Here is a 63,670-nt window from a genome sequence, read left to right as displayed (position 1 = left end):
CCACCGTACTCCCTGCGGAGGTACGGGCAGCAGAGGCAGCTCCTGCTCCTCTGCTCCGGGCGGTGGTGGAGGCAGAGGCAGCTCCAGCTCCTCTGCTCCTGGCGGTGGTGGAGGCAGAGGCAGCTCCAGCTCCTCTGCTCCTTGCGGTGGTGGTGGCGGAGGCAGAGGCAGCTCCAGCTCCTCTGCTCCTTGCGGTGGTGGTGGCGGAGGCAGAGGCAGCTCCTGCTCCTCTGCTCCTTGCGGTGGTGGTGGCGGAGGCAGAGGCAGCTCCTGCTCCTCTGCTCCTGGCGGTGGTGGAGGCAGAGGCAGCTCCAGCTCCTCTGCTCCTTGCGGTGGTGGTGGCGGAGGCAGAGGCAGCTCCTGCTCCTCTGCTCCTTGCGGTGGTGGTGGCGGAGGCAGAGGCAGCTCCTGCTCCTCTGCTCCTGGAGGTGGCGGAGGCAGAGGCAGCTCCTGCTCCTCTGCTCCTTGCGGTGGTGGTGGCGGAGGCAGAGGCAGCTCCTGCTCCTCTGCTCCTGGAGGTGGTGGAGGCAGAGGCAGCTCCTGCTCCTCTGCTCCTTGCGGTGGTGGTGGCGGAGGCAGAGGCAGCTCCTGCTCCTCTGCTCCTGGAGGTGGTGGAGGCAGAGGCAGCTCCTGCTCCTCTGCTCCTGGAGGTGGTGGAGGTAGAGGCAGCTCCTCTGCTCCTGGCGGCGCTGGCTCCCTCCGCTGTGGCGGCTGGGCTGGTGCGCGCCGTGCTGCCTTCAGCAGCATGAATAGAGGCTGCTGGGGGACACCAGCCTCCTGCCCCTCTCCCCCCCAAAAATTTCCAGGGGGTTGGGCCTGTAACTCCTCCCCTTCCGGCTCTTGGCGCTGAACCAGCAGGCATTTTCCCTCTGCTGGTGGCTTGGGTCCCAGAGCTGTGGAAGCCCCGACTTGCCTCCCTTTGGGTTGTGGACGCACCGACTCCTCCCTTTTGGGCGGTGGACGCACCGACTCCTCCCTTTTGGGCTGTGGACGCACCGACTCCTCCCTTTTGGGCTGTGGACGCACCGACTCCCCCCTCTTGGGCGTAGGACATTCGGGCTCCTCCCACTCAGGCGTAGGATGTTCGGGCTCCTCCCACTCAGGCGTAGGATGTTCGGGCTCCTCCCACTCAGGCGTAGGATGTTCGGGCTCCTCCCACTCAGGTGTAGGACGTTCAGGCTCCTTCCGCTTGGGCACTGGCGAGCTGGCATAGGGGCATCCTGACCAGTCATGTCCCCCTTCCTCACATCGCCCGCACCAGCTCGGTGGCACCTCGGAGCAGTCCCTCCAGCGGTGATCCACCTCTCCGCACCAGGTGCACCAGGGGAACAGGTTCTCTGGCTCCTCTGGCCGCTGTTGCAGTTGTGGTTGGGGCGGTGGGAGCAGCAGTCTACCCCCCCTGCTGGTCGTGGAGATTGAGGCGACCCCTGCTCCTCCCTCTCCTGATGGACAGGGCAGTGGGCCACGAAGTGCTCACCTCTGCAGATGGGGCATAGTTGGGGTAGCTGTCCGAGGGGGTACCAGGGGCAGTTGGTGCGGGAATGCCCAGGCTCAGCACAGCAGTAACACCCGGGCTGCTGTTCCTCCGGCTGGTGTTGTGGTTGCTGTTGCTGCTGCAGCTTTCCTTTCCCCCTTCTCTTCTTACTCCTCCTCCCCACCTTCCTCTCCTGGGCCGGTTCCTCCTCCTCCTCACCTTGGAAGGGGCAGATCGCCACCGTGTGTCCGTAGACTCCACAGGCCATGCACCAGCCTTGGTCCTCGAGGCCCCCGAGGAGGTCCTCCAGGTCCCGGCAGCCGTCTCTCCAGCCTTCCATTTTCACTTTTTTTTTTTTTTTTTTTTTTTTTTTTTTTTTTAAACACAAAACCCCCTCTCCTGGTCTGACGCTTGGAGGCGCTGTTATCCCACGATGACACCACGTGTCACAAAGACGGCCAGAGTGGGTTGCGTCAGACCAGAATCAGGAATTCAAACACAGAGACGGTGGTGATGATGAGGCTGAACGCGTGATCGCGTTCAGCATTTAATAAACAGAACAGAAAATAAAAAGTTGGAACAGACAAAAACACTGGACACGGCACTACACGCCAAAATAAAAGGACAAACAAAACGTACTAACACACAAACGGTGGATGCACAGACAAACAAACAAACACGGTGAGTGAAAACACTATTTTTACGTTACGTTCTTTTACTTTATTTCTCCTTCTCTCTCCCGTTCTCCACTCACCGAACACCCAACCACGACTGCATGAAAATGTGCATCTATATATACTGTTGTGCTGGGATTCAATTGCTAATTAATTATTCACTTGAATCCCAGCACGTGAATTAATTCTGTGCAACCCCGTGCTCACATATTACATTTTAAATGCACGTGCGTGATGTGCAATCCCGTGCCTAAATACAAATATACACTTTTTAAATACACGTGAAACACAGACCCGTTTATATCCCGTGTACCAATCTATACACCAACATTAACACACGCACGCAACATACAACACAGATCACACAAATGCACACAGGGGCGGGGCACTTTGCCACAGAGAGCTACAGAAAACGTTTGATTGCAGTGATTGCCTCTAAAGGTTGTGCAACAAAATATTAGGTTAGCGGTCCCATCATTTTTGTCCATGCCATTTTCATTTGTTTTATTATTTACAATATTATGTTGAATAAAAAATCAAAAGCAAAGTCTGATTTCTATTAAATATGGAATAAACAATGGTGGATGCCAATTACTTTTGTCAGTTTCAAGTTATTTCAGAGAAAATTGTGCATTCTTCATTTTTTGTGGAGGGGTACCAACAAATTTGAGCACGTCTGTAAGAACATAAGAAGAACATATAAAAAGTTTACAAATGAGAGGAGGCCATTCAGCCCATCTTGCTCGTTTGGTTGTTAGTAGCTTATTGATCCCAGAATCTCATGAAGCAGCTTCTTGAAGGATCCCAGGGTGTCAGCTTCAACAACATTACTGGGGAGTTGGTTCCAGACCCTCACAATTCTCTGTGTAAAAAAGTGCCTCCTATTTTCTGCCCCTTTATCTAATCTCTAATGCCCCTTTATCTAATCTCTAATGCCCCTTTATCTAATCTCCATTTGTGACCCCTGGTCCTTGTTTCTTTTTTCAGGTCAAAAAAGTCCCCTGGGTCGACATTGTCTATACCTTTTAGGATTTTGAATGTTTGAATCAGATCACGGCGTAGTCTTCTTTGTTCAAGACTGAATAGATTCAATTTGTTTAGCCTGTCTGCATACGACATGCCTTTTAAACCCGGGATAATTCTGGTTGCTCTTTTTGCACTCTTTCTAGAGCAGCAATATCCTTTTTGTAACTAGGTGACCAGAACTGAACACAATATTCAAGGTGAGGTCTTACTAATGCATTGTAGAGTTTTAACATTACTTCCCTTGATTTAAATTCACACTTCTCACAATATATCTGAGCTTCTTGTTGGCCTTTTCTATAGCTTCCCCACATTGTCTAGAGTCAACATAAACTCCTAGGTCTTTTTCCTAGTTCCCTTCTTCAATTTCAGTATCTCCCATATGATATTTATAATGCACATTTTTATTGCCTGCATGCAATACTTTACATTTTTCTCTATTAAATGTCATTTGCCATGTGTCTGCCCAGTTCTGAATGCTGTCTAGATCATTTTGAATGACCTTTGCTGCTGCAACAGTGTTTGCCACTTCTCCTATTTTTGTGTTGTCTGCAAATTTAATGAGTTTGCTTAGTAAACCAGAATCTAAATCATTAACGTAGATTAGGAATAGCAGAGGACCTAATACTGATCCCTGTGGTACACCACTGGTTACCTCGCTCCATTTTGAGGTTTCTCCTCAAATCAGTACTTTCTGTTTTCTACATGTTAACCACTCCCTAATCCATGTGCATGCATTTCCTTGAATCCCTACTGCGTTCAGTTTGAGAATTAATCTTTTATGCGGGACTTTGTCAAAAGCTTTCTGGAAATCTAAATAAACCATGTTGAATGCTTTGCAATTATCCATTGTCAATGTTGCATCCTTAGAAAAGTCAAGCAGGTTAGTGTCACAAAGACGGCCGGAGTGGGTGGCGTCAGACCAGAAACAGGAACACAAACGACAGAGAGATGGGGTTTGGTATAAGCTGGGCGCGTGATCGCGCTCAGCATTTAATAAACAGAAAATAAAAGATTTTAAACACAAAAACACGGGACACGGCACTTGCGCCAAAATAAAGAGACAGACAAAACGGACTAAACACTAAACAGACGGTGCAGGACAGACAGACGAACACGGTGAGTACAAACAAAACACTTATTATATTTATAATTACGCTTTTAACTCTCCTTCTCTCTCACCCGTTCTCCACTCTCTGAACACCTAACCTGACTGAGTGCTACGTGTCTCTATATATACTGTTGTGCTGGGATTCAATTACTAATTAATTATTCACTTGAATCCCAGCACGTGAATTAATTCTGTGCAACCCCGTGCTCACATATTACATTTTAAATGCACGTGCGTGATGTGCAATCCCGTGCCTAAATACAAATATACACTTTTTAAATACACGTGAAACACAGACCCGTTTATATCCCGTGTACCAATCTATACACCAACATTTACACACGCAACATACAACACATAACACAAATGCACACAGGGGCGGGGCGCTTTGCCACATATACCCCCCCTTGTGCGCAGCACACATGGCCTCAACGGCCACCTCCCCCCTTAAAAATCCAGCAGTCCAGGACAAAGTCTCGGGCTGGGAAGGGAGGCTTCAGTGGGCCCATGGCTGGCCATGCTGTCAGCACCCCTGCCGGTAGTGGCACGGCTGACAGCCTGTTGGTCCCGTCCTGCAGCGAAAAAGCTGCGGGGGCAGGTGGTCCCCCGACCTCCCCCTTCTTCGTAGCCGGCAGCTCCCTCCTGTGGGGCTCCGGCCACAAGAACTCCTGCAGCGAAACTGCTGCTGGGGAAAGTGGTCTCCAGACCTCGTCCCCCTTCTTTGTAGCCGGTAGCTCCCTTTGGTGGGGCTCCGACCACAGTACTGCCGGCAGCGAAGAAGCTGCAGTGGGAGCAGGTCTCCGGACCTCCCCCACGATCTCCGGCAGCGAAACTGCTGCAGTGGGAGCAGGTCTCCTGACCTCCCCCACGATCTCCGGCAGCGAAACTGCTGCAGTGGGAGCAGGTCTCCTGACCTCCCCCACGATCTCCGGCAGCGAAACTGCTGCAGTGGGAGCAGGTCTCCGGACCTCCCCCACGATCTCCGGCAGCGAAACTGCTGCAGTGGGAGCAGGTCTCCGGACCTCCCCCACGATCTCCGGCAGCGAAACTGCTGCAGTGGGAGCAGGTCTCCTGACCTCCCCCACGATCTCCGGCAGCGAAACTGCTGCTGGGGTTGGTGGTCTCCAGACCTCCTCCCCCTTCTTCGTGGCCGACAGCTCCCCTTTCTGGGGCTCCGGCCACCGTACTCCCCGTGGTGGAGGTATGGGAAGCAGAGACAGCTCCTGCTGTTCTGCTTCTGGCAGTGGCAGAGGCAGAGGCAGCTCCTCTGCTCCTGGAAGTGGCAGAGGCAGCTCCTGCTCCTCTGCTCCTGGAAGTGGCAGAGGCAGCTCCTGCTCCTTTGCTCCTGCCAGTGTAGGTGGCGGAGGCAGAGGCAGCTCCGGCTGCTCTGCTCCTGCCGATGTAGGTGGCGGAGGCAGAGGCAGCTCCTGCTCCTCTGCTCCTGGAAGTGGCAGAGGCAGCTCCGGCTGCTCTGCTCCTGCCGGTGAAGGTGGGAGCAGCGTGTAGTCTCCTGCCGATGGAGGTGGGAGCAGCGTGTAGTCTCCCCCTTTTTCAGGGGACTGGTGCTGCTCTGCCTCTCTTGCAGCGGACTGGTGCGGCTCTGCTTCTGAAGGGGAAACCAGCAGGCATTCTTCCTCTGCTGGTTGTGCTGGGGAAACCAGCAGGCATTCTTCCTCTGCTGGTTGTGCTGGGGAAACCAGCAGGCATTCTTCCTCTGCTGGTTGGGCTGGGGAAACCAGCAGGCATTCTTCCTCTGCTGGTTGTGCTGGGGAAACCAGCAGGCATTCTACCTCTGCTGGTTGTGATGGGGAAACCAGCAGGCATTCTTGCTCTGCTGGTGAAGGTGGGAACAGCTGCCTCTCAGGCTTCGGATTCCCGCGGTCCCCCCGTCTGGGCGCTGGACGCTCGCGGTCCCCCCGTCTGGGCGCTGGACGCTCGCGGTCCCCCCGTCTGGGCGCTGGTTCCTCCTCTTCATACTGGGTGGGGCATATGGCTAACGTGTGCCCATAAGCCCCACAGCCAGGGCATAACTCTGCTGCGAGGTTCTTTAAAAAAACCTCCCAGCCATCATCCTCGACCTCCTCCCTTTTGGGCTGTGGACGCCCCGACTCCTCCCTTTTGGGCTGTGGACACTCGGGTTCCCCCCACTCAGGCGTAGGACGTTCGGGTTCCTCCCACTCAGGCGTAGGACGTTCGGGTTCCTCCCACTCAGGCGTAGGACGCTCAGGCTCCTCCCACTCGGGCTGTGGACGCTCAGGCTCCTCCCACTCGGGCTGTGGACGCTCAGGCTCCTCCCACTCGGGCTGTGGACGCTCAGGCTCCTCCCACTCGGGCTGTGGACGCTCAGGCTCCTCCCACTCGGGCTGTGGACGCTCAGGCTCCTCCCACTCGGGCTGTGGACGCTCAGGCTCCTCCCGCTCAGGTACTGGAGAGGGCAGCGACTGCTCCTCTCCCTCTTGCTCACTGGAAGGCATCCCTCCCATGTCTGCAGCTAGGTAACCCAGCACCACAATGGTGAGGTCACGAACGGATGCCGGGTTGTGCTGTTGCTCCCAGTCCTCCCATCGTTTCCCATCTCGCATCTGCAGTGCGTGAATAACCATGGGGAGGTCACTGGCGAAGTTCCCCTCGGGGTGCACCAGCCAGTCCCATATTTCCCGGGACGGTGGGGAACCCGGTGGCAGTGGGGGTAGAGGGGTGGCTACTGCCCCGTTGTGGCTGTCCTCCTCCCAGCCCGGCATGCAGGATGAGGGCTGCAGCTGTTGTTGTTGCTGCTGCTGCTTCTGCTGCTTCCTGCAGCTCTTTCTTCCCATCCTCGCTTTACTATTTTTTTTTTTTTTTTTTCACAAAACCCCCTCTCCTGGTCTGACGCTTGGAGGCGCTATTATCCCACGATGACACCACGTGTCACAAAGACGGCCGGAGTGGGTGGCGTCAGACCAGAAACAGGAACACAAACGACAGAGAGATGGGGTTTGGTATAAGCTGGGCGCGTGATCGCGCTCAGCATTTAATAAACAGAAAATAAAAGATTTTAAACACAAAAACACGGGACACGGCACTTGCGCCAAAATAAAGAGACAGACAAAACGGACTAAACACTAAACAGACGGTGCAGGACAGACAGACGAACACGGTGAGTACAAACAAAACACTTATTATATTTATAATTACGCTTTTAACTCTCCTTCTCTCTCACCCGTTCTCCACTCTCTGAACACCTAACCTGACTGAGTGCTACGTGTCTCTATATATACTGTTGTGCTGGGATTCAATTACTAATTAATTATTCACTTGAATCCCAGCACGTGAATTAATTCTGTGCAACCCCGTGCTCACATATTACATTTTAAATGCACGTGCGTGATGTGCAATCCCGTGCCTAAATACAAATATACACTTTTTAAATACACGTGAAACACAGACCCGTTTATATCCCGTGTACCAATCTATACACCAACATTTACACACGCAACATACAACACATAACACAAATGCACACAGGGGCGGGGCACTTTGCCACAGTTAGTTAGACACGATCTCCCTTTCCTAAAACCATGCTGACTGTCTCCCAGGATATTATTACCATATAGGTAATTTTCCATTTTAGATCTTATTATAGTTTCCATAAGTTTACATATAATAGAAGTCAGGCTTATTGGTCTGTAGTTACCTGGTTCGGTTTTGTCTCCCTTTTTGTGGATCGGTATTACATTTGCAATTTTCCAGTCTGTCGGTACAACCCGTGTCAAGAGACTGTTGCATGATCTTGGTTAGCAGTTTGTAAATAACTTCTTTCATTTCTTTGAGTACTATTGGGAGGATCTCATCCGGCCCAGGGGATTTGTTTATTTTAAGAGCTCCTAGTCCCTTTAACACTTCTGCCTCTGTTATGCTAAAATTATTCAAAACTGGATAGGAACGGATAGACATGTGGGCCATGTTGTCCATGTCCTACTTTGGCCATTTTGTTTTAGATTTAGATTTGTCTAGTTTTGGGATGTAATTGTTTTGCGCCTCTAGTACTACATTTTTTAAAAAAACAGCCATCCTTTTTCTGTGGATGTTTTCTCTGTTTTGCTCCAATCTACTTCTGTTAGTCTCTGTTTCATACCTTCTAAAATTGTAAACCTTAGCTTTAGTCATTACTTTTGGGGTTTTCAAAAATACTTCAAATGAGACCATGTTGTGGTCTGAGTTTGCCAATGGCTCTCTGACCTCTGTTTTAGTTATTCTGTCTTCATTATTTGAAAAGACTAAATCAAGGCATGCCTCCCCTCTAGTTGGTGCATTGACAAATTGCATTAGGAAGCAGTCATTTGTCATTTCCACCATTTCAATTTTGTCTGTCGTGCTCCCCACCGGGTTCTCCCATTTTATATGGGGGAAGTTGAAATCCCCCATTAGTATGGCTTCTCCTTTTCTACACGCATTTCGAATGTCATTGTATAACAGATTATTTTGCTCACGTCTGAATTTGGCGGTCTATAGCATGCTCCTATTATTATGCCCTTTGAATTTTTGTCCATTATTCTGACCCATGTTGATTCAGCGTTGTTTTCTTTGTCCTGATTTAACACCTGGGCTTCAAGACGATTTCTTATGTATAGCGCTACCCCTCCACCTCTTCTGTCCTGCCTGTCTTTCCTATACAGTGTGTACCCACTAATATTATATTCGTCTCCATCACTCTCAGACAACCAAGTTTCTGTAACACCTATCACATCGTAGTTACTTGTTACTGCAGTAGCTTCACGTTCTAACATTTTGTTTCTGAGACTTCTAGCATTAAGATAAATACATAGTTGTCTTACCTGAGTTGTTGCCCTTGTTTTGATGTGGTCTCCCTTCTGTTTTTTTTTGGTTTTCTCCCCCCTTCCTTTCTAGTTTAAACGCTTCCATAATACAGTCAAATTTAATGTCACTTCTGTTAATGTCACACTCTGCTTATTCTCATCAAATTGAAATGTCCCGGCTCCAAATAAAATGCATGCTGTGACTTTGATGTTTTGTTTTTAAAATGTATTAATGATCAATGCATTGCTGTGTTTGTTGCACTCATGTGTCAGGTGGTGTCTGGAATGATCCAAATGCAATTAAAACAGCAATATGAGGCCGCCACGAACACCGCTATTGAGAGGGGTCTCACCGTCGGGGGAATGTATTTCCCCATAGAACCCTTGGAGGGGTTGGGCAGCAGGGTCGTCCTCTCGAACGTCCCGCCTTTCTTGAAGGACGACCTCCTGAAGCCCCATCTTCAGGCCCTAGGGGAGTTAAAAACGGGCATCCACCCCATCCCCCTAGGGTGCAAGGACCAACCCCTCCACCACGTGTTGTCCTTCCGACGCCAGGTGACCATCCACCTGGCGGGGAGGGACGCCGTGGAGGGCAACTTTGTGGTCCCCTTCGAGGGGACCAATTATGTAATCTTTTATTCCTCGGAGGAGGTGCGGTGCTACCACTGCAGGGAGCTTGGGGCACCAGAAAAAGAGGTGCCCCAAGCTCCAGCAGGGTGCAAAACCACCCGCGCCCGTACCGCGCCCCTCCGAGTCCACCTCGCCCCCGGGGCCCTCAAAAAGGCCCACAGAGGGGGGCAAAAAAGCACCTGCCCCACTCCCAGGAACATCTGAGGGGGGAAAGGGAGAGAAAGCCCCCGAGGTGGCCGGACCCTCCGCGCCTCCTGAAAGCACACCGGGGGAGAAGGCCGCCGAATGGACCGCGGTCGCCCGCCGCAAAAAGAAGGCGGCGGCCAGGTCCACCGGGGAGGCCAAGCGGGGGGAGACGAAGCCCACCGCCGCACCATCTGGCGGTGGGTCAGGGGGAGTCCCAGAGAAAGGGACTCCCTCGACGGCACCCCCTGCGAGGCAGTGCGGCAAAGCCGCCTGTAAAACCAAGCACCTCATCCCCACAGAGGGTGAGGAGAGAAGCGCTGCCGGAGGTGGGCTCCCGAGGCAGGCGTGGGCTCCGCAGACAACGCGGAGCCCATGCAGGCGACCCCGGCTGAGGGGTCGGAGGGGGGAGAAGAGCCCCCCCAAGAACAAGATCTGCCTCAGGCTTCCCTCTCTTGCGGCGACGGGGGTTCCGGCCCTCGTGCTGCCGCGGAGGGGGAGGAGGAAACACCCCCTGAGGCAGAGGCGGGCTCTGGGGAGCCCGCGCTTACATTGGTCTCCGGAGCGCAGAAGAGAGGGGAAGAACCAGAGAGGGCAGAAGGTGGTGCCTTCGAGGTAGATCCCCTCCCCGAAGTGCAACGGGGCCAAGAAGCCGGTCCCCGACCCAGCATCGAGGGGCCGGTTCCAGTCACCGAGGGGGCGCGGGAGGAGCCCCTGAAAGACCAACCGCCTCGGGCTTCCCTTTCCGGCGGCGATGAGGGCTCCGGCCCTTGTGCATCCGTCGGGGGGGAAACATCGCCCAAGGCGGTCCCGGTGACTGATGCGGAAGGAGGGGAAGGACCCGAAAGGGTGTATCCCCTTTCTCTAGGGGAGGGAGGGGAAGGACCCGAGAGGGTGGATCCCCTTCCTTCGAGGAAAGAGGGCGGGCCTGAGACCGTGCCTCGGACCTCAAAGGAGGGACCCAGAGCGGGGACCAAACCATCTGGCTCGGTGGCGTATGCCGAGCGCCCGTCTGCGCCCCCCGAAATCCAGGGTGCAGACGGTCCCCGCGAGGGTCCCTCCGCCGGTCTCTCCCGCCGCGTCCCCTGGGGGTGGGGCGCAGGGAGGACCGGTGAAGCTCAAGATAAGGTTGCAACGCGCTCACCCACCAACGGGAGTGCGTTGTGCTTTACCATCGCGAGGGGGGCGATGGAGAGCTGAGGGAGAGGGAGGAGGATACCGAGTCCACGGGCAGCGTGGGCTCAGAGGTTCCGTCCATCTCTCTCCCAGACATCCCTGTGGTGGAGCTCCACGAATTCTTGGAGGCCATCGTCCACCGCAGGGACAAGGTAATGCTGGCCCTGGACAAATGGGGGGACTTCCAGAGGATCTTACAGTCTGTGACTTCCTTCCTCAGGGTCAGCAACGCCAGTAAAACTTCGGGCTCGAATGTGCACATTCGGGCCTGCAAGTTACACGATCAGTTGGTGAGCTTCGGGAGAACTCAGGATCTCCCGTGAGCGTCACCAACAACTCCTGACAGAAGATCATGTATCACATCGGTCCTGTGAACGTCAACGGGTGTAGGGACCCTTTCCGCAGGGCCCAGGTAATCTCCTACCTGAAAAAAGGGGGTACTCTGTGTGCTTCCTGAAGGAAACCCACACGACCCCAGAGGCGGAAGCCAACTGGCTTCTGGAGTGGGGGGGGGAGAGTGTCGTTCAGCCATCTCACCGGCACCTCTTGTGGGGTGGCGACTCTCTTCTCCGGGTCCTTTCTTCCCACGGTACTCGATGTGGTAGACGTCGAGCCGGGCCGTCTGTTACACCACCGGATCCGGGACGGCGACAGTATCGTTCACCTGGTGACCTCTCTTTACTCTGACCTCTTCTCTCCGGATCCCGTCGACTCCGACGCGTGCAGGGTTCTTTGGGACGGGCTTCCCACGGTCAGTGAGGGCGTCAGGGAAGAGTTCGAGGGCCGACTGACCCTGGCCGAGCTCTCTGGCGCTCTCAGTCTGATGCCCTACAACAAATCGCCGGGCATCGACGGGCTGACCGTGGAGTTTTTCAGAAAGTTTTGGGACTTGCTGGGGCCCGCCTTTGCGCGGGTCCAGGCGGAAGCCTCCAAGCCCGGGGAGATGCCCCTTTCAATGAGGCGAGCGGTGCTCACGCTGCTGCCCAAGAAGGGGGATCTCCGCTGCCTTAAGAACTGGCGCCCGGTCTCGCTGCTGTGCACGGACTACAAAATCGTGGCCAAGGCCGCCTCCCTGAGGCTCAAGTCTGCTGGCAGACGTGATCCACCCCGACCAGTCCTACACGGTCCCGAACCGGACGATCTTTGACAACATCTTCCTGGTTCGGGACCTGCTGCACTACTGCAAGGGGACCGGTCGGTCGGTCGCCTTCTTGTCTCTCGACCAAGAGAAGGCGTTCGACCGGGTGGATCATGAGTATCTCTTTGGAACCCTGCGAGCATTCGGATTCGGGCCGAAGTTCATCGGCCTCTTCCGAATGCTGTACGCCTCTGCCGAGTGCCTTTTGAAGGTGAACTGGTCCCTGACCGCGCCCCTCGCCTTCAGGAGAGGAGTACGTCAATGCTGCCCTCTGTCCGGACAACTGTACGCGCTGTGCATCGAGCCCTTCCTCTGCCTCCTTTGCAGGAGGCTTGCGGGGATGGCGCTCGGCGCGCCGGACACGAGGGTGGTCCTGTCGGCTTACGCCGACGACGTGCTCCTAGTGGCCTCCGATCCGGTCGATCTGGAGAGGATGCGGAGCTGCCAGAGCGTTTACTCTGCCGCGTCCTCTGCCAAGATCAACTGGACCAAATGCTCCGGGTTGTTGGTAGGCCCCTGGCGGGTGGACTCCCTCCCTGCCGCGCTCCAGCAGTTCCAGTGGAGCACGGACAGCTTCAAATACCTGGGAGTCCACCTGAGCCCCGCGGAGACCTCGGTCGTAGCCAACTGGGTGGAGTTGGAGGACAAGGTTGCTGCGAGACTGAGGTCGTGATTGGGTCTGCTGAAAGTGCTTTCCTTCAAGGGCAGGGCTCTGGTCATCAACCAACTGGTGGCGTTGATGCTCTGGCATCGACTCACCGTCCTGAGCCCGCCCCCTGAGTTTGTGGCCAGGGTCCAGAGGAAGCTGACAGACTTCTTCTGGGCCGGAAAGCACTGGGTCTCTGCGGGGGTGCTGAGCCTCCCTCTGGCCGAGGGGGGACAAGGGTTGGTGTGCATCAGGACTCAGGTGCACACCTTCCGCCTCCAGACCCTGCAGAGATACCTGTACGCAGACCCGGCCCCGCAGTGGTGCGCGCTGGCCTCCCTCCTCCTGCGCCAGCTGCACCGCTTGGGCTATGACCGGCAGCTGTTCTGGCTCGACCTCCTGGGGATCCGTCTCCCCGAGCTGCCGGTCTTTTACAGGGACCTGCTCAAGACCCGGAGCATGTTCGACATCGGCCGAGACGCGGTTCCGACCGAGGGGGAGGAATTCCTTCTGGAGCCCCTGCTGCACAACCCCCATCTAGGTGCGCAGGCGTTGGAATCCCCCGCGGTGCGGAGCCTGTTGATCTCGGCCAAGGTGACCAGAGTCTGGGATCTCCTGGATCACCAACGCTCGGCGTGGCTGACTCCCGAGTCGTTGGTCGCCAGGGCGACTCGGGGGACCCTCAGAACGGCCCGCCGAGCGATCCGGGAGTGCAAAGCAGCTTTGCACCCAGACTCTGTCGGGTATCTCGAGGGGGTCCTCAGGACCGGGGAGCCATCGTCCCTCCCTACCCCCGGCTCTCCGGTCCTGCTGATCAAACCAAAGGATCGGGCTCCCCCTCAGCCTTCCCTCGAGAATCACCTGAGCAGGATCTCGCAGTTCTCCTCGACCCCCCTTCGTTCCGTGTCGAGGAGGACCCTGTACGCGATGGCGCTCCACACCCTCCACTTCCTCGCCCTCGTGTCCCGCCGAGACACTGCTTGGCGGGAGCCCCTCCAACCCCCGGAGGGCGAGAGTCCCCAGTGGGAGGCTTTGTACTCCCCGCTGGTCCCCAGAGGTGCTGGGGACCTGGGATGGAGGGTGCTACATGGAGTGCTCGCGTCAGGAGAAGTCCTGCGTCACTTCACCGACTCGGACCCCGCATGCCCTTTATGCGGTGAGTCCGAGTCGGTATTCCACATTTACCTCCTCTGCGCCAGGCTGCAGCCGTTCTTTGTGTTCCTGAAGAACCTCCTGCTGCAGTTCTGGCTGCATTTTTCCCCTACCCTTTTTATTTTCGGGCACCCTGTTCGTGGCTCCAGCAGGAAGAGAGACCTCCTGGTGAATCTGCTCCTGGCTCTTGGCAAACTTACCATCTACAAGACCAGGAAGCGTAAGATCACCGGGGAGGGTCTCTTTGACTGTGGGGCCATGTTCAGGGCCCTCCTTCGTTCCCGGGTGGCGTTGGAGCACGCCGACGCGGAGTCCACTGGCGACATGACGGCTTTTGTCGACCAGTGGGCTCTGGGTGGCGTGCTCTGCACCACCCCCCCCTTTGTTTTGAACATTTAATTTACTGGCTTAGTTAATAGTCATTTTTTGTTGGCACCCCCTTTTGATTAGCGGGTGCCAAACCGAATCTTTTCACCGGCTGTTCATATTCATTTTTAAACAACACAATACTAATGTTTTAACTTAGGAAGAGTTCAGAAATCAATATTTGGTGGAATAACCCTGATTTTCAAGCACAGCTTTCATGCGTCTTGGCATGCTCTCCACCAGTCTTTCACATTGATGTTGGGTGACTTTATGCCACTCCTGGCATAAATTCAAGCAGCTCGGCTTTGTTTGATGGCTTGTGACCATCCATCTTCCTCTTGATCACATTCCAGAGGTTTTCAATGGGGTTCAGGTCTGGAGATTGGGCTGGCCATGACAGGGTCTTGATCTGGTGGTCCTCCATCCACACCTTGATTGACTCCTCTCTGAGTTTTTTTTTTAAGTGTTTTGGGAGGACGCAGGGCCTTGAAAACAAGTGGACGACAGCGCAGTGAGTAGACTTCCAAAACAAATGGCAGGCTATATCGGAAAAATTGATGTTTTCGACAGTAATACAGAAGGATGGATGATGTATACTGAGCGGATTGAGCAATATTTTGCTGTAAATGATATTGCAGATGAGAAGCGCGTCCCAGCCTTGTTAAGAGCTATGGGGGGAAAAGCGTATAGTTTATTAAGGAGTTTGACTGCACCTGAGAAGCTGGCAAATAAAACATTCGCCGAAATAGTAAAAATAATGCAGGACCATTTGTCGCCAAAGCCGCTGCTAATAGCTGAACGGTTTAGGTTTCACAAGTGAAACCAGTTCGAAGGTGAAGCAATCGCGTTTATGTAGCAGAGCTTAAGAAGCTTTCTGAACATTGCCAGTTTGGAGAGGGTCTAAACGATGCGTTACGCGATAGACTGGTCTGCGGCATTTTGCAAGAGAGCACACAAAAGAGGTTGCTAACGGAAGCAAACCTTACTTTCAAACGCGCAATAGAACTTGCAGTTTCAATGGAAACGGCTGCTAGAGACGCAACTGAATTACAGACAGGAGTTAAAGCTGCTGCTACTGTACACATAATGAGCAGAGCTGTAAAAAAAGGCCAAATAAAAGAGACTATATCACAAGCAGATACATGCTATCGCTGTGGCAGAGGTTCACATATTGCCTCAGAATGTAGATTTAAGAACGAAACGTGCAGAAAATGAAACAAGCGCGGGCACATTCAAAGAGTTTGCCGCGCATGGAAAAACAAAGAAAATGTGGAAGTAAGTCAGTGTGTTACCATAAGAAAAGCAGAAGTGTACATGCAGTTGAAGACACATCAAGTTCTGAAAGCGAAAGTGGATTGGTTAGCCTAGAAATCTGCAAAATGGTGGTGATAAAAACGCGATTTGGCTCACACCAAAAATAAATGGGAAGCCTGTGAAGATGGAGCTTGATACAGGCTCTGCAGTGTCAGTCATGTATCAGACTGGTGAAAGAATAAATCCCTTAGGAGTGACACCGGTGACAGTCTCATACAACAACCAAGAGTGTGTATTAGACTTGAATGTTGTTCAAAAAGTGGGACCTGCTCTCTGGGGACGTGATTGGCTACGAAAACTGAAAGTGGATTGGAAATCTATACATATCCTACGTCTCTCTCAGCCCACCTCACAGTCAACTGAAGCCAAACTGAGTAAGATCCTGGAACAAGCAGCTCCAGTATTTCAAGATGGTATCGGCACTCTCAAACAGATTAAAGGAAAAATTGTTATTACAGAAGGAGCTATGCCTAAATTCCACAACGCTCGCCCTGTTCCATATGCTATTCGACCTAAAGTGGAGATGGATTTGAACAGGCTAGAAGATGCTGGAATTCTGTCCAAAGTGGATTGGAGCCCCCGGGCAACACCAATTGTGCCTGTGGCTAAAACAAATGGTGCTGTGAGAGTCTGTGGTAATTTTAAAGCCACTGTTAACCCTGTATTACAGGCAGAACAGTATCCGTTGCAACGTATTGAAGATATTTTTGCAAACCTATCAGGAGGACGTCGTTTTAGCAAGGTGGACTTCGCAGAAGCGTACCTTCAAATGGAAGAAGACTCAAAGATGTTCCTGAACATTAACACACACAAGGGTCTATATCGCTACAACAGATTTGTTTTTGGTGTGACTTCAGCTCCAGCAATATGGCAATATGTCTTACAAGGAGTTCCAGGCATGCAATGCTGTTTGGACGACATCATTGTCACTGTAGCGACAGATGAAAAACATCTGGAGAACCTTAAAAAGGTCTTACAGAGACTTGAGCACTATGGTCTGAGAGCCAAGCGTGAAAAGTGTGAGTTCTTCAAACTGTCTGTCACGTACTGCGGACACACTATTGATGGACAAGGTCTGCACAAGTGTATGGATAAAATACAAGCAGTACTGGAAGTTCCACAACCACAAGACGTATCGCAGCTACGTTCGTTTGGGGGTTTTGTAAATTATTACAACCGATTCCTACCAAAATTTAGCAATGGTGCTACACCCGCTAAACCAGCTGCTACAGATTGGATGTCGATGGCTGTGGATAAATGAGTGTAAACAAGCTTTTAAAAAGGCTAAAAGTTTGGTAACATCCGACACCGTGCTGACCCATTACAACCCAGCTTTGCCTGTGAAGTTAGCTTGCGATGCCTCACCATATGGCATTGGTGCCGTAATTTCACATGACAGATGGCAGTGAAAGGCCAAATGCCTTTGCCTTCTTGAAAAAGAATGGCATTAGTCACATCACTTCAGTTCCTTACCATCCCGCCACGAATGGCTTGGCTGAAAGGTTCGTACAAACTCTCAAACAGGCATTTCGGGCAATGTCAGCGGAAGCAGACTCATTGCAACATAAACTTGCCAACTTCCTATTAGCGTACAGAAATGCTGCACCCCTGACCACTAACCAGACACCTGCAATGATGTTCATGGGTCGAAACCTCAGTTCCAGATTGGATTTGTTAAAGCCGAACATCCGGAGATTAGTTCAGGATCGACAAGTGATGCAAGGAAGAAGTCGTCACAATAACAGTACAAGACAGTTGCAGATTGGTCAACATGTCATGGCACAGAACTACCGAGGAGAGCAGAAGTGGATCACTGCTACTGTCAAAGAAAGAAAGGGTCAGCTGTCCGACATAGTGGAGGTAGCTCTGCATGTTACCTGACATCGTCACATCGACCAGCTTCAGGACTCTGCTGTTGTTTCTGTTGGAGAACCACCTACTCCTGTTGCTGTTCCATGAGGGCCTTCCGACATTGTTACATCAGACAAGACACTGGAAATTATTTCAGTTATTTAGCTTTTCTGTTTGAAAAGTCGCTACACACCCTTAAAAAGTAGACAGAAGAAGCAGAAGAAGAAGAAGAAGAAGAAGAAGAAGAAGAAGAAGAATTACCTTAGTTTGACTACTGAAGACTGGAAGAAGGTCTTATGGACCGATGGATCAAAATTTGAAATCTTCGGTTCATCATGCAGGGTTTTTGTACGCCGTCGAGTAGGTGAAAGGATGGTTCCTCGGTGTGTGACACCAACTGTCAAACATGGAGGATGAAGCGTGATGGTCTGGGGCTCTTTTGCTGGATCCAGAGTCAGCGACTTGCACAGAGTGAGTGGCACCCTGAACCAAAACTGCTACCACAGCATTTTGCAGCGCCATGCAATACCCTCTGGTATACGTCTAGTTGGTCAGGGGTTCATCCTACAGCAAGATAATGACCCAAAACATACCTCCAGGCTATGTCAGAACTACCTTAGAAGAAAAGAACAAGACGGTAGGCTTCAAATCATGGAATGGCCAGCACAGTCTCCAGACTTAAACCCCATCAAGCTGGTTTGGGATGAACTGGACAGAAGGGTGAAAGCAAAGCAACCTACAAGTGCAACACATTTGTGGGAACTTCTGCAACAGTGTTGGGAAGAACTTTCCAAACAATATTTGATTTCCATTGTAGAAAGAATGCAACGAGTGTGTTCGGCTGTTATATCTGCAAAAGGTGGCTACTTTGATGAGTCAAAAATTTAGATTAAATTTTGTTAAACAAAACGATTCCATGATTTCTTTATCTCCAATTGTTTATTTGTTCTATGCTTTAATTTCAGAGTACATTAAACTGCGTAAATTTCAATAAAAACTGGAAAAATTGAGGTGTTCTAAAACTTTTGACCGGTAGTGTATATATATATATATATATATATATATATATATATATATATATATATATATATATATATATTGTGAACTGGTGAAGTCCACGTAAGTATGAGATGTGTACGTAGTGCCTGTTTTGGTGCAGAAGAACGTGACAGAGACCCAGGTCCAAGGAGATTTCGGTTTTAATGATTTTCCTTTTCCTTTTATATTCTACAAATGAACACCCAGAAGTTCCAATTATCAAGACAAATAATAACACAACTCAAATAAACACAGTCCAGGACTTTTTGTGGAACGAAACCCTCAGGTAAGAAATGGCTTGCTGTATCCAAGTTTCTTTGTTGGTGGCTTGGTATTGTGGCTTCTTTCTCTTTTCCAGGTTGTCGCAGACATCCACCAGATGGCGCTGTGGAGTTGTGGTAGTCCCCGTCCTTCTCACAGGTTTGTAATTCCGACGGCCCCGGAAGCCTGTTTGCAGTATAGTGCGGCCCCAACACCCGGCCAACCTTTCGTAAAGGTAAGTAATAACACTGCTGTGTAGAATAGAATTAATACAGGTGAAAAACAGTGAGCACTGAGCGTTCTCTAACTCTCGCCTCTCTTTTGTTGCAGGTTCCACTGTTCCCCGGACATACAATAAAGTTGTTTTCATTTAAATCACCCTTTCTGTGTCCCTGCGTAATTTGTACACAACTCTTCCAGCCGAACACAGTTCTCCTGGGTTAATCACTTGCCCAGTTCGTGGGCTTTTGATACAGTCTTTAAGCACTCTGTTTACATACACACAAGTCCCGTACTTCCATAGCTCCCAGCATATCAACAGTACAACACAGCGTACTCACTCTACAGCGGTCAGTGTTCTCTGCGTTGCTCCGATGCAGGGAAGCCTGTAGTCCGCCGTGTTGTTTCCAAGGTAAAACCCCCGTGCACAGTCCCGCTGTAGAAACAATGGTTGTCTCCGACTGGTGACAATGGTAGTCCGCAAGGTTGCTTCAATGGAATGTCCCACTACGCTGTACCGTTTTAGAAACGAGTGCTACAATTGTATTCCTCTGAGTTACCACTGGTTAATTTCCCAATTTCGCTCCCAATGCCGCTGCCCACTTTCGTCTGGGTTAGGTACTCTCCCGTCCCACGGCTCGTGTATGCACCTGTTCTCGCTCTCCCCTCTAGCTGATTCCCGCAGCTTTTTAAAGCTACCGCTGTTACCCGTCATGCACGGTATGTTTGCCCCGTTGTTGGGAATTGTAGTTCCTAGTCGTTCTGGGTCTCTAACCCCTTTGACACTCTTAATTTCACACATCCCTTTCCTCAGCTCTAACCTACTGGTTTGAGCGACTTTATCACCCCAGCAGTGTACCCTCGATAACCCATCGGCATTTGCATTTTGACTACCCCTACGATGTTCAATTTCAATCCTGTAGGGCTGTAATGTTAAAAACCACCTTGTTACCCTAGCATTCCGCTCCTTGTTCTCTTTCATCCATTTAAGGGGGGAATGGTCCGTAACCAGCAGAAACTTCCTACCCAATAGGTAATACTTAAGTGATTCTATCGCCCACTTCACTGCCAAGCACTCTTTCTCCACCACTGCATACCCTCTTTCTCTCGGCAGCATTTTCCTGCTCAGATACATCAGGGGGTGTTCTACTCCATCCTTCATTTGTGACAGGACTGCCCCTAATCCAACATCCGATGCGTCTGTCTGAACAATAAACCTTTTTGAAAAATCTGGCACCGCTAACACTGGTTCGTTACACAAGATTTTTATAACTGTCTGAAATGCTGTCTCTGCTGCTGCGCTCCACTTGACTTTCACTGGAGCCGATTTCTTTGTTAAATCCGATAAGGGTGCCGTAATAGTGGAGAACTCCGGCACAAACCTCCTATAATACCCTGCCAAACCTAAAAACGCCCTCACTTGTTTTTTGGTTTGCGGGGTGGGCCAGTTTTTTATTGCGTCTATTTTATTAACCTGTGGTTTAATTTTTCCTCCCCCTACTACATACCCCAGATACTTCGCCTCTTTTAAACCGACAAAGCATTTCTCTGGGTTCGCTGTTAACCCTGCTTCTCTTAAACTATTCAGTACTGCCTCTACCTTCTGTACATGCCCTTCCCACGATTCTGAATATATTACAATGTCGTCTATATAGGCCGAAGCGTATTCTACGTGTGGTCTTAAAACTTTGTCCATTAAGCGCTGAAATGTTGCGGGTGCCCCATGAAGCCCAAAAGGCATCACTTTATACTGAAACAGACCCCACGGAGTAGCAAACGCTGTTTTTTCTCGGTATTCTGGAGTTAACGGGATCTGCCAGTATCCCTTGGTGAGGTCTAGGGTGGTTAAGTATTCTGCCTTTCCGAGTTTCTCTATCAGCTCATCTACCCGGGGCATAGGGTATGCATCGAACTTCGATACATTATTTAGCTGTCGAAAATCATTGCAAAATCGCCATGTACCGTTTGGCTTTGCAATCATAACTATGGGACTACTCCATGGACTGTACGATTCTACGATTACGTCCAGTTCTTGCATCAATGTGATCTCTTTCCTAATGTCTATTTTTTTCACTTCAGGTATACGGTATGGTCGAAGTGTGACTTTAACACCGGGTGGGGTTATGATATGATGGTGTATGACACTAGTTCGGCCGGGCGTCTTGGACAACACATCTTGGTTACGCCGTACCATCTGATGTATTTCCTCTTTCTGCTCCGGCTCTAACTCGGGGTTGATATTGATAGATTCTGTTTGATTCTCTTCCCCTATGTGTACTTCATTTATGGACGGATCCCATGAAAGAGTCATCATTTCCAACCCTGTCCCATCCCATCCCATAAAAGAGTCATCATTTCCAATCCTGTCCCATCCCATCCCATGAAATAGTCATCATTTCCTCATCATTTCCAATCCTGTCCCATCCCATCCCATGAAATAGTCATCATTTCCTCATCATTTCCAATCCTGTCCCATCCCATCCCATGAAAGAGTCATCATTTCCAATCCTGTCCCATCCCATCCCATGAAATAGTCATCATTTCCTCATCATTTCCAATCCTGTCCCATCCCATCCCATGAAATAGTCATCATTTCCTCATCATTTCCAATCCTGTCCCATCCCATCCCATGAAAGAGTCATCATTTCCAATCCTGTCCCATCCCATCCCATGAAATAGTCATCATTTCCTCATCATTTCCAATCCTGTCCCATCCCATCCCATGAAAGAGTCATCATTTCCATTCCTGTCCCATCCCATCCCATGAAAGAGTCATAATTTCCAATCCTGTCCTATCTCATCCCACGAAAGAGTCATCATTTCCAATCCTGTCCTGTCCAAATTTTTCCCGTCCCGTAACCTTTTTAAAAAAAAAAAAAAAAAAAATCCTGTAACATCCCATCTCGTGATAAACAGAGATCAACTATTATAAGAACATAAGAACACAATGCGATTTCGATCGCAGCCTCATGGGAAGGTGGCTCATAAGAACATAAGAAAGTTTACAAACGAGATGAGGCCATTCAGCCCATCTTGCTTGTTTGGTTGTTAGTAGCTTATTGATCCCTGAATCTCATAAAGCAGCTTCTTGAAGGATCCCAAGGTGTCAGCTTCAACATTATTTGGAGGTACAGATATTTTCTTATTCATGTATAAAATTAGGGTTTATAGGGTTTTGCATTAAACACTACTGGTATACTGCTAATTTGTTTTTAGTTTTAGTTTTTTCAGAAAAAAACTACAGTGCAAGCACAGGGTCATTATAAGCACTATGTGCAGTATAATGAAGTAATAAATAAATTCAGTAATATAAAAACAACTGTTTAGACAGGGTTAGACTCCTACAGAAAATAATGAGTGGACTCTAGGGTCACACAATGTGGACCAACAGTGCATATTTTCCTACGCAGGGGCCTGGGACCACATTTACAGTACCAGTGCAGTCCATTTTACACCTAAAAAGATGAAGATATTAATTGGGAGCCTGGGTCCATGAAAAATCACACTGTTAGTTGGATGGGAAAAATGTTAATTTGCATGTAAAGAATTATATTGTTTTAGGCTACCAATAATCAGTATAAAAATTAGAATTAATAGTAGAACACGCTAAACTGTAAAGTTCTATAGATTGTCTATGGAAGGTTCCCAGCCCAGAATAAAAAAACAGAGACTCTCACTCTCTAAACTAGGAGGGCTATCCTTGCCTGTTCTATATTATTTGGCTGCAAGGCTATATTCGGATTTTCAAAAATGTTAATGCTGGTTGTACGCACATGAAACCATTTGGAAAACAATTTGACAATTCAGATCTCCTAACTGGTCCCAAAGAAAAGTGTTTAACATTTAAAATAAAAACAAATAAAAAACAGTTATTAAATACACTAAATGTCTGGTATAATGTTTAAAACAATGTTAGGATTAGACAAGGATTATTTAAAACCGGAGAACAAAGATATATCTTCCACAAAAAGAGAGGCAACTAACAAGGCCTTGACGTAACATATCCACTGTAATTAAGAACATCCTTCTTCCTTTCCATCATCGGTGTATTATTGATTATTGATAATACTACTACGACTACTACTACTGAGGCAGATAGGCTAGCTCCTGCTTCAAGTAATCTTTAATTAACTACATTTGGTATCTCTGTAAGGTGGTGTTTGAATTAGCTGAGTTGGTGTGTGATTAGTACCAGGTGAGTGGTTTAATTGAATAGAAGTTGTTTTGCTATCTGATTGGTTTCCACGCAGTTGTTTTTTATATATTAAGCAGCCTATTTTAGCGCCAGCCAGAAGCGCCAGCCAACAGAAGAGCCTCAACAAAAGAGCCGGGAGTCTAGCTGTGGGAGTCCAGCGAGGGGAGGCCTGCACTGAGACGCTGTTCCAATAGATCCAAACCTAACGGGGCTCTAGAAGAAGCTATCTACTAGTCAGGTCTGTACCCTCCACCCTACTGCTCCCACTGTGCCTTTTGTCCTGCTATGACTGTCTCTCACATTCCTGTTCTGTCCTCCCGTCCTCGTCCTCTGCCCTCCCTCCGCTACTGCTCCTCCAACCCCTCTAACCTCATTTCTCTGCCTCTCCCCCCCTCCCGCACACTCTCTGGTGCACTCTGGAACTGTCACTCTTCTGCTAACAAAGCTGATTTCATCTCTGCCTTTGCCTCCCACCTCTCGCTCGATTTCCTTGCTCTCACTGAAACCTGGCTGTCCCCTGATAACACTGTTACTCCTGCTGCCCTGTCCTCTCTCTACGTCCTGTCCCATACCCCGCGTCTCACTGGACGGGGAGGTGGGACAGGTCTTCTCCTCTCTCCCTCCTTACTCTTTTCGGTCCCCTCCGATCTCATCTCACTCTCTGTCAGTACCTTTGAATTTCATGCAGTCCAACTAACCTTTCCCTGTCAACTCCTGCTCATTGTTCTGTACCGCCCCCCTGGGCCTCTCACTCACTTTCTGGATGAACTCGACTATCTACTCTCCTCCCTCCCCTCCCTGTCTACCCTGACTGTCCATCTCTCCAACCCCAGCCACTCTGCTGGATTCCTCCCTCTCCTGCACGCCTTCGACTTCTGTCTCTCTCCGTCCCCTCCTACCCACAAAGTTGGCCGTCAACTGGACCTCACCTTCTCCAGGGCCTGCTTCCCCTCCACCCTCTCTGTCACCCCCCTGGACCTCTCTGATCACTATTTCATCTCTTTTTCTCTGTCTCTCCCCCCTCTCCCTGCTCCTCCTACCCCCACTGTCACCTCTCGCCGTAACCTCCGCTCTCTCTCCCCCTCTGTCCTTGCCTCCACTGCTCTCTCTCACCTCCCTCCTATCGACTCCTTTTCACAACTCTCCGTAGACTCTGCTACCTCCACCCTCTTCTCCTCACTCACCTCCTCCCTCGACTCCCTCTGTCCCCTCACCTCCCGTCCTGCTCGCCCCTCCCCTCCCCATCCCTGGCTCTCCTCTGCGCTCCGCTCGGCAAGAATCGCACTGCGATCTGCTGAAAAGAAATGGAAGAGAACCAAACTCCCTGCTGCCCTAGACCTTTACCGCACTCTCCTCTCCTCCTTCTCCTCTACTCTCTCCTCTGCTAAATGTGCTTATTTCCAATCTGTAATCCAAGCCTCCACTAACAACCCACGTAAACTATTCTCTACCTTCTCCTCCCTCCTAAACCCTCCCCCCCTCCTCCTCCCTCCTCTATCTCCCCTGATGACTTTGCCTCCTTCTCTTCTAAAATTTCAGATATCCGCAAACTCTTTAACACCTCTCCCTCCCCCGCACCCCCTCCCGCTCCAACTCCTACACCCACTGCAACCCCTACTAACTCACCCTCCTTCTCCACCTTCTTGCCCCTCTCAGACTCTGACCTCTCCTCCCTGCTCCAGGGTCACAAACCCACCACATGTGCCTTGGACCCCCTCCCCACTCACCACTTTCAAGCTGCTGCTCCTGCTCTACTCCCCTTCATCTCCTCCCTCCTCAACACCTCTCTACTTTCTGGTATCTTCCCCTCTGCCTTCAAAAAAGCCTCTATCACTCCCCTCCTCAAAAAACCTACCCTCGACCCCACCTCCCTCCAGAGCTACCGTCCTGTCTCCCTCCTACCCTTCCTCTCCAAAACCCTCGAGCGGACTGTACACCGCCAGCTCTCTGCTTTCCTGTCCAACCACTCTCTGCTTGACCCTCTCCAATCTGGCTTCCGCTCTGCTCACTCTACTGAAACCGCCCTCCTGTCTGTCACCAACTCACTTAAATGTGCCCGAGCTGCCTCTCTCTCCTCTGTCCTAATTCTCCTCGACCTCTCTGCTGCCTTTGACACTGTTGATCACTCTATTCTACTATCATCTCTTGCTGACCTGGGGATCTCTGGCACTGCTCTGGCCTGGTTCTCCTCCTACCTCTCCAACCGCACTTACCAGGTAACCTGGCGTGGAGCAACCTCCACACCTCACCCTCTCTTAACTGGAGTCCCCCAAGGGTCAGTCTTGGGTCCTCTCCTGTTCTCTCTCTACACCCGCTCCCTGGGCCCCCGCATCGCATCCTATGGTTTCTCATACCATTTCTATGCTGATGATGCTCAGATTTTCCTCTCCTTCCCCACCTCTGACTCCACCATCTCCTCCCGTATCTCTACCTGTCTGTCTGCTATTTCCTCCTGGATGCACTTGCATCACCTCAAACTCAACCTCTCTAAATCTGACCTCCTTTTCTTTCCCTCCTCCTCCCCCTGCTCTGATCTCTCCATCTCTGTTCCTCTGGAATCTACCACACTCTCTCCCTCTTCCTCAGCTAAGAACCTTGGAGTCACCCTGGACCCCTGCCTCTCTTATTCCCAGCACATCTCCACTCTGGCACGCACTTGCCGATTCTTCCTGAGCAACATCCGAAGAATCCGACCCTTCCTCACCAACTATGCTACCCAGCTCCTGGTCCAGGCCCTGGTACTCTCCCGCCTAGACTACTGCAACTCCCTCCTGGCTGGCCTCCCTGCGTCCGCCACCCGTCCGCTCCAGCTCATCCAGAACTCTGCTGCCCGCCTGGTGTTCTCTCTGCCTCGCTTCGCCCACGCTACTCCACTACTCCGCTCGCTCCACTGGCTCCCGATCACCGCTCGCATCCAGTTCAAGACTCTTGTACTAGCCTACAGATGCCTTGACCAGTCTGCACCCAGCTACCTCCAGACCCTCATCTCTCCCTACACCCCCACTCGACCTCTCCGCTCTGCCTGCACTAGAAGACTAGCTCTACCACCGCTACGCTCCCCTGCCTCCAAAGCCCGCTCCTTCTCCACCCTTGCTCCGCAGTGGTGGAATGACCTTCCTACAGATGTCAGGACTGCCCAGTCCCTGACCACATTCCGGCGCCTCCTTAAGACTCACCTCTTCAAAGAGCACCTGTAGAACTCCTCTGTTTGTATCCTGGGACACTATCACCCTTCATGTAAATGTGCTTTATTTTGCTCTTATCAGCCCCTATTTTACTGCATTTAATCCTGTACTTCAGAATACTGTAATCTGCCAAGTTTTTAACCTGTAGTACTTTGTATTTACTCACATCCTGATGTAACTATCACTATTTAATCATATCCTGATGTAACTATCACTATTACCTGCTGTATTATTGAATTGTGGTTTGTCAAACTTGTACTTTACTTGAACAAAAGTTATTGTATTGCTTGCTCTTATTGTATTACTTGTATTGTAACGCTTGAAATGTTTTTGCTTACGATTGTAAGTCGCCCTGGATAAGGGCGTCTGCTAAGAAATAAATAATAATAATAATAATAATACTACTAATAATAACTGTCATCATAATCTGTGTTAGATAGCGTTTTTCATTATAAGGATCTTAAAGCTCTTCACAAATAAAAAGCCATAACAAAGGCCATGCAACTGCAGGTTGCAAATAAAAACTAAAGCTTAAAAAATCCAGACAAGACCATCCAAACTTCGTAATTCACAACCTGACCAGACCATCCAAACCTCGTCATTCTCAACATCACCAGACCATCCAAACTTCGTCAATCTCAACATCACCAGACCATCCAAACTTCATCATTCACAACCTGACCAGACCATGCAAACCTCGTCATTCACAACCTGACCAGACCATCCAAACCTCGTCATTCACAACTTCACCAGACCATCCAAACCTTATCAATCTCAACATCACCAGACCATCCAAACCTCGTCATTCACAACCTGACCAGACCATCCAAACTTCGTAATTCACAACCTGACCAGACCATCCAAACCTCGTCATTCTCAACATCACCAGACCATCCAAACCTTGTCAATCTCAACATCACCAGACCATCCAAACCTCGTCATTCACAACCTGACCAGACCATCCAAACCTCGTCAATCTCAACATCACCAGACCATCCAAACCTCGTCATTCACAACCTGATCAGACCATGCAAACCTCGTCATTCACAACCTCACCAGAACATCTAAACCTTGTCATTCACAACCTCACCAAACCATCCAGACCTCGTCATTCACAGCTTCACCAGACCATCCAGACCTCGTCATTCACAGCTTCACCAGACCATGCAAACCTCGTCATTCACAACCTGACCAGACCATCCAAACCTCGTCATTCACAGCTTCACCAGACCATCCAGACCTCGTCATTCACAGCTTCACCAGACCATCCAGACCTCGTCATTCACAGCTTCACCAGACCATCCAGACCTCGTCATTCACAACCTCACCAGAACATCCAAACCTCGTCATTCACAACCTCACCAAACCATCCAAACCTCGTCAATCTCAACATCACCAGAACATCCAAACTTCATCATTCACAACCTGACCAGACCATGCAAACCTCGTCATTCACAACCTGACCAGACCATCCAAACCTCGTCATTCACAGCTTCACCAGACCATCCAGACCTCGTCATTCACAGCTTCACCAGACCATCCAGACCTCGTCATTCACAGCTTCACCAGACCATCCAGACCTCGTCATTCACAACCTCACCAAACCATCCAAACCTCGTCAATCTCAACATCACCAGAACATCCAAACTTCATCATTCACAACCTGACCAGACCATGCAAACCTCGTCATTCACAACCTGATCAGACCATGCAAACCTCGTCATTCACAACCTGACCAGACCATCCAAACCTCGTCATTCACAGCTTCACCAGACCATCCAGACCTCGTCATTCACAGCTTCACCAGACCATCCAGACCTCGTCATTCACAGCTTCACCAGACCATCCAGACCTCGTCATTCACAACCTCACCAGAACATCCAAACCTCGTCATTCACAACCTCACCAAACCATCCAAACCTCGTCAATCTCAACATCACCAGAACATCCAAACTTCATCATTCACAACCTGACCAGACCATCCAAACCTTGTCATTCACAACCTCACCAGACCATCCAAACCTCGTCATTCACTTTTGTTTGCTCAGCTATCCTCTCTCTATAATCTTGAATGATATGACTGACCTGTCATTTTAACCATCTGTCTATACTTTTGGCAGTGCTGATCAAACATAATAATCATGTTAGTACAATTATACATGACATGTGTTAGTACCAAATTCATCATTAAACATCATTTAACACTAGAACAACCACTTTATAGGCATACCCAGGACGACCAAGACCGGTCCTTTTGACCGGCGTATTAAAAACAACATAAATATTATAATGAAAGGGCAAAAAATCAGATGTAAGTCGTACTTTTATTCAGGCACTTCATATAAAGCATCTCCACAACCGAGAAAATGTAAATGAATGGACATTTGGAAATAAATGAGTTAATATACAGACGTAGTGTATAAAGCGCAACCACAAAAAATGATACAATAAATAAATAAAAAACATCTGAAACTAAATTAGTGTGTATACAGTTATATTATGTGTATACAAAACTGTACAACTGAAACTGTAAATAAGTTCCAAAAATGTAAAATCAATGAGTGTATATTGTCTATATACAGTATAGTACATTACAGTACCATGTAAAAAAATAAAATGCATCTGTATAAATGCGTTTATACAGACATATTATAATCTAAATTACATAAATAAATAAACATTTGGACAGAATGGGGGTGTGGCAGAGCAGGGCTCTGCCCTTGTAAATACTAGCAGGGATGGGGTTAAATTCTCCTCCCTGCCCAGGTTGATTGTGTCAAGTGGGAGCAATCAATCAATTAATTATTCAATTAGCACCCAGCCACCTGGCATAAAAGGAGGCCTCAGTCGCAGCCTCCCCAGTAGAGGGAGAGTTTTAGAAGGAGGAGAGTAGTTGAGGAAGCATGTGTCTGTGTCTGTGTCTGTGTCTGTGTCTGTGTCTGTGTCTGTGTCTGTGTCTGTGTCTGTGTCTGTGTCTGTGTCTGTGTCTGTGTCTGTGTCTGATTTTTTGAATCCAGTGAAGGTAACGCCCAGCCTGGAAGCCTTATTTTGTGTAAGTTTCATTTTGTGTTTAATTTGTGTCTTAGAAACCTGTTTTGTTTGGCCCTTGTGCTGGTTTATTTTGTATATTTTATGTTTTAAAAGCTCTATTTTTTTTAACTTTTCACACTGTCTCTGAGTCTCAACCTCTGTCATCCTGTCACAGGGGGTTATATACAATAATAACAACACAACATGTTAACAAAGAAGCTTATTCACATACGTGTATTGTATTTGTTTCACTGCCTTTATGCATTGGGCAGCTACAGTACTGTATGTAAAAAAAAAACAAAAAACAAAGAAAACATTTGAACATAACTGCGTTTCTACAGACTGCATGTGCTGGCACACAACACAAATCGCACCACTTGCTGCAGTGACAGTATTTTTTTGTAGCATCAGCTACACCTGTGCAACATAAGGATCTTGCTGCTTGCTGCACTTAATTGTGTGGCAGAAAACCTGGCTAGGTTATGATCATGTCTAATAAACATTCTTATTCCATTAAATATAAAGGAATCAAATGTAATGGTTTCAAGGGTTTTGTGGTAAATGCTGAAAATTCAATCCAGTGTTTTCTACTCGACACTGTTTAGCTATTTTTATTTTACAGCAGTTCTTGGTTACCTGGTTAATTGTTTAAGTGCTTTTATTGCAATGCTCTGGTTCTCATTTAATTAATTAGCTTTGTCATTAAGCCATTCGGTCAATTTCTTGATAACAGGCATCTGACTGGTTTAGGGGGAGGCAGTTTTTGTGGAGAGAGAAAGGTGTGGAGTTTGTTTGTTTGTTAGAAACCTATTCTAATCTACTGTGTTTTGAAGACGCGAACACTCAGGAAAGAAAGAGTATCTAAGACTTTAATTATAATTAACTTGAGCTGAGTTTTGTTTGGCATCAGCAAATTAAGAGAAATGTATTGATGTTTTTATCCACCATCCGGATCTCTGGGCCACATCTTGCTTCAATCTATTTGTCCAAAGGGAAACTGTTTGTTGGGTGGACATTTCTTACACCAGAGGAACCCTAACTGATGCTGCATCATCTCCTGAACTCTGGGTGAGAGATTACCTGTTTTGTGCTGCTGGTTTATTTTTTTCTGCCCTGGGCAAGGACGATTTCAATAAGGACATTATTTATTCTTTTTGGACATTTGTATTGTTTTTGGGTGAATGCTGCCCTGTGGAGAAGGCCTCCAATTGGACTGTTTTGTTTGTTTTTTCATATCGATTGCACGTATTTATTGTGTTTTGTTCTAATTGTGGATACATTTCTTTATTTGTTTTCTTTGGCAGACTCAACCAGTATTATGATGTTCTCCACACCTCAATACACATTTATTACAGTGATTACTGTCTTACCCTGTGTTTTTGTTCTTGGTTTCTGACACTTGGCTCACCTGCCTTTTTTATTTTTTGTAATTAAAGGTAGGAATACAATTTCTATCATATATTTAAAATAGATTTTCCACCAGAGTTGAGTGTTACATTGTCGAGTTGTTTGTCTTTTACTCCATCATAACCTTGTTTGGTAAAATTCAGTAATTTCACCGTGTGAGACCACCTCTTTTAGCCACGTAATTGTAATGTTTTTGGAGCTAGAATGAATGGTTGACTAGCAGCCTAATCAGTGCCAGACAGCCTGGCGTCGTGAGCTGTCAATGCTGATTGATGGGCTATCAGGAGGCTCATTGAAACAATAGAAATATTAACAGACAGCTCACTTGAGGAATGCAGGCTGATATGACTCAATACGTCTGCAAGTCACGAATGATAAACACGAAAAATACCACAACATTTCATTGTTATAATGTTTTATATGTATCGGTCAATTTGACCGTGCCTTGTCCGTTATAGGTATGACACCATTTTATCTCACTAATTTTTGCAGCTACGCAATTCTTTCTTTATCAGGGTAATTGGTTCATATATTTCGGAAACACATGCACAACAATTTTAAATTGTAATTCCAAAAACGGTCAAAAATAACTGCCTTGGTCGTTCTAGTGTTAAAACAATTTTATGTTCTGAATAGATTTAGATGTGTAATTTCTGAGGTTACTCCCCCCTTATTTGATTTTCCCATGCTCTAGGCGGTTGACACTGTATTTTTATATGTACCAGCATATTGCTCTGACCATACAAATTTCGGTGAATCGTTGTTAGACCAGTTCTCTATTCTGTACCATTGTGACAGAGTGAATGAGTCCTAATCAACAATCTCCCTCTCGACCCGTGAGAGTGCTGGAACTGCGCGGCTCGTGATTGCGCAGTTCATTCCGGGGGCCGTTGGAAGCCAGCCATTCAGGAAGGGGGCGGCATCACGGTACCTGGAGTCGCCGCTCTAGTACGGTGAGCGACGTTTCATTCATGACTTGGAGGAGACGTTATTGAACTAACTATCGGAGGGGGCGGGGCTGAGGGTACTTGAGGGGGGCGTGATAATCGGTTCCTTTTGTTGTGATGGATGAGAGGAAATGAGGACTATATGGAAGTGCGTTAAGTGTTTTGTTTGTTTGTTTGTAGCCTGTGGGTATTTGTCTTGTCAGATGGCTAAATAGGAATCCAGGAGCTGCAGCACGGACCAGAACTTGTCACTACACCACCACTGAAAGCACCGCACCTGCACTAAGAGCACACCACTGGAAACCTGTCTTATGTCTGTTTTGTCTTATTTCTGGACTGCGATCCCTTTTGTTACATGCTGGTGATACCCATTGTTTGGTACAGCCAGCCTTATTATTTAGCAGTCTCAAACCGAGGAGGCTGAATTTAAAACAACAGTTTGAACCGTAACTTGTATCTGTCATTGTCTGGAGCATCTGGAGCACCTGCATCACCCCTACCCCTACGCACAGCAACACCACTATTCTTTTAGCCACGTATCTTTTGTTATTTTTAACTTAAGAACATAAAGTTTTCAAACGAGAGGAAGCCATTTGGCCCATCTTGCTCATTTGGTTGTTATTGATCCCAGAATCTCATCAAGCAGCTTCTTGAAGAATTCCAGGGTGTCAACAATATTATTGGGGAGTGGGTTCCAGACTCCCACAATTCTCAATTTTTAACCCCTGGTCCTTGTTTCTTTTTTCAAGGTCGAAAAAGTCCCCTGCGTCGACATTGTCAATATTTTTTAGAATTTTGAATCCAATCGCCACATAGTCATCTTTGTTCAAGACTGAATAGAATTAAAAATTAAGTTGTTGCCAATTTATTATTTTCTCCCAATTTAGAATGGGGTCGCTGGTGCGTGGTGAGCCGAGGACACCCTTGCCGACCTAACCCTCCCTCCCCCTGGGCGACGCTCAGCCAATTGTGCGCCGCCCCCTGGGAGCTCCAGTCGGCTGTGGAATAGCCTGGACTCGAACTCGCGACGTCCAGGCTATAGAGCGCATCCTGCACTCCATGTGGAGCGCCTTTACTGGATGCGTCACTCGGGTAAACCCCCATGACATGCCTCTTTAAACCAAGAATAATTCTGGTCGCTCATCTTTACACTCTTTCTATAGCAGCAATATCCTTTTTGTAGCGGGATGATCAGAACCGAACACAATGTTCTAGATGAGGTCTTACTAATGCATTGTAAAGTTTTAACATTACTTCCCTTGATTTAAATTCAACACTTTTCACTATATTTGAGAATCTTATTGGCCTTTTTTTATAGCTTCCCCACATAGTCTAGAGGAAGACATTTCTTCAATTTCAGTATCTCACATGTGGCATTGATAATGGACATTTGTATTGCCTGTGTGCAGTACCTTAAACATTGCTCTATTAAATGTAATTTGCCATGTGTCTGCCCGGTTCTGAATGCTGTCTAGGTCATTTTGAATGACCTTTGCTGCTGCAACAGTGTTTGCCACTCCTCCTATTTTTGTGTCGTCGGCAAATTTAACAAGTTTGCTTACTATACCAGAATCAGAAGTCATTAATGTAGATTAGAAATAGTCGAGGACCTAATGCTGATACCTGTGGTACACCAATGGTTACCTTGCTTCATTTTGAGGTTTCTCCTCTAATCAGTACTTTCTGTTTTCTACATGTTAACCACTCCCTAATCCATATGCACGCATTTTCTTTGAATCCCTAATGTGTTCAGTTTGAGAATTAATCTTTTATGCGGGACTTTGTCAAAAACTTTCTGGAAATCTAAATAAACCATGTCCTATTCTTTGCAATTATCCATGGTCTATGTTCTTCTTTCATTTCTTTTGAGTACTATTGGGAGGATCTCATCCGGCCCAGGGGATTTGTTTATTTTAAGAGCTTCTAGTCCCTTTAACACTTCTGCCTCTTATGCTAAAGTTATTTAAAACTAGATATGAACAGGTTGACATGTGGGGCATGTTGTCCATATCATCCTTTTGTAAAAACTTGTGAAAAGTAATCATTAAATATATTTGCTATTTTTTTCCATCTATGATGTTGCTATTTGTATCTCGGGCATTTTACTTCCTCCTTGAATGTTCTTTTGCTGTTCTAATATTGGAGAAATGGGTTTTAGCCTACCTTGGTAATGTTCATTTCTATCGCTCTCTTGGCCTTTCTAACTTCCTTTTTGACTTGCATTTGCAGTTTCAAGTACTCTTTCTGTGTACTTAGTTTTAATAGATCAATTAAATATATTCAGAGAAAGGCACTTTTACAGAGCATTTTAAAAAGGGACCAAAAACATTTTGGCCATTTTGTTTTAGATTTAGATTTTGTCTACTTTTGGGATGTATTTGTTTTGTGCCTCTAGTACTACTTATTATTAATAGCCATCCTTTCTCTGTGAATGTTTGTTTGCTCTAAATTACTCCAATCTACTTCTGTTAGTCTTTTGTTTCATTCCTCACTGGTAAATCCATCAGTCACATATGAACAGGAGGATGTTGGGAAATGTAGTTCTGAGAGGTCCATGCAGGTACATCTGAAGCCATCTTGAGGCAGGGAATGCAATTTAGAAGTTTAAAAAAGTGGTCAAAATATAAATAAAACTACACACACCTTACGTAAACAGTTGTATCAACACTTGGGAATGTAACAATAAAATAAAGGTCCTTATGTACCCTTTACAAACTTACTGAACATAAACATAAGAATCTTTGAACAAGATGCAGTCATGGGGCTCATCAGAGCTCTTCTGGTTCAGAGTAAGTGATTGATCTCAAAAGCTTGTCTAGTTTGATCTGCCTGAACAACATGACTAGGTAGTTGTTCCATACCCTCTGTATGAAGGAGTGACTCTGTTTTTAATGAAGTCCACAGTCAAGTTGTAAACCAAAGCGAAATAGGGTTCCTGTTTATTAACATTGCATCACAGGCCTAAACGGGCACATACAGTATCCTTTAGTCTTCTGAGAAATGACAGAGGCAATTTTAGTATTTTACATAATTTCATAGAAATATAAAGTGGCAAATGATTCAACTAAATAGCTAGACATTGCTTGTTGACAATGCATTAGCTTTGTTATCCCAATAATTAGTCACAAACATGGGTTATGTTTATGGGAGATATGACTATATAGTAATTTAAAGCAGAATATATAATGATGGACCACTAGTGTGCTCGTAAAAATAACTGCTTGACAACTGCATATTCCAAATTAAAAGAACCAAAGGACACTTAATAGAAGAGATGAGGGAATGATCTTGAAATTGCTAATAATAGGTTTGAAAATGTGTATAACTTTGTTTATTTCAGCTTTATAATCTAATGCAAGAGAGACAAAGCTGCACTGTGCAAAATTGAGCTGGTGTCGGTAATTCTGTGATTCAACATCAATTGTAATGCTGAAATATGAAGTGAAACCAGCTTATGTGTTTTATTCCTCGCCAACAGAATGTTCTGAAAGGTTTGCATAGGGTACTTCATTAAGCACATCATAAATAATGTGTTTATATTGAATTGGTATTTGAAACCATTCTGTCCCACCACCCTGTGTGACGCTGTAATCCTTCAGCTTGTTTTGAACATATTTCTCCCATTTTTTATCATCTACCTTCTTAATACGTTTGAATATTAGCTTACGGGGATTCCCAGTCCGTAGGTCTCCCAGTCTCTTGGAGGGATTTACGGTGCACCCCACTTTGTAGTAATCTGTGTCTTTTTCACGAATTACATATATATAACATTCATTGCCAGTCACAGGTGAGTAGTTATCAGCATCTTCTTGACTGGTTGATTCGCTTTCTGACATGCTGTGAACAAAAAAAATTATTACTATTTTATTATGTAACTGGAACAGCGTACCACCACCGCTTCTCGCTTGCTTCCAGGCTCTGACGAGTTACCAGCTGAGGTTTGTTTACAAAGAACCGTAGCTCAGGGTTGGTCAGCTGTTGTTCCTTGACTGACTGGTGGGTGTGTCCCTGCTATAAAAGAGCTGCTACCCCCTTCACCCTCCGGCTGTTGTGGAGCTGGAGTCCACACTTTCAGAGCCACAGGGCCACATTTCTTTATTTGGGAGTAAATGCAAAATCCCAGTGACCTAACCTTTGACCAGCGAATGTGGAACCTGGATCAAAGATTGTGTGAGGTTTATATAAGTATAGGGGTTGGGGCATCAACAGCGCACCTCTTTTGATAGGGAGATTAGCACACACTATAGGAAACATGTGTTTTCATTGTAAAACATCCTGGCCCATATTCATAAAACTTACCATCTCCTTTATCGTGCCAGTAATAGTGTTTAACATGTCAGTACTTCATCGGGTGATGCGTAATATCATTTACCGTCAATCATCACTCATCACGACCAATTTTCTCATTGACATCTTATTCGTCTGCATTGTGCCGTTAACGCATCCTTATCAGCATCATAATTAAAATGTGCTTCAGAACAGGTGGAGTGAAATGTGTCTTAAAGGGATCATTTACATGTTTAGTAACATGTATTTAAGCCAATAGTAATAATAAAAACTGTTTTATTTAATTTTGGGAATTAAGTATTTTGTTATTTGAAATGCATACATTACATTGCACTGTTATTATTAGAACAGGATAGGCTGCTCACTGGTTGGAAAAACATATCCATCACGTTTTGTAGCCTTTTTATTGCAGTTTTCACGGATTTATTTGTTATTTCTAACAAATCCGTGAAAAAATACATGTAATGTAACACTTTTTTTTTGTTTGTTTAAACTTGGCGATTCAACAGTTACCCGCAGATACATCTGAAAAACATTATCGTTCAGCAATTAAATTTTAGGTTTTCACAAGATATGCACATCGGAAGTGAACGACACAAATACAATACAAATGTCGCTAGACATGAAAAGAAAAGACGAAATAAAATAAATAAAACACAGCAGAGCATGGGAACACCATACACTAAAAAAGGAAACCGTTTAGGGAATTCAACCGGCTTGTGAAAGAGCTAATGTGGTTTATTATTTTATTATTATTATTATTATTATTATTATTATTATTATTATTATTATTGGTCAACATTATTGAAACAAAGAAGCATCATTTTACAGAAATAAAAAACCAGTGTGTGGCGCTCCGTCACCGACTAATATTACGGTGAAATAGTGATAGACATGCCATCAATTTCCAGTTCTGCTATTTCTTGACATGTGCGTGTCTTTTATAACCAGACACTGGCATCATAAAGAACCATTATATTTTTCGACTTTTAATAATTAAATTCTCATTGATGTAGATTTTTTTTGTATTATTTCTGTGGTAATCTCTGCGTGAGCGAGACACTGACAGTCTGACAGCTGCTACCTTTGACCTTATTCTGATTGGTCCATTGCGACGCGAACAGCGTGTAGCAAACTATAAATAAAACAAATGTATTTCTGTATTTGCTCGCTTCATTTACGCCAATCGCTTCACTTGTGTTGTGCCTTATTCAATTTAAATCAATAATTTTCATTGTTTGATTCGCAAGCTCACGTCCTGTGTGCATATCTCCTAACAATGCAAGCCCATGCCATTTGACGTGTTTGATTTGGCATTATTTATATGTTGCAGAGATGCGCTTACACTCCGACTTTTAAGACTGTTTGGTAACATTTATGTATTTAGCTATATCTGGAATTTTCTTGTTAAATCTCTGAAAAAATACGCGATTTACAATAATCCAGGAACTTTTTTTTTTTTTTTTTTTACACTTATCGGCACTGTTCACTGCAGTTTCACTGACACGCTCGCCGCTTCAAACATAATTTCTCCGGTTCTACAAGTCCTAGAGTAATCGTCAACGGCTCATTTGAAAGGTAAGTACTTGGCCTAATTAGCTGTTTTTTATGTATTTATTTAAAATGTTTTTTTTTTTTTTTTTTTTTAACATAACTGCCTCTTTAGTCATTCGCGACCGCCTTAGTGGGAGGGGGAGGAGGGGAGCGCGCCCGCCCCCAAGTTTGCACACCACTGCCTTATACAACTGCAGGTCATTTTAGAGCCGATTCCTTGTTTATTTGCATTGATTTCATGTAAACTGATTTAAATTATTGTTTATTGCGTAGAAATACTTTTTAATTTTTTTTTGACCATCTCTCTTCCTCCCTCCAAGCATTAGTTGGTAAGCCATCTCCAAATTCTAATTCAGAGTAAACTATTCATTGTGAACTGCTTTAATATAGGCCTATTTTTTTTCTACAAATACAGACTCGGTCAAGATAAAGGTAAAAACGAGTGACCTTGTTTTGCAGTTTTAAATGTTCTTTTGTTTAAATTAAGAATCAGAATCGTCTCTAAATTTTAAAGGGACGTCATGTGATCAAAAATACCCCCCCCCCCCCCCTCCCCCCAAACATAGCCATAGATCGACAGATCGACAGAGATAGCGTACATGCATGTTGTGTTTGAATGACACGTATGCCATATTTGGACAATTCCGGTAGCATTTAAATGGTGGCTTTGCAGCTAATGTGTAATTATGGATATACTGCTGTTAATGAACAATGTTTAACAAATGTGACACTGTGGTGTTGCCCGCTATTGAAACAGGCGGAAGTGAGAGACTTGGAGGCGGAAAGCTGCAGTGAAGTGCTTCTAGAGCACGTCTATTCACAGTCCGTAGAATAGAAACAAAGCAGAAACGCCACCAAAACACCAACACTCTCTCCACAGCCAACCCGTTTCCCCTTATACCCAGTGAACAATAACGTGAATAATGAAACAATTAACTGTACAATCACCATTCCCACGTGAATAAACCCAAACCCTACATTCCCATGTGAACAATTAACACACACTGACACACACACCACACACACTGACACACACTCCCCCTTATATGCACACCGCATACTAGCCCTTTGGCCACCTCCCCCCTTTGAATGCCCACATTCTGGTTGGGTGGGAGAGAGGGAATGCTGAGGCTAAATTAGAGTATTTTCTATTTTTATTTAAGTAGAATTTTCAGAGACTATTAACTCATTTTTTTAGAATGGAAAACTATTTTGTTAAATAAAATATCAAATCTTTTTTTTTTTTGGTTCATTAACGTATAGTTTAGCTGGAGCACAGGTATAAAAGAGGAGCGGGGAGATGGCTCCTTCGCTCAGTCTAGTTCAGGACTGAAGAGCAGCAGCTGTGCTCCTAGTCTTTTTCACTGTGATAGTCTTAGCTTGGCTGATTTTGTGTTGCTTTTAAATCAGTTTTAACACAGTTTTAAATAGATAAGTTGGATTTGAATCAGAAACATGAACATGTTTCAGTGTATCTTACAAATATATGCTTGTTGTTCTTAGATGGCCAATTACCACATATAAAATAGAAATCAAGAAAACGTAGAGTTTTAAAAACTTCAATATCAAATTTTTTTTTAAATAAGATACAAAATAAGTTTTCAAATAAAAAAAGAACAGGAATACAGAAAAGTCTGTTTTGCACTTTTGAATTCACAAATGTAGCTCCACCTAGTTCCTTATTTTTTGCACTGCATCTATTGTTTTGTAAGTGCCTGTATTATACTGATATCTGCCAAACTTCAGAGCTCTAAATTGGATTTAACAAATATGGAGGAGATTCCTTAAATGATGAATTAACGTAACATGAGAAACTACAAACATTTTGAAGAATAACAGAAACATACCTGGCAAAGTAAGACGGATCTCGTCGACTCAGACTGACTTCTCAAGTGAATCTGCACAAAAATAAGGAAGTCCAAGTCTTTATCAGATCAGCAAAAACTAAACTACTTCAACTAAACAGGGTTAGATTACAGGTGAACGAGCCAGAATTATTCAAGGTGTAGTCGAGCCAAATATGAGCGAGTATCCAGATGCACAGTACATGGAAATATTTAACAGGGAATGTGTTGTTCAAATCTATATCTACATGACTAGGTAACTCATTTCATACTCCCAAACTTTGCCATTGCCACACTGCGTGAAGAAGTGTCTCTTTTTAATGAAGTCCACAAGATCACGAGTTAACTGAATAGCAAGACATTACTTTTTGACAATGCAGTAGCTACTGTATGTTATCCCAATAACTAGTCGCAGCCATGTGTTCTGTAAATGGGAGATTTGACCATAGTAATTAAGGCAGCATATATAATGGTAATCAAATTAGCCAAAAGACTCTTAAAAAGAAGAAATGAGGAAATGATATTGCAATTATTCAGGGATGCCTTTCCTGTCAGTAACCAACCAGCTGCTGCTTCCCCTCATGACTGATATGCGTTGCAGCCACTAAATGGGGTGATAAGAGCTAGGAAGCAAAGCAGTAAGAGACTTCCTGGAAGTTGAGGAAAGAACTTTTGTGTACTACCAGAGGTCTTACATTTTGCTATTATGTGTGTGTCTTTCAAAACTGCACATTTGAGACTTATAGTTGGGTCACGCTTTATTTTAGGGGTGTCAATTAACTGTTAACCAGGTAATAGACATAAGCTTGATTTCTCTTTCTATTAATTGTTTATAAATAGATAAGTTATTCATTATCTTTTATTAATGGCCAGGTGAAACATAAATATCTATTTAAATAGTAAACCATTTTTGTATGCTCCCAGTGATTTTATATTTATTTTTTGCTAAATTTATCTTGAAATAAGTGTAAACCATAGTCGTGTGTGTACTTTAAGTTTAAATGGTGTTGTATAATGGAGTATTTTCAGATGATTCAAACAAACCTACACGCATTTTGTGGTGTCAGTGCCAATTCCTGCTGTCATTTTTTTTTCGACATTCAAATACTGCAAATTCCCCGTGTGATCCCTGCTTACTCGGTATCTTCCAAGCAGAACCCTTCTTGGATTTGTGTGCAAGGCATGAGTGAGACCCTTCATGTATCATCCTTTCCCAGTTCTTCTCTAACCCTGCGGTTATGCTCTTGCAGAGAACACATTGGCAACTGTGGTTAGTTGTTTGTTGATGGTCCAGACAGTTCTCCAGAAGCACAGTGTTTATTGCTTTTTATTCCTGTGTAGATCGCACTATCACTATATTCTCTAGACTCACTTGTTTAAAAACTGCACTCGTAGATTACTATATATTCAACTATTTGTATGTAGTTTTTATACATTGTAGATTGGTTCTTGCATTTTAACCAGTACTGCCCTTTAACTTCTGTAAATTGCTTTGGATTAAGAGGAGCAGGGAGATGGCTCCTTCGCTCGGTCTAGTTCAGGACTGAAATGCAGCAGCTGTGCTACTAGTCTTTTTCACTGATAGTCTCAGCTTGGCTGTTCTTTGTTTGTTTGGTTGGTTTGCAAGCCTGTGTGTTACTGCAACTGAATGGGAGGAGAGGAACTTGTTTGTGTTTTGAGCATTTCCTGTGCAATGACCCCACCTCTCCAGTCCAGCTAGTCATTTTTCAATGTTAATAAATGAAAAACTAGCTGAAAGGAATATATTTTCTAGGTGATCTGTAAATATATTTATTGATGTTATATGTGAAATGCTTTCGAGCTGTATACATTGTACATTTTCAGGATGCATAAATTATAAATCGGATCATTTAAAAAATGAGGATTTGTTCTTGGTTATCCATAAAAAGTAAGTACCTACTGTCTTAATTACAGTATGAAATGTAATTTAATCTGATTTCCTAGTAAGAGGTGACACCCAAACAGCTTGTTGTCACCAATAACAAGGTGGCATCCCCAAGCTCATTATTTTGCACTGCAATTTATTAACATAAGAAAGTTTACAAACGAGAGGAGGCCATTCAGCCCATCTTGCTTGTTTGGTTGTTAGTAGCTTATTGATCCCAGAATCTCATCAAGCAGCTTCTTGAAGGATCCCAGGGTGTCAGCTTCAACAACATTACTGGGGAGTTGGTTCCAGACCCTCACAATTGTCTGTGTAAAAAAAAAAAAAAAAAAAAAAAAAAAAAAAAGTGCTTCCTATTTTCTGTTCTGAATGCCCGTTTATCTAATCTCCATTTATGGCCCCTGGGCCTTGTTTCTTTTTTTCAGGTTAAAGTCCCCTGGGTCGACATTGTCAATACTTTTTAGGATTTTGAATGTTTGAATCAGATCGCCACGTAGTCTTCATTGTTCAAGACTGAATAGATTCAATTCTTTTAGCCTGTCTGCATACAACATCCCTTTTAAACCCGGGATAATTCTGGTCCCTCTGCTTTGGACTCTTTCTAGAGTAGCAATATCATTTTTGTAACAAGGTGACCAGAACTGAACGCAATATTCTAGATAAGGTATTACTAATGCATTGTAAAGTGTTTTTTTTTTTTTTTTTTTTAACATTACTTCCCTTGATTTTAAATTCAACACAATATATCCGAGCATCTTGTTGGCCTTTTTTATAGCTTCCCCACATTGTCTAGACTTGCTTAACATTATAGTTCCGGGATGTGTTCCTCATTCTAAACATTTTCTTAACAAGTCATTTTTTTTTATTTCTCAAACATATCTCCAAAACCTCACTACTGCCAAGAGTGTCTGAGCTATCAATCTTCCGCTCCTACTATGTACTGTATTTGCAGAACCAAAGCACTGTTGCTGGATACTCGACTGAAGCACTAACCTTGCACTAGCACTACTTTTGTCTTTGTATACAAAAATTGTTTTAGGACATTTCCGAGTCAACAAACTCCTAGGTCTTTTATAGATTCCTTCAATTTCAGTATCACCCATATGATATTTCTAATGCACATTTTTATTGCCTGCGTGCAGTACATTACACTGAATGACCTTTGCTGCTGCAACAGGTTTGCCAACAAGTTTGCTTACTATACCAGAATCTAAATCATTTAATGTAGATTAGGAATAGCAGAGGACCTAATACTGATCCCTGTGGTACACCACTGGTTACCTCACTCCATTTTGAGGTTTCTCCTCTAATCAGTACTTTCTGTTTTTTACATGTTAACCACTCCCTAATCCATGTGCATGCATTTTCTTTGAATCCCTAATGTGTTCAGTTTGAGAATTAATCTTTTATGCGGGACTTTGTCAAAAACTTTATGGAAATCTAAATAAACCATGTCCTATTCTTTGCAATTATCTATTGACTGTCTACCAGGATACTGTTACCATATAGGTAATTTTCCATTTTGGGTCTTATTATAGTTTACATAGAATAGAAGTCAGGCTTATTGGTCTATAGTTACCTGGTTTGGTTTTGTCTCCCTTTGTGGCTCGGTATTACGTTTGCAATTCTCCAGTCTGTCGGTACAACCCCTGTGTCAAGAGACTGTTGCATGATCTTGGTTAGCAGTTTGTAAATTTTACTTCTATCATTTCTTTGAGTACTATTGGGAGGATCTCATCTGGCCCAGGGGATTTGTTTATTTTAAGAGCTTCTAGTCCCTTTTAACACTTTTGCCTCTGTTATGCTAAAATTATTTAAAACTGGATAGGAACAGGTCGAAATGTGGGGCATGTCTGTGTCCTCCTTTGTAAAAACCTTTTCTGTGGATGTTTTCTCTATTTTATTCCAATCTACTTAGGTTAGTCTCTTTTTCATATCTTCAAAGTTTGCTTTTCTAATTGTAAACCTTGGCTTTAGTCTTTTGGGGTTTTAAAAATCACTTGTTTTAAATAGATAAGTTGTATTTGAATCAAACATGAACATTTTTCCGTGAGTTACAATATGTGCTTGGTATTCTTAGATTGCCAATTAGCACATTTAAAAACAAATCAAGAAAACAGTTTTATAAAAACTTCAAATTCTTTTCTCTTTTTGATACAAAAGTTTTCAAATACAAACAGGTACACAAGTCTGTTTTGCACTTTTGTTGAATTCATGAATAATGTAGCTCCACCTAGTTCCTTATTTTTTGCACTGCATCTATTTTGTAAGTGCCTGTATTATACTGATATCTGCCAAACTTCAGAGCTCGAAATTGGATGTAACAAATATGGAGGAGATTCCTTAAATGATGAATTAACGTAACATGAGATAAAAACTACAAACATTTTGAAGAATAACAGACATACCTGGCAAAGTAAGACGGATCTCTCCGGCTCAGACTGACTTCTCAAGTGAATCTGCACAAAAATGAGGAAGTCCAAGTCTTTATCAGATCAGTAAAAGTGAAACTATTTTTATAATGAAACACAAAGAAATTAAACTGAAAGCAGTTCTACCAATAGGCGTATGCTTACTCACACAGACTTGCTGAACAGCATTTTGTTGTGTTATTTATTTGTGTTGTCTGCTTTTTGATGGATTTTGTTCGCTTGCTTCTTATTTCTGGGATCTTTAATGTCTGCCTGCATGGGCTTTATAGTTTTAATTGTAAAAGTGCTTTGTGCTCCTAAATTGGAAGTATGGGTTTAAGTGTTCGCTAATATTGACATTTTCTTATTGCTTTAATTTTTTACTTTTCTTTTTTCTTGTAGCTTTTTCTTTGTAAAGAGCTGTGGGATCCTTATGATGAAAGAAGCTATATCAAATTGTAGGTAAATTACACGTTTTAAATGTTTGGAATTATCAAGGTTAACTCGGAGGTATGTGTTTATAAAGGTCAGGAAGTTGCGGAGAAGGAACACTCCTGGGAAAGAGTCTGAGAATTGAGGTTTTCTTAGAATGTTGAAAATAGTCATTTCTGTAACTTTTGTAATTGGGTCTGACACAGGTTTCTGTAGTCTTGATCAAATTAATATAAGTGAGTTCATTTAATGCTGGTGTGTGAAGAGGAGTATTCAAGACTTCTTGCAAAAAAAAAAAAAACACTACATAGACATGAATGACACAAGATGGTGAACAACCTTGTGCTTCTACTCGTGGTGAAGCATCAGATCCGCCAGGTCGGTTATGTTGATTTGATTGTTGGGACTCAATTTTTAATTTCTCTTCGAACTATCCATGGCTGTTTCCTTCAAAGGGTCTGGGATGCGTTGCATGTTGAGTTATAACAATTTGGGAGTGTTAACATTACAAGGGGTAAGCATTTCCAAATAATGGGATTAAGGACCTGTAACTTGTCATGGAAATTCAAAGTCTGAAAAGCTATCATGTCTGTGGTTCAAAATATACAGGCTCAAGGTGTTGAGGGTTGCAAGATTAGACAAATTAAAGAGGGAATTTAGAAACACTGCTTGTAGAGCAACAAAGAGTTGTTTGCTTAAACTACGGAAGTGTTTTGGACAGCATATAGTTAATAAATAGGCCATTGTGGAAGGGTGGTGGACAATTCACTGGCACACATGAGACAGAACTTTATTTGTAATGACGCTCAGATGCACAGTTTTATTTTAGCCAGCAGGGGGCACTGTCGTCTGTGGCCTGAATACCAACACAGGTAAACCGTTCACAATGCAGATGCACTCACAGGTGCTCTGAAAATAATAATAATGAATGACAAAAGGTGAAAGAGAGGGAAAATAAAACACAGTAATAAAACTACAAAATAAAGGTGCTGCACTCTGCAGCTTTACCCCGACAGTCGCTAACCGTACAGCCCGGGTCTCCGTCCTACGCTGACTTTCCTCAGTGTACTATACGGATGCTCTCCGGGGTTCTGCCCAAGCCTTTTCCCCGCTACTGAAAAAAAGTTTCTTTTTATTTTGTTTTGTTTTGGTCCTCTCCAGCTGTGCTTGGGCCGGCAGCAGTGCTACTGCTGTCTCCTTTCTCGTCCTTGAGGAGCAGATCTGAGAGAACAACAGGGCGTTTATTTAAACGTTCAGCAATCTCTCTCAAGGCCCGCCTCTCAGCCACTCAGAGGGAAAGCCAACACACCACCTTCCCCACCTCTGTGTCATTGCCATGACTGACAGGCAGATCTTACAAGGTTGCTGCCCTCTTCCTGCAGCACCTTCCACATGTCAGACAGTCAGTACAGATCTCCCCAGTTACAGCCATACACAGACTTCAACTTCAGGTTGCTGATGTAGGCTGTATTTTGTATAGCGGGAAGACTTCTGAGCGTATAATCGACAGCATTGTAAGACTAGAGAGAAAAATATGAACCACATTGACTCAGAATATTGGAAACAAATCACACCTCCAGAAAAATAAAGCTAAGCATTGTAACAGACAACAGACTTAGTTGCCAAATATTAAGTTGAATCCAGCACAGAAATAATCTTTTGACATTTTATACAGATTGACAGATATACTCAGGCTTATGTTCTTGTATGTAATTTTTTTTCTCTCTCCTCAGTTGCAGATCTAAAGTATCTTTTAATGAATAATTGAAAATCAGTTAATAGACTTTTTGGTTTCTTTCAATCGTTTTTCATTGTGCCAAGACTGCATTGATACCAGTGTTGATTTGATTCATTCTTTTCATGTCATCCTGGTAAAACTATTGGAATACAATATAAAAAATAATGTACAACCAACTGTGCATATTAAGGCTGTAGTTCTATCTTGGGTTTCTGGTAATGTATAAATCAGGAGAGAGACATAATGACAGCCTTATGTGCAGTTTTGGTGTGCGTTGTTTGTTATAATATATGGTGACATAAGAGACGGTAATTGTAGAGCGAGCCGTGTTTATTTTTGACAACTGAAGAAGTGTTGAGAATAACACTGGAAAATAGAATCTTAAAAAAACTGCAACACAAATGTATTTAACAAGTCATTCTGCATATTACAACATATTTTGATTACATTTACTTAATTATCTGACTTGGAAATTTGCTTGGCTTTTTTGGAGCTTGTATTTATATGATTTCCTCATCACTAAAGAAACTTTGAGGGCAATTTAGTCTAAACTGCCGAACATCCCACAGAGGGGGTCTTCTGCAAATAAAACAATACATCTGCAGGCCGTCGTAGTGTGGTTTCGTAGGGTTCATGTGCTGGTGGTAGAGTTTGTTTCTTTTGGTAGGGACAGTGTTTTATAGGGTTCATGTACTGGTGGTAGAGTTTGTTTCTTTTGGTAGGGACAGTGTTTTATAGGGTTCATGTGCTGGTGGTAGAGTTTGTTTCTTTTGGTAGGGACAGTGAATTTATTAGTCAAAACAAAGAGGTATTCTCATCCCTACCTGGGAGAACCAATATGGCTGTACATGATATCATAACCCCACCGGAGGAAAAGGTCAACCTAAAACCCTACCGGGTGCCTGAAGCAAAGAGGAGTGCCACTAGCTCAGAAGTAAAGACAATGTTAGAGCTGGGCGTTATCAAAGAATCCTATAGTGAATGGTCAAGCCCCATAGTTTTAGTAGATAAGCCTGATGGGACAATCCAGTTTTGCAATGACTACCATAAACTAAATGGGATTTCAAAATTTGACACCTACCTGATGCCTCAGGTAAACTAACTAATAGATCGATTGGGGACTGCCCGGTATATAACTACCCTTGATTTAACGAAAGTCTATTGACAGATCACCCTTACAAATTAAGCCAAGGAGAAAACTGCCTTTTCCACACCGGAAGGGCTATTTCAATACACTGTTGCCTTTTGGTCTACATGGAGCACCGGCCACGTTCCAAAGAATGATGGACCAAATCCTAAGACCTCACAAGGAGTATGCGGCTGTCTACTTAGACGATGTGGTGGTCCATAGTGAAGACTGGGATACCCACCTACCCAAAGTTCAGGCAGTACTAAGTGATATCAAGGCTGCAGGCTTAATTGCTAATCCGGCTAAGTGCTCTATTGGGTTAGAGGAAGCCAAATATTTGGTCTGTATTATTGGTAGAGGAATTTATTAAACCTCAGATCAGCAAATTAGAGGCTATTCAGAATTGGCCGCAACAAATTAATAAACATGTAAGGGCATTTCTTGGCCTAGCTGGGGATTACGGCAGATTTAGCAACAATTGTAGCACCTCTGACTTGACACGAGCCAGAGGACCGTTTTATGGTAAAATGGTCCGAGGAAGCAGAGGTGGCCTTTCAGAATTTGAACTATGTCCTGTGTGCACAGCCAGTTTTAATGACAAAGGACTTCATTTTACAGACTGACGCATCTAAGGTTGGTTTGGGAGCTGTGCTCTCCCAAGAGGTCCGGGGTGAGGAACATTCCATAGTCTTTCCAAGTAGGAAACTGAACTTTAGCGAGAAAAACTATGCCACAGTTGAGAGAGTGTCTGGCAATTAAATGGGCACTCGAAACATTAAAGTACTACCTGCTAGGACAGTTTAAACTAGTTGCAGATCATGCCCCCCTAACCTGGATGAAGCAAAATAAGGAAAGAAATGCCAGGGTGACCAGGTGGTTTTTAGCATTACAACCTTTTGATTTTATCGTTGAATATCAAGCTGGTAAGAAACATGGGAATGCAGATGGGCTCTCCCGAACACACTGGTTTTTTTTTTTTTGTTTGTTTGGAGGTCGCTCGTCTCGTTAGGTTTCCCCTTTTAACTGGAGGCAGAGGGAAATGTAGTCCTGGGGACCTACTTAAAGACCAGGACTACATTTACCAGCATGCACTGTACCAAGAGGCAGTTGAAGCACCTGGGTCTGAGCCCGTGGATAAAAGCAAGGGAAACCCTGATGGTATTGTCTGAAGGCCTTGTGGTGGAAAGGACTGAGACTCTGTGAACTAGAAGGTATTCTTTATATTTTGGATTAAGTTTGGGTTGAAAGTGCAAGTTGTGGGTTATATGTTCTCCTGGCAAGCAGCCTACCTGTCCAGTATGTATTTAAGGGAAACTACAACTGTTTAGTTTAGGCTTGGATATGAGCTAGGTTTTGTTTAGTTTGTTTTTTTATTTGTTTTTTTTATTTTGTGAAAACCCTGCAAATAAAATATCCAGGTACTGTCCTGGTTTAAACTATTCCTGGGTGGAAATCTACTGTTTTAGGCACAAAGTAGACAGTGAACGAGTCCTGACTTAACACGTAAGAATCTTCTCTTGCAGTATTCAGTGTTTTATTGGGTTCATGTACTGGTGGTAGAGTTTGTGTTTGTGTTGGTATTGACAGTGTTTTATTGTGTTCCTGTGCTGGTAGTAGGGTTTTTTTTTTTAAAAAAAATTGAGGTTAGCAATGTATGTTATAGGATATCAGCATCTTTTCATAAAGATCTTCAACTTGTACCACAAACTTAGTAAGGCAATAAGAAGCACACTTTAAATCCCTTAGTTGCAGTTTTGGCAAGCAGGTGAATCTGTAGCCTTTATCCAAGGCGACTTACAAGTGTTACAGGGCAATACAAAGTTACAAAGCAAGAGCAATGTTTAGATACAATACATTTACAGTAATACAATAAGAAGTTAGGATTTAAAACAATTTTTGTATACAAAGACAAAAGTAGTGCTAGTGCAAGGTTAGTGCTTCAGTTGAGTATCCAGCAACAGTGCTTTGGTTCTGCAAATACAGTACATAGTAGGAGCGTAAGATTGATATCTCAGACATTCTTGGCAGTAGTGATGTTTGAGACGTGTTTGAGAAATAAAAAAAAAAAATGACTTGTTAAGAAAATGTTTAGAATGAGGAACACATCCTGTAACTATAATGTTGGCCGGGGTCAGAGCGATACCTGATGCCAAGGAGCTGCCGCACTACTGCCAGCACTTTTCACCTTGGACATCACACGCCCCGCACAACTGACCTGGACACTTCAGCACCTGAGCACCTGCACTTTTCACCACCCCAAAAGTGCAACCAAAGAGTTGAGAGGGACTTGATCTATTGGGACTTATGATTTGTGTTTTTGTTGCTTTGGACTGTTACCCTTTTGAATAAAGTTCACCCTCTACCATTGTGGTAGAGTTCTTGCACCTCTAAGTGACTCTGTGACGTCTGTGACAGAGGTCCTGGGTTCAAGCCCGTCCTCCGCCTGTGTGTGGATTGCCTCGCCCTATGTGATGCACCTGCCTGCAGGAACCAGGATCGCTACAATATAGTTATTAGTTATAGGCTTTTTCTGTGAAGTTTCAATTCAAGGTATTTTTGTAATTGTTTTATACAGTGCCTTGCGAAAGTATTCGGCCCCCTTGAACTTTGCGACCTTTTGCCACATTTCAGGCTTCAAACATAAAGATATGAAACTGTAATTTTTTGTGAAGAATCAACAACAAGTGGGACACAATCATGAAGTGGAACGAAATTTATTGGATATTTCAAACTTTTTTAACAAATAAAAAACTGAAAAATTGGGCGTGCAAAATTATTCAGCCCCCTTAAGTTAATACTTTGTAGCGCCACCTTTTGCTGCGATTACAGCTGTAAGTCGCTTGGGGTATGTCTCTATCAGTTTTGCACATCGAGAGACTGAAATTTTTGCCCATTCCTCCTTGCAAAACAGCTCGAGCTCAGTGAGGTTGGATGGAGAGCATTTGTGAACAGCAGTTTTCAGTTCTTTCCACAGATTCTCGATTGGATTCAGGTCTGGACTTTGACTTGGCCATTCTAACACCTGGATATGTCTATTTGTGAACCATTCCATTGTAGATTTTGCTTTATGTTTTGGATCATTGTCTTGTTGGAAGACAAATCTCCGTCCCAGTCTCAGGTCTTTTGCAGACTCCATCAGGTTTTCTTCCAGAATGGTCCTGTATTTGGCTCCATCCATCTTCCCATCAATTTTAACCATCTTCCCTGTCCCTGCTGAAGAAAAGCAGGCCCAAACCATGATGCTGCCACCACCATGTTTGACAGTGGGGATGGTGTGTTCAGGGTGATGAGCTGTGTTGCTTTTACGCCAAACATAACGTTTTGCATTGTTGCCAAAAAGTTCGATTTTGGTTTCATCTGACCAGAGCACCTTCTTCCACATGTTTGGTGTGTCTCCCAGGTGGCTTGTGGCAAACTGTAAACGACACTTTTTATGGATATCTTTAAGAAATGGCTTTCTTCTTGCCACTCTTCCATAAAGGCCAGATTTGTGCAGTATACGACTGATTGTTGTCCTATGGACAGAGTCTCCCACCTCAGCTGTAGATCTCTGCAGTTCATCCAGAGTGATCATGGGCCTCTTGGCTGCATCTCTGATCAGTCTTCTCCTTGTATGAGCTGAAAGTTTAGAGGGACGGCCAGGTCTTGGTAGATTTGCAGTGGTCTGATACTCCTTCCATTTCAATATTCTCGCTTGCACAGTGCTCCTTGGGATGTTTAAAGCTTGGGAAATCTTTTTGTATCCAAATCCAGCTTTAAACTTCTCCACAACAGTATCTCGGACCTGCCTGGTGTGTTCCTTGTTCTTCATGATGCTCTCTGCGCTTTAAACGGACCTCTGAGACTATATCACAGTGCAGGTGCATTTATACGGAGACTTGATTACACACAGGTGGATTCTATTTATCATCATTAGTCATTTAGGTCAACATTGGATCATTCAGAGATCCTCACTGAACTTCTGGAGAGAGTTTGCTGCACTGAAAGTAAAGGGGCTGAATAATTTTGCACGCCCAATTTTTCAGTTTTTTATTTGTTAAAGTTTGAAATATCCAATAAATTTCGTTCCACTTCATGATTGTGTCCCACTTGTTGATTCTTCACAAAAAATTAGTTTCATATCTTTGTTTGAAGCCTGAAATGTGGCAAAAGGTCGCAAAGTTCAAGGGGGCCGAATACTTTCGCAAGGCACTGTATGTGTTATTATGGTTGGTGTTGGTAAAATATATTCTTGGAGAACTCTCCGCCATCAGGCAAAACAAAGGGCAGATGATTTAGTGAGTGCAATTTCACAGGAACTAGGGAACAGAGCATGTAAATAAACATAGTAGTGGTGGTGACTGTCAAGTGCAGTTTGCAGTGAATGACAATACTGGCAGTAGTCGTAGTAGTGTAGTGTGGAAATTAGAAGAGCATGTGAATGAACGTAATACTAGCGATAGTGAAAGCCAAGACGTTGCAGTGCAGTTTGAAGTGAATGACAATTTTTTTTTCAGGAATGATTAGTGCTGATTTTGAAAGTGAAGAAGATTCTATCTCTGGATCAGACAGAGGATGGGAAGGCATGTATAATGGATGGACTGAAGGGTTGGACTGTTGGCAGCAACATCCCAATGTTCCACAAACAGTTTATTAGCTATTTTTTAAGACTATTCTTTCCCAGTCTGCTGAAAGATGCTCGTACTTTAGTGGCTGCTTCCACTTCATACAATTTGGAGACGGTTGCTGGGGAAACGCATCATCATTCTGGTGTTGCACAGGGTATACTCTCTCAGCTGGCATCAAATGCGGAGCCGGCTTCTAATGTGTAACGCTGCAAATAAACATTGATGGCATTCCACTTTGAGTAGTTACATTCAGTTTTGGCCTATACTTGGTCTTCTTGAGGAAGACAAACTCCAATTAAAGTACTTTGTTGATGAAATGAAACAAACTGAAAATAAGGGAATGTTCTTTGATGGCAAGATTGTAAATGTTACCATTTCAAATTGTGTGTGTGATGCTGAAAGATTCTGACTGTTGAATTATATCTCATATTTTTGTATCATTTATTCCTGATAATTACTTGCATACATATTGTTGGGTCTTCCTGTTTTTCATTCATTATATCCATTATAAAGGAATAATTTATATACCCCCCCCCCCAGTTGGTTTTTCACATCGTTAGTCATTTGTTTACTTGTTCATGTTTTTGAGCTCAGTTTTTAATGATTTAGAAATATGCTTGTCTCGGTCTTTGGCACTTCTCATTTAGCTTCAGAACTAGGTGTATTAGTCAGGCACATGACTTCATTTCTGCTAATGCACTAACAGCACAGTCCATATTTGCAGAAAAATGAGGGTAACTAATCAGACATGATCAGAAAAAAGGCTGCAAATCTTTCTCTTTATAATTTTGGGAAGGTTGCAGTAAACATCCCCCTCCTTCTCTCAAGAGAAACTACTGAGTTTCTGCCATTATAAAGTCACCACCAGGGTTGATGAAATAGCAGAAACTTTGTAATAGTTTTATTGTAAATTTATAATAGCAGAAACTTTTTTCTTATTTACTTGTGTGAGAGGAACGTTGACACAAAGTAAAATGACACCGGGAAACATAAGTAGTGATATTTTTTTTTTATTGTTTTGCGGGGGGAATCCATCAGAACTTGAATGTTGCATATGCAAGATTTTATTATAGCATCATCTCAAGGTTTATATATAGTACATACAACAATTTGATTTCAATTAAATTTAAAATGTTATGACTGATCAATTGAAAAGAGGCAGTGTTGTAACATATATATATATATAAAATGTGCTTTAAATTGTAACAAACTTAATTCTAGAGGTAAATCAAAATTATTTTAATGCCCTGATCCCACCCGCAACAAAACAATATTATAAAGGTAGGTGAGCGGAGTGCCAGATCCAAGAAATAAATGCAGGGTAAGACAGTAACTATTACAATAAAAATGAATTGAGGCAAAGTAAGACTAGAAATACTGGATAACAATCAAACTGGTAGAGCAATAAGATAGATAAGTGAAAGAAACACATCCCACATTTACAGAACAATAAATCTGATCAATTTCTGCAAATAAATAGATAGTCCAATTTGAATCCTTGATCGCCAAATGGGCAGAGTCCCAAAAATACAAACAAAAAAAATAAAAAAATCCAGCCGCAGAAAGATTAAATTGGTTCAATCTCATCGGCCATCCATCTCATCTTGCTCATTTGGTTGTTAGTAGCTTATTGATCCCAGAAACTCATCAAGCAGCTTCTTGAAGGATCCCAGGGTGTCGGCTTCAACAACATTACAGGGGAGTTGGTTCCAAACCCTCAATTCTCTGTGTAAAAAAAAAAAAGTGCCTCCTATTTTCTGTTCTGAATGCCCCTTTATCTAATCTCCATTTGTGACCCCTGGTCCTTGTTTCTTTTTTTCAGGTTAAAGTCCCCTGGGTCGATACCTGTCTATACCTGTCAATACTTTTTTAGAATTTTGAATGCTTGAATCAGATCGCCGCATAGTCTTCTTTGTTCAAGACTGAATAGATTCAATACTTTTAGCCTGTCTGCATACGACATGCCTTTTAAACCCAGAATAATTCTGGTTGCTCTTCTTTGCACTCTTTCTAGAGCAGCAATATCCTTTTTCTAACAAGGTGACCAGAACTGAACACAATATTCTAGATGAGGTCATACTAATGCATTGTAAAGTTTTAACAGGACTACATAATTTAGTGATTAAAAAATGAACAAACACAATGTTTAACACAGACACGTTGTTGATTGTGTGTTGTCCATGTTTGTGTAAATACTGTAAAATATTAATAGATTTTTTTATACAGCGCCTTTCATTACAGAAAGCACTTTACAGAAAGATTAAAACAGACCTAAGAACAGTATACACTACATAAACGGCAACTAATGAAAACAAGCCTTTAGTCCAGATTTAAAAGCCTTTCACAGTCCTTCATATGTCCAGGCAGCTTGTTCCAGAGCCGAGGGGCCATAATAATGCACAGCCTTGTCCTAGGCGCAAGCAGCTGGGCCCTACTAGCGGACCGCAAATTCCGCTGCGGTGCATAATTACAGAGCATGTCCTTAAGATAGATTGGGCCGAGGCTGTGTCAGGTTTTAAAAGTCCGCAGCAAGATCTTGTAATCAATTCTAAATTTTAATGGCAACCAATGAAGAGAGGCTAAGATAGGGGATATGTGATCATTCTTTCTTGTTGTTGTCAAAACCCGTGCAGCACTATTTTGCACACACTGCAGCCTATGAATTAGTTTTGAAGAGACACCAGAAAGCAGAGCATTACAATAATCCTACCTTGATGAAAGAAAAGCATGTATTGGTTAATCAGGCAAAGAAAAAGGTGATCTAAGGCAAGCAATGTTTTGTAAATGAAAGGAGGACACTTTGCAGATGTTCTTAATGTGAGCCTCAAAAAAGTGTAGAATCAAGCCTCACACCTAGGTTAGTAACTTCAGAGGTTAGATTATTCTCACGCCCCCCAATAACAAATTGATGGGGAGAACTCAATAACGTGAGGGAGGGGGGTGGGGGAGGGAAGCCGTATCTCATGAATAGTCATACATATGGCCCTGGTATCAGATAACGGGGCGGTCATAGTAAACAAGCTGGCTAAGTGAGTCAGCACACAGAGACTATCATGGACATTTGCAGAGCTTTTTTCAGATGTTATAGTAATAAAATAATGACTTTGATCGCAATATTGAGGAGTTTAGTGATAAAACGAGTGATCCGGAGATGATTGATCGGTATGTACGACTATTATTTATTTCTTACATAGATGAAAGCGATAGCGAACGAAAGGGTGTGGCGGGGCTGGAGATGCCGAGTGAGTGCTTTGTTGATATGCAGGGCCATTTAAACCCGTTTGACTGTGGAAAAAAATACTTTTAAACAGCGCGTCTAAAATTAACTGCGCGTGTGAAAATAAATTGGACCTGACGCGCCTGACGCGCACTTAATAAATTAGACTGCAAAGGGCTAAAACTGGATTGAAAAGGTTCATGAAGCCGATTAAGCACTAGATTGGACTGAAGCTAAGACGCTACCATCCGTTCTAAAATAGTTGCCAAAATTTAAATTTGAGATTGGCCTGTAATGAGACAAAGCGTCGGTATCTAGACAGATACAAGCATTGTTCTTAAAATACAGCACCGATCATCACAGAGATAGCAGCGTTAGTAAAAGGGTCAGCAAAGGTTCACAGAAGCTCCTCCCGGGAAGTCTGTGCTGCTCATATTTCCTGGCGTCAATCTCCTCCGTGTGCTCCAGGGGGGAGGGGGGGTAGGCCTGGGGGGAGGAGGAGGACCTCGGGGATTGGCTGCTGAGCTTGCCACACACAGGGGAAGCTTCTGGTCGGCTCGTGAGCTGGTGGGAGAAACAGAGAGAGAGAGGAGGGACAGAGAGCATTTCTGTGGTTCTAAAGGCATGTGGGAGTTATTGGTTTAACTTACTTTAAAGATATAAAAAACTAAACTAAAACCTATCTTACAATTATTTCCTTTTCCAAAAACTCTGATCTGCCTTTAGAACCACAGACTCTCTCTCTCTCTCTCTGAGGATCGTGAGAGGGGCCTGCTGCAAGCAGGGTTTGTGAGCTGTGCGAGAGTGGTAGTGGTGAACTTATCGCCATTTACTTCTACATTAATTTATTATATATTTATTAAATGTTTTTTTTTAAATATTTTTTGTAATCTTAGTACTTTTTAAACATTTTAGCTAGTGTGTGCCCAAAGATGGGCTCCTACTCTAGTGGTTTGGGGGAGCTTACTAGGCGCCTTGGTTTTAAAGTTTTTTCAGAATAATTATTCTGTTGAAGATGTGCTGCTTGTCGTGGGGCAGGTGGTTGGTTTTGAAAAGATTAAATCCGCCTCACGGATGAACAAAGCTAGTAGTTTTCCTTAACCAAGAAAATCTGGTTAACAAAATTGTGGAAGAGGGATTTATGTTGAATGATTCTTTGGTAACTGTAACACAGTTATCTACGTCTCTTACTAAAGTAATATTGTCAAATATTCCCCCTTTTATTAATAATTCATTGATTTGAAAGAGTTTTCCAGATATGGTAAAATAATGTCACCACTCAAAATGATTCCCCTTGGATGTAAAAATACAGAGATTAAACATGTCCTGTCTTTTAGGAGACAAGTATTTGTACTGCTTGATAACCCAGGAAAAAGTTTAAATGTAGCTTGGCGTTTTAATATAGAGGGCAGGGATTATGTTTTTGTTAGCACTGAGGTTTTTAAATGTTTTTCTTGCGGGGCACCTTAAATGGACCTGCCCCAAGCTACAAATTGAAGCCGGGGCAAGTAGTAGTAGTGGTGGCGGTCGGGGTTGTTCGGAGAGCGGAGGTGGAGGAGCCGCCGAGACCTGAGCCGCAGCCCAGGAGGAAGAGACTGGAGAAGCCGGGTACTAGCGTGGCTGCAGCGCCGGCCGACGCAGACAAGGAGGGGGTGTACACTGCTGCTGCCGACCTGTCTGTGTGGGGGCCCCTCATGGCCTCTCACGACAGCGACGTAGGGTCTCAACCCTCCACTGTGGTGGAGCCGAGCGCCGGGTCTGAAGGACAAGAGGAAGGCGGGCCTCAACCCGCGGATCTCGTGTCTGAGGACCCGGTGCTGGAAGGGAGCGGTGTTGGGGGGGATAGCCTCGGGGCTCAGGTAGGCCCTGTTGGCATTCCCCCCCAGTGATGAGACTCCTTAGCCTGCTGGGTCGGTAGAGGAGATGCCAGCGGCTGATGGAAATTTTGCGGGCGAGAAGGAGGACGGATCGGCGGGATCGGACGAGGATGGATGGGAGGAGAGGCTCTCTGACACCTCGCAGCTCCCCGACATCACGGGCAGCCAAAGGGGGAAACTGTATTTACTGGAAGAGATCAGTGACTTTCTTGAAAGAACAAAAGGTAAGAGGCGAGTAGACATTAAATCCTTCTTCCCAGACCAGAGACTGTTTTTGTGTTCTGCAGACTTAATATTAAGGAAATCGTCTAGAAATGAGTTTGAACAGAAAGAGGTTCAGACTTAAAAAATGTCAGCTTAGTTTGGAAAACGTTAGCCGCATCTAAACATTTTAATGGCTAATTTTATTAAGAACATTTTTATTTTAACATGTTTGTTATTTTTGAATAATCTATTTTTATCAATGGGGAGAATTATTTTAGGCTCTTAACGTGAACGGGTGCAGGGATTTTAATAAAAGAGCACAATTATTAGATTTTTTAAACAGCAAGCGTTCAGACGTGATTTTATTGCAGGAGACACACTCAGACAGCAGTAATCAGTCTGAGTGGAGGGGCGACTGCATTTTAAGCCATGGTTCTAATTTTAGTGCTGGGGTTGCTGTTTTATTTTCTCCAGGATTTGGGGCTGAGATTTTATCTATTGAGGAGATTATTCAAGGTCGACTTTTAAAAGTACAGATAACACGCTGGTATTTTTATTGATTTTATTAATACTTATGCACCAAATGTTGGAGGAGAGGATTTTATTTTTTAAAAAGCTCAGTCAGGTACTCGGGGGTTGCAGTACAGATAATTTCCTCGTGGTGGGGGGAGATTTTAATTGTACTATGGATTTTAATAAAGATAGAAACCACAGGGAACCCCATCCCCAATCTGTCAGGGAGCTGGCCACTGTATTAAATACTTTTGACCAGGTTGACATTTGGAGGATTTTTCATCCCACAAGTAGACAATATACCTGGATCAAATGCAATCAAAATCAGCTGTCAGGGATGCGCCTGGATAGGTTCTACAACAGCATATTAACAAATTCACTAAAAGTAGTATAACACCCAGTGGCTTTTCTGATCATCATTTTGTTTCCATCACTGTTTCACTACCAATCAAATCGCATTCAAAATCATATTGGCACGTTAACAACAATCTGCTACAGGACAAACGTCACTGATTATTTTGAATTGTTTTGGAAAAATTTGCAAAATGAAAAAAACTAATTATAGTAGTTTTAAGACAGTGGTGGGATATAGGGAAAATTCAAAAATAACTTTTCTAACAATACACACAATGTCACCAGGTCAGTGGATGCAGTGCAGGCCTGCAGGAGAGGAGGCAGCTCCTGGGCAGTCTGCTGGAGAAGAAGGTGAAGGGCTCTCTGCTCAGAGCCCAGTTTACTGAACTCAGATATGGACGCCCCCACAGCCGCCTTCGGCCTGGAGAGGAAGACAGCGGAGCGCAAGACAATGTGCTGGCTGAGGCTGCCCGGGGGGAGAGAGGTCTCCAGCCCTGCAGAGCTCAGACGTGATGCAGTGAGGTTTTATTCTGATCTCTACAAGGCTGAGGACTGTGACCCGGGAGAGATGGAGTGGCTTCTCCAGGGTCTCCCCAGCCTGGACAAGGAGGAGAGCAGCAGATTGGACACTCTGCTGGCATTCCCAGAGCTCACTGCAGACATGACGCAGCTCTCCAAAGGGAAGGCTCTCAGACTGGATGGACTGCCTGCCAAATTCTATCAAAAGTTCTGGAGCTGTGTTGGTGAGGACCTGTATCAGGTCCTGCAGGAATGTGTTCAGGATGGGGAGCTGCCGCTGAGCTGCTGCAGGGCAGTGATAACACTGCTACCCAAGAAAGGAGACCTCTGTAACATCAAGAACTGGCGCCCAGTCTCCTTGCTGTGCTCCGATTACAAACTGCTTTCCAAGGCTCTCGCTAATCGCCTAAAGACCAACATAGGATCAGTTATGCACACAGACCAGTCCTACTGTGTGGCCGAGATTGATTTTTGATAATTTTATTAAGAGATCTTTTTAATGTGTACAAAGTTTATAATGTTGATTTTGGTTTAATTTCGCTTGATCGGGAAAAAGCTTTTGATAGAGTTGACCATGAGTATCTGTTTCGTGTTTTAAAAACTTTTGGTTTTGGCCCTGTTTTTACTTATTTTATAAGACTCCTTTATCACAATGTTTTTAGTGTTGTGAAAATTAATAACGGTCTGACTGTCCCCTTCCCTGTGCAGAGGGGGATACGGCAGGGCTGCTCCCTCTCAGGGATGCTCTATGCCCTCTCTATAGAGCCCCTGTTACACCAGCTGAGGGAGAAACTGCCTGGATTGGCAGTACCAGCTGCGCTCAATGCAACCCCTATCAAGCTCTCTGCATATGCTGACGATCTCAGCGTGTTTGTCACAACTGACCGAGACGTCGCTGTGCTGGAGTCATGCATTATAATGTATGAAAAGGCAACCTCAGCACGAGTAAACTGGGCAAAAAGTGAAGCTTTTCTTGTTGGCAGCTGGGAGGATACCCCCTCTCCATTACTGCCTTCAGTTTTAAGATGGAATAAAACTGGGGTCAAACGTTTAGGTATTTATTTTGGGAATGAGCACTTCATGCAGCAGAACTGGGAGGTGCTGCTGGACAGGGTGAAGGGTAGGCTGCAGAGCTGGCAGTGGCTCCTCTCTCGGCTCTCCTTCAGGGGCAGGGTCCTCATCATCAATAATCTTGTCTCCTCCATGCTTTGGCATAAGCTGGTGTGCCTGGACCCTTCCCTGGTTTTGTTAAATGAAATACAGAAATGCCTGGTGCAGTTTTTTTGGAGCGGGCATCACTGGCTGCGCCTGGCTGTTTTGTATCTCCCCCGTGAGGGAGGGCAGGGGCTCATTGATATCCCTAGCAGGATGGCAGAGTTTAGGCTGCAGGCTGCCCAGAGACTGTTGTACACCCCACAGCTGAGCTGGAGAGACCTGGCATTTTGTTTATTGCAGAAGACAGGGAGGCTGGGTTTTGACAGACATTTGTTTTTAATAGCTCTTGATTGTTTTAGTGATGCAGGGTTGGAGGGTTTCTAAAAGAATCTGTTAAATGCTTGGAGACTTTTAAAGATCACAAGGTCAGAAGAATCGCAGAGCACACAGTGGGTTTTTGAAGAGCCCCTGTTTTTTTTAACCCCATTTTTAAATGAGAATTTTAGCTCTGTTTTTATCCACTTTGTTTTTTAAAGCCGGTTTTACTAAACTGGGGCATTTAATTGATTTTAACCTTTTTAGTTGGAAAGCCAGCAGGGTTTTAACCCCTGCACTGAATATTAGATCAGAGCATTTCCTGGAGAAGGTGCTGAGTGATCTCCAGGCATCCCTCTGTCCGGCACTCTCCCAGTTTCTGAGCAGGTTTCTGGCGGAGCGCATGGCTCCAGAGCAGGAACCCCTGTTCCCTGCAGTGCTGGTCTCAATGACAGTGGAGGAGGAGGAGCTGGCTGGAAAGCTGCTGTTGCTTAAGAAGGTCACTGAGGTGGCTTTCCACACAATTGAGAAAAATACATTATATGAAATCTGTGTGAAAACCAGACATTTTAATAAGTTGAAAGACCTGGTGGACACTAAGTGGAGGGCTCACCTTGGTGTCCCTGTTGATGAAGTTTCTGTCTGGAGGGTGCTGTATAAGCTTCCCTTGCCTAAGCGCTCCGGAGACCTGCAGTGGAGAGTGCTGCATGGCATTTTTGCCACAAATCATTATTTGAGCCGAGTGGAACCGGGGGTCATTGTCCAGTGCCCCTTCTGTCCTGCGGACGAGTCTGTTTTCCATTTGTTTGTGGATTGCCCTCAGCTGCAGCCCTTCTTTTTGTTTTTAGAGAACCTGCTGGCTTCTTTGTGGGTTATTTTTACTAAAACATTTTTAGTTTTTAGTGTAAAGTATAGTTTTGCACAGAGGGATAGGTGCTCATTGGTTAACTTTGTCCTTGGTCAGGTGAAATTAGCTATTTTAAAATATTTTAAATAAGATTTTAGCCACTGCTTTTATAAATCCTATTAGTATTTTTAGGATCCTGATGGTCTCCAGGATCAAGATGGAGTTTGCTTATTTTAAAATGGTGCACAACCTGGACAGTTTTGAGAGGCGTTGGTGCATTGGGGAGGGTGTGTGTGCCGTGAGCGAGGAGGGGCAGCTTGTTCTATTCTTATGAGAAACACTCTGAAAGACTGAGATCCCATTGAACTGGACTGTTTGAAACTGGAATGGGAAATGTTGGATCTGTTATGTTATTTTGCACCAGTGTATATTTTTTGTTTTGGCTTTATTTAGTTTTTCATATTGTATTCTAATTTATAGAATAAAGGGATTTTAAAAGACCTTCACAGTGAAGTGATGCACAGAAGGGCAAGCTTTATAGAATAGTTTAATAATCTGTGTGTGCTCTGTTATTACTACTAAATACAGCAATGGCCCACCATTCCAATGCTGTGTGCTGTTCTCATTATTACACGTGATATACGGCAGCTTCAGGGGCTCTGTTAATAACACTAAAAGCTGGGTTTCTGAAGTGAGCTGGCTTAATATTGTCATTTGTGTCCCCCTCTGAAATGTGATTTTCAATAGGAACTCCTGACTCCCTGTACATTTTGAGAGAGCAGTTCAGTCCTGTTTGATTGGCTTCACAGCTAGTAGTCGCAATACAGGTGCCTGTGATTGGCAGCATCCATTACTGCATCACTGTGCTGGAAATAGCAGGAGTAGACGGCATACAAACACAGCAGTGCTGGCAATGGAAACCACTCTGCTATTGATTTCAAAATGAAAATATGAGACCATGTCATCTTGAAGTGCTGGTGGGTTTATCATAGGGAAGAGATGTCATCTGTGAGTTTTATCCTCCATGTCATCTTGAAGTGCTGGTGGGTTTACCATAGGGCAGCAGTGTGGAGTAGTGGTTAGGGCTCTGGACTCTTGACCGGAGGGTTGTGGGTTCAATCCCCAGTGGGGGACACTGCTGTTGTACCCTTGAGCAAGGTACTTTACCTGGATTGCTCCAGTAAAAACACAACTGTATAAATGGGTAATTGTATGTAAAAATAATGTGACATCTGTATAATGTGAAATAATGTATAATGTGATATGTTGTAACAATTGTAAGTTGCCCTGGATAAGGGCGTCTGCTAAGAAATAAATAAATAATAATAATAATCATCATACGTGACAGGGTATATGCCGCTCCTGCGTTAAGCTGGTGATTTTTCCTCGTGTGGAATGTGGCTGTCTTCGGATTGAATGTTTCTCCGAAGGCAGCCACATCAATAAAAGCCGGGGTTCGTGCTGCGCAGGAGAGAGCGAGCAGCGCTGGATTGCTGGAACTATGATTATGAAGAACAACTACTACCTACCTTGCCGGGTATTTGTTTTTGTATTACAGTCAGCACTCAGATATCTGTTACCCAGATACCCATCAGTCGTGTTTTACCGCCCTTGTATTAAGAACAAAAATCAATCCCCATTATATATATGTAACTGTGGAAGGGTGGTGGGCAATTCACTGACGCACACGGAAGACAGAAGTTTTATTTGAAAACACTGCACTGGTGCCCAGTTTTATTATTTTTGATGTTTTGTCTTAGCCTGCAGAGGGCGCTGTTGTCTGTGGCCTAAGTACCGACAACGGTACCAATACTGGTAAACAGTAGAAATACTGGCGCACTCGCAGGTGCTTAAGCAGTGCTGCTAAGACGGTCAGTCTGACCTGCGCTCAGCTTTTTCTATACAATGGGGTGGCCCATATACCTACACACGTCCCCCAACACATCCCCCAACACATCCTCTTCCCCCACCTCTCGGTGTCATCGCCATGACGGACAGGAGGATCCTACGAGACTGGTGCCCTCTTCCTGCAGCGCACCAAGCATGTGCCACATAGTTAGTCCAGATCTCCCGTTTTTTAATCTTTTACTAAATGACATGACCTTTTATGTTTTACGCAGTTCTGTGCATGGGTAACTGTGGCAGGATGCCTTGTGGGTGAGTCAGTTCCAGGAAGTAAACACAGGCAAACAAAGATAAGGTGCGAGGAAATGAGATGCTATTGCGCTCAGGCTTTAATAATAACAAACAAAACAACACAAGTATAAACAAAAACAAAACCGCATAAGGGCCCAAATAAACACAAATACCGTGTGGTACAGCGGTAGCAGTTGCTTCTCGAATATAGCAATCCTTTGCAGAGTACTCCCAATCATCCTTCTGTGCGGCTGATCTCTGCTTTAAATATACGTGGCCATCTCCAAATTAAGACAATGGTCACATACACAGGTTTTAATCATCTGTGTGACTGCCAGCCAATCTATTAATTATTAGCCGACAGTTACACATTCTCATGAGTTTATAAATAATAAATAACAAACCAAAAATAATGGCAGAGAGCTTTTCGTCTGCCCTGCATTTTAAATACACAATATGGCTTTTCGCCGACATAATGTAACAAATAAATCATAATACAAATACAAAATAATACAACACAGGGGCGAGATGTACCCCATCACAGTGACATTGTGATTTCATTTTGCTGTTGGGTCGTTAACGGGGAATTTTACATACTGCTACAATACGTACCGGATTGAAAAGTATGTACTGTATTACAGTCCTCGTGTCTCTTTTGGCAAGTGATATTTTCATAATCGTATTGTTCCGAATTAAAATATTTCTTCTGTTGAAATTCTAGTACTGTACCAACAAAACCCAATACAGTACAGCTAAATGGAAGCCTACTCATTTCAGGTATATATTTTTGAGATTGACAAGGTTTTGGA

At 44.5% G+C, this 63,670-nt stretch overlaps 1 long non-coding RNA gene across 1 annotated transcript; it reads right to left on the bottom strand.

Annotated features, from left to right (window-relative positions):
* Window positions 1–34,725: 34,725 nt before the first annotated feature.
* On the bottom strand, window positions 34,726–43,912 carry LOC131721882 (uncharacterized). Its single transcript, XR_009319954.1, has 4 exons — window positions 43,816–43,912; window positions 42,987–43,069; window positions 39,505–39,555; window positions 34,726–35,653 (listed from the first exon to the last, which is right to left on the bottom strand). It is a non-coding gene; the product is annotated as an uncharacterized LOC131721882 (long non-coding RNA).
* Between the last annotated feature and the right edge of the window lie 19,758 nt (window positions 43,913–63,670).

Source organism: Acipenser ruthenus, chromosome 49, assembly GCF_902713425.1.
Source record: "Acipenser ruthenus chromosome 49, fAciRut3.2 maternal haplotype, whole genome shotgun sequence".
Lineage (NCBI taxonomy): Eukaryota > Metazoa > Chordata > Actinopteri > Acipenseriformes > Acipenseridae > Acipenser > Acipenser ruthenus.
This window is presented reverse-complemented; position numbering and strand designations above follow the sequence as displayed.